Source organism: Staurois parvus, unplaced genomic scaffold (genome assembly GCF_062004578.1).
Source record: "Staurois parvus isolate SC_StPar_1 unplaced genomic scaffold, SC_StPar_1.0 ptg000365l, whole genome shotgun sequence".
In the NCBI taxonomy this organism is placed as follows: Eukaryota; Metazoa; Chordata; class Amphibia; order Anura; family Ranidae; genus Staurois; species Staurois parvus.
The window spans coordinates 813782-885870 of NW_028318161.1; the positions used below are offsets into that span (position 1 = coordinate 813782).

Here is a 72089-nt window from a genome sequence, read left to right on the forward strand (position 1 = left end):
TGGTTTCTTCATTGCCACAATTATTCAACCCCTTAAAGACTACCACTCTGAAGAACAGAGGTTCATACAGGTGCTTTCCATCAGGTATTGAAAACACCTGTGGATGTCACCGAGCAGCAATCAAGCATAATAAGCACCAATTAGGCAGCTTTAAAATGACTGTGATACTCAGCTCCTTCTAGACATTTACTGGTGTGGTTACAAACATGGTGAAGGCAAGAGAATGGTCCAGGAAGACAAGAGAAGAGGTGATTTCTCTTCACAGGAAGGGCAATGGCTATAAGAAGATTGCAAAGATGTTAAACATACCAAGAGACACCTTAGGAAGCATCATTCGCAAATTCAAGGCAAAGGGCACTGTTGAAACGCTACCTGGTCGTGGCAGAAAGAAGATGCTGACTTCGACTGCTGTGCGCTACCTGAAGCGTAGAGTGGAGAGAAGTCCCCGTGTGACTGCTGAGGAACTGAGAAAAGATTTGTCAGATGTGGGTACAGAAGTTTCAGCCCAGACAATAAGACGCACACTGCGTAATGAAGGCCTCCGTGCCAGAACTCCCAGGCGTACCCCCTTGCTGTCTCCAAAGAATAAGAAGAGTCGACTGCAGTATGCCAAAAGCCATGTGGACAAACCACAAAAGTTGTGGGATAGTGTTCTGTGGACTGATGAAACAAAATTAGAACTGTTTGGGCCCATGGATCAACGCTATGTTTGGAGGAGGAAGAACAAGGCCTATGATGAAAAGAACACCTTGCCTACTGTGAAGCATGGTGGAGGGTCAATCATGCTTTGGGGCTGTTTTGCTTCTGCAGGTACAGGGAAGCTTCAGCGTGTGCAAGGTACCATGAATTCTCTTCAGTACCAGGAGATATTGGATGGAAACGTGATGCAGTCCGTCACACACCTGAGGCTTGGGAGACGTTGGACCTTTCAACAGGACAATGATCCCAAGCATACCTCCAAGTCCACTAGAGCATGGTTGCAGAGGAAAGGCTGGAACATTTTGGAGTGGCCATCGCAGTCACCAGACTTAAATCCGATTGAGAACCTCTGGTGGGACTTAAAGAAAGCAGTTGCAGTGCGCAAGCCTAAGAATGTGACTGAACTGGAGGCCTTTGCCCATGAAGAATGGGCGAAGATACCCGTAGATCGCTGCAAGACACTTGTGTCAAGCTATGCTTCACGTTTAAAAGCTGTTATAACTGTAAAAGGATGCTGTACTAAGTACTAAGATTGAATGTCACTTGGGGGTTGAATAAAACTGATAATGCTGTGAGCACAGAAAAGACATTTGTGGTTATTTCATTATAACTGTTATGTTATATTTGTCTGACCTACAAGTGCCTCTTTAATGTAAATGTAAGCAAGATGACTGAATGATCAAAAGCAATGTCAAACTGGCCAAAACACTCAATTTCAGTGGGGGTTGAATAATTTTGGCCACAACTGTATGTTCCAGTCTCTTGGTGGAGCTGCCAACTCAGTGTATAATCCCATCATTATGGACTTTATATGTGAACATTGTTCATAATTGTAAGTTTTTTAGGTTCTTTTATCAATTCATTACATAATTCTTTAGTGGGAAGTGTTCCTTGTTACCAGGGATTGCGCCATATATTTTTTGTTTTTTTTGTGCATAGGTATTGCTGCACAAGTGAGTTAGTAAAAAGTATTAGCATATTTACTTCACTAGAACAGTTAATTCCAAGCTGTATGTTAAATGAAGAAGACTCGGATGTGAGAACTTGTCACAGGATAATGCAGAGAATGGCACACACATGACAGGAAATCAGTGCATGACTCCCATTTTGCTATAATTAACCAGCCACATAGCAAACAAGGAATAATGGCAATAATTCAACATACTGAGGCAGATTTACTAAAGGTGTAGAGCATGCTCAAGTTCAAAGTGAATTTTTACATATCATAATGAACGAAAAAAAAATCCAATTTGCAAAGAATACCTTATCATGTGCCAGGAAAAAAACAACAGGATTTTTGCTTGCACATGATTAGATGATTGAAATCAGCAAAACTTCAATCATTCGCTAAGTTAATTTTTTCTCAGCAAAGTAAAATTTCACTTAGCTTAGTAAATTAGGTAAAGTTGTGCTGATTTTAATCATATGGTCATATGCAAGCAAATTTTTGGAATCATTTGGAGATATAGTGCCTCATCATTGGTATCAGTGGAAGGAATAGTGCCCTATCATTGTATCAATGGGATGGATAGTGCCCCATCATTGGAATCATTTGGAGATACAGTGCCTCATCACTGGTATCAGTGAGAATAGTGCCTCATCATTGGTATCATTTGGAGATATAGTGCCCCATCATTGGTATCCGTGGAAGGAATAGTGCCCCATCATTAGTATCAGGTGGAGGAATAGTGCTCCATCATTGAAATTATTTGGAGATACAGTCCCCGATCATTGGTATCAGTAAGAGAAATAGTGCTCCATCGTTGGAATCATTTGCAGATACAGTGCTCAATCATTGGTATCATTTGGAGATATAGTGCCCCATCATTGGTATCAGTGAAAGGAATAGTGCCTCGTCATTGGTATCAATGGGAGGAATAGTGTCCCATCATTGAAATCATTTGGAGATGCAGTCCCCCATCATTGGTATCAGTAAGAGGAATAGTGCCCCGTTATTGGAATAATTTGGAGATACAGTGCCACATCATTGGTATCATTGGGAAGAAAAATGCCCCATCACTTGTAACAGTGGGAGGAATAGTTCCCCTCACTGGTATCATTTGGAGATACAGTGCCCCATCATTGGTATTATTGGGAGGAAAAGTGCCCCATTATTGGAATCAGTGGGAGGAATCGTGCCCCATCATTAGGAGGAAAAAGTGCCCCATCATTGGTATCAGTGAATGGAATCGTGCCCCATCACTGGTACCATTGGGAGGAAAAGTGCCCCATCACTGGTATCAGTGAGAGGAATAGCGTCACATCATTAGTATCATTTGGAGATACAGTACCACATCATTGGTATCAGTGGGAGGAATAGTACCCATCATTGGTATCATTGGGAGGTATAGGGCCCCATCATTGGTATCACTGGGAGGAATAGTGTCCCAAGAGCCAGTTAAAGGAAAGCAAAGGGCCACATCTAGTCTGCAGGCTACAGTTATTGGACCATTGTATGTAGACAAACAAATACATAAATTGTCACTAGACTGTCCATAAATACACAGTTTAGATCACAGTTCATTGATTTAAATTATTTATACAGTTATTACACTCCAATACATCCTCCACCAGATATGTCAAGTCACACATCTGATTATGCCAGGATAACAGAAAACCTTTTTACAGTTCCATTATATATTACAAGGTAATTGCTACACAGTTTTATTTAAAAGTGTTTAATGATGTTTGAGTACAAATAAGGTGACAATTAGTATTGTTAATCCAGCTGAAATAAATATGTTGAAGAGGTTGCAGTTGGTGGTCATTGATTTATGCTTCTTGCTAAAGCATGTTTACATATATGGACTGCTTCTTTCTTTGTAACATCACTGGGTCAGTAGCCTTTTATACCTGTTGCACACATTAACTGAAAGAGAAAAATTCAATCAACAATCCAAGGACCAACATAGGTAAAAATTGAAATGTGCTAACTTGAATCAGACAAAGTTGAGGAAATTACTAATGGATCAAGATGAAGAATGCATTAATTGTCATTTATCGTTTTCTTTAGTCCGAAGGGGCATGAAGACTGCCGTTGCTACTTCTCCTGTTGCAAATTCTAGTTGTCTGGCTGTCATGTTAAACTTTTGCTTCAGTACTGTAATTCTCACCTGCAACAAACATGAAAATAAGCCCACTATAAAAAGCAAACTATGAGAGGAGAAAAATTGACCCCTTTTAGCACAAAACATTCAGGTAAAGAACACACCTGAGTCACTTCCTTGCTCGCATGAACAATTGATTTGAAAAAAAAAACCTTTGGTTAAACCCATAAGTGCTACTTTCCCTTTATACTGGCTTTTAAAATAATAAAATGCAATAAATATGAGATTGGATGAAAGCTTTGGTGTACTATAACACTTCTGCTTGTTAAAGAGTCAATTTCATACAGAGCTATACATCAGACCAAAAATAGGGACAGAGGGGTATGGTTCCAAAAGAGGTACAGTACCTTCAAATAAGGGAGAGTTGCAAGTTATGAATATGGTTATCTGGTTTTACAGTTATGCATACTTGTTCCAGATTAAGTGGCTCTAAAACCAGCCATATGCTTCTCAAATTTCAGCTGATTCCTGCTAAAGTAGCTAAAATTTGATTTGTGGGTGGCCCTTTTGGCACCATCCAGCACAATAAAAGTCAATTTTCCAATCAATTTTTGTGAAAAGGTTGGGTTGAAAGATGTAGGCCAAACAGTGACTGCATCCAATCAGGCACAATAGCCGGCAGAGGAAATGCCTTCATCCACATTGTTTAGCATGACTGGAGGAATCTGTTAGACAAATCTTTGCATGGTTAGCTTTGCTTTATTGAATATATTTGTTCAGTGTGCTAGCCAGACAATTAGCATCTTCAAAACTGGCCTGACACTGATAGGCCACAACTGTCTCTCAGCAAAGGATTTTTGTTAAGTGTAAAGATGGGTATACAAGACAAATTTCTGTCATTTGTTGGCAAAGAATTCTTTCATTGAAAAATTGTTCATGCGTATCCTAGTCTAGACTTAAGTTATGCATATAGAAGGCCAATTTTAACTCTGTTTTGGGATTACAAATGAATTTTCTATAAAACGGTTTTAGTAATGTTTATGGATGAACATGAAATGTTTCAGGAGCTTTCCGTAACTGAATTTATATATTCTTTCTCCCTGCTAAAAATATATATATTTTTTAGCTGTGAAAAAGAATTACCAACATACAGATTACTTCTTTTCCAAGAGTCTTACAGGAATTTTTACCAGCTGTCATTTTAAAGTCTTTACGGAACTTTAATTAAGTGACATAAAGGTTTAATATGTGATTTTTACTGTGTTAGGATATGTTTTGGTAAAATTGTTGGCTTCTCTGACAGTTAGCTAGCCACTTAGTCCCAACATAAATGTCTTAAAGCTAGTTACGTAATCCTAGTTTGTCATGCATTCTTTTCTATCACATGTAGTATTAAAGGATATCTTAACCTAAAAACAAAAATGTAATATACACTATATTGCCAAAAGTATTGGGACCTTTACACACACACATAAGCTTTAGTGGCATCCCAGTCTTAGTCTGTAGGGTTCAATATTGAGTTGGCCCACCCTTTGCAGCTATAACAGCTTCAACTCTTCTGGGAAGGCTGTCCACAAGGTTTAGGAGTGTGTCTATGGGAATGTTTGACCATTCTTCCAGAAGCGCATTTGTAAGGTCAGGCAATGATGTCAGAGGAGAAGGCCTGGCTCGCAGTCTCCACTCTAATTCATCCCAAAGGTGTTCTATCGGGTTGACGTCAGGACTTTGTGCAGGCCAGTCAAGTTCCTCCACCCCAAACTTGCTCATCCGTGTCTTTATGTGCTTTGTGCACACCAGTGCACAAAGCACACCAGTGCTTTGTGCACTGGTGTGCAGTTATGTTGTAACAGGAAGGGGCTATCCCCAAACTGTTCCCACAAAGTTGGGAGCATGAAATTGTCCAAAATGTCTTGGTATGCTGACTCCTTGACACCTAGCCCAACCCCTGAAAAACAACCACACACCATAATCTCCCCTCCACTTTACACTTGGCACAATGCAGTCAGGCAAGTTTCGTTCTCCTGGCAACTGCCAAACCCAGACACATCCATCAGATTGCCAGACAGAAAAACGTGATCCGTCATTCCAGAGAACACACCTCCACTGCTCTAGAGTGCTTTACACCACTGCAGCTGAAGCTTTACATTGCACTTGGTGATATAAAGCTTGGATGCAGCTGCTTGGCCATGGAAACCCATTCCATGAAGCTCTCTATGCACTGTTGTGTTAATCTGAAGAACACAAAATTTGGAGGTCTTTAGCTATTGACTCTGCAGACAGTTGGCGACTTCTGCGCACTGTGCGCTTCAGCATGTGCTGACCTTGCTCTGTCATTTTATGTGGCCTACCACTTCATGGCTGAGTTGCTGTTGTTCCTAGTTGCTACCACTTGGTTATAATACCACTAACAGTTGGCCGTGGAATATTTAGTAGCAAGGAAAATTTCATGGATGGACTTATTGCACAGGTGGCAACCTATCACGATACCATGCTTAAATTCACTGAGCTCCTGAGAGCAACCCTTTCATTCACCAATGTTTCTAGAAAGAGTCTGCATGCCTAGGTGCTTGATTTTTTACACCTGTGGCCTTGGAGGTGATTGAAATACCTGAATCCAATGATTTGAAGGGGTGTCCAAATACTTTTAGCAATATAGTGCATTTCAGCTTACCAGTCCTTAGATGTGGAGGTTGCATTACTTTTCATTTATCTGGCTAACACCCCAGTCACATTGGGTGCAAATCGTATGCCAAGTTGCACCCTATTGTCCGCAATTACAGCGGTCAAATTGGTGGGGTTCCGACTTGGTCGGAGCTGCACCGATTTCTAAAGTAGTACATGTACTACTTTTGTTGCGATTTGGTAAGACATCTGTGTCAGATGTCTTACAAATTGCACCTGAAATCAGCATCTCACCCGGCTTTGAAATCGTGCAACTTCACTGTAAGTTGCATGATTTCAAAGTCGGGCTTGATGTGACCAGGGGGTTAGAACATTTTTAGCACACACAGAAAAATACTGTACTTGTTCATCTTGCCAGAATTCCACTGACCTTGTACTGTCCTGCATCTGAACATTTGTATAAAACTATGGTATCTACTGTCCCAGTAATATTTTGTGAGCTACAAAGCAGAACCCTATATGTAATAGAGAGGGGGAGGGATTTGTAGTCCAAGCAAGAGAAACAGCCTAAGGTGACAACACCACTCGTTAATAGATACAATGTAGTCAGTAAGCATTGTCATTCTAAGACAGGAAGGGTATTACTGGCAGGATCCAAAGGGGATAGTAAAGACAAAAGCCTAAAAAAGAAAACCAGTGGAGCCAGAACATTTTAGTAAGCTACAAAATAAAACTGTTTTTGGGTTTAGATAAGCACTAACTTACAAAACAAATAACTGGACAAATCAATCAATGCATAGTTACACTTGCACAGTTTAAGGCTTTAGGCACACTTGTGCATTTCATAGGTGCCTAGCTTGATAAGCTACTGCACAAGATTTTGTAGGTGGTTGTAAACATTTACATATAAGCAATGCAGTAACTAGCTTCAGATGATACACAGAGAAAAATCAGATCCTCGACCTTGTACCTGTTTATCTGCAACCTCTGTTTTGAAACAGTTTTCAAAAACACACATTTTACACAGCATCTTCCAGCAGCAGAAAGCAACAGGCGGGGATCTGATGTCACACACACTACAGAGCTAGAGCACAGAGTTCAGTGAAATGATTGGAGGAAAGGGACACACACAGGCTCAGAGATACATAGAGCTGAGGGCATGAGTAATCTGCTGTGGGCTGGCTCCCGGGAGGCTTTAGTGTCAGCTTAATCTCTTAGGAGTGGTCCATGCCGATAGTGAGGAGACCACACAGTGCTTTAGATTCAGGTTAGCACACACTATAGTGCTTCGTTCATTTTTCACGTCTGAAAATCACTTTAAAGTTTATGTTTGAAAAAGACCAGCTCCAACCAAGATTACATTTCTGCTTCTGGTATCATCCTTGGGTTTAATTGCCTACAGGCTTCTAATGGCTCCCTTGAAATGTCAGTGGGGAGATGTTTCTGAAAATGTGTCTCCGACACTCCCACAAAAGGCTATGACAAAGATCACTCTCTCCTAGCTGCACTCCCCAACTACACTATGAAGAGTCTACCGTGGAAGCATTACATAACAAATTTGCCTTGTAATGGTCTCAGAAGTCAGTTCTGCCTGTCAAATTTTCAAGTGGACCTGATCAGAAACTCTATGTAAGTCTATGGGCAGATGAATTTAAACAGATATGTGTCCATTTCCATCCGACTACCTCCAAGTCCATCCAGGTCTGGAAAAAAAAAATGGTAAAAGGTCTGTGTCCTTTACCATTTTTCCAGACGCAAATGTGAAGGATCAGAGGCAGGCTGATGATAAATGAGTGCAAATACATTTTCAAACGGTCAGCCATATAGCCAACAAGGGTCCAGAAAGCTCCAGTTTTTAAAATCAGAAAAAGCAGATCTGTTTATGGATGCACTGCAGATCTGACCAGACAGCACCTGTGGGAAAGAGGCATGAGGCTTTAGTCCTGAACTGGAACAAAGGATCAAAACAGTCAGATAGGCTCTTGCTTCACTTGATGCATGTTTGTTCCAGGTGATACACCCAGAAAAGAAGGCAGAAAAAGCAGGACAACTATAATTTTCATGAATTAAGCAATGGCAGGCCTGATATTTCTCTCATGATAGGTTTCCTTCAATTATCAGCCTTTAGGTGTTAGTTTAACTTTAATTGAAAATTCATCTTTTTTGTCACAATGCCTCTTACTAGTGCAGCAGTACCTACTTTGTGTAGGATATATAGATAGTAAGAGTCTATAAGATTACTGAATGTATTCTGAGTGTAGGTGTTTTACAATACATTTCAGAAGCAAACTGATTTAAAAATGCTTGTCTAATAAATAGTTTATTATCCAGCTTTCATTTTAAAGGCTTTGCTTACTGCAGATTTTGCTTGTGTGAACAAAACATGCTAAGTCAAACAAAAAGAGGGCTATTAACCATGAATGTTTTAACAAGTCAGCGAGAAAATAATCAGCCAGTCATTTTTAGACATTGTAGTGTCAGAATATTACACAATGTTTCAATAAATACAGTGCTGGGTAATTATGTTAATGCTTTTGTTCTTAACAATAAGGTTTGCTGAAAGCTACGTTATGTGCATAACCTTCAATTTATCTTATGATTGATTTGAAATAAAAAGAACAAAATGCCTCAAGTGAAATATGTTGGTTTGGTCCTTGTGAATTAGGCAATATAATGGTATTAACGTGAACTATCGCCTACAGATTACACTTAAAGCGGTATTAAACCCAAAACCAAAAATTTTATATGTTGCAGTTTACCATCAATAAAGAGGAACTACACTGCATCTGAGCACCACAAACCAAAAAAGCTATTTAATTCATTTGTAATATTCAAAGAACCCCCCCATCCATATCTCCATGCTTTCTTTTGCTAAGAAATCACTTAGAAAAATATCCCCTAGCATTTCTGGCTGTGGCCATCTCGATTAAGGGAAGACAATTTATGTTGCATTAATTTCCTGGAATCCATCTGCCCTTAGATCAGGCAGGAGGGTGTGCTTAGCTGAGAAAACCCCTCCTCCTCTCCTGAAGACTCCTGGGATGTATGACATCATTTGCCTAGGCATGAAAACTAGGAAGTAACTAAAGAAATACTGTTTAAAACAATAAATACAAAATATTTATCTATTTACCAATGCTAGCAGCATAAGGATTCAGAATAGTCAATGTTGACTGAGAGAGTGAAGTTTCACTTTAAATGTGGTTGCTGCATTCGTTTTCTCTTTTTAGGCTCCCCCCGCCCGAAAGCTCACTTGGGTAATCTCACCACTTTATTATGGTAGATAAGGATTTAAACTGAGTGGTCAACAGTCACCATTAAACATACATGTATATGATAAACATATATGTGGAGGATATTTAATTGACTCCAGAATTTGTAATCAATGTTCGCTGTCCCTCAAAATATGTTTCCATAGATTGGGCTAAGAATGAAGAAAGTCATCAATGTATTTGTCCACTCTTGAGACACAGGAGTATATCCAATTACCTATTAGTTTTCTTGGTCAATTAAACCTTTGTTTACTTTAGGCAAGTAATGAATAGTAGGTATTTTTCAAGTAGATGTAACTAAATACTTGTCTTCTTTATTATATAAGACTTGCATATATACACCCCCCATCCCGATAGAAGTTCTTTCTTATATATTACTATATTGTTTTTCTTTAAGATATCATAATGGTTGTTGACAATAATCTTTCATATCTTTCTGGTAAGTCTTTTTATCCAAGATAACAATATGCCCACCTTTACTGCCAAGTCTGATAAGAACAGAAGAGATGTCAAGGCTGGGACCGGCTGCTTTCCAGTTTGTCTGTAAAATATCAAAATGGTTTTACAATATTTTGCTTTTTTATATCCTCTATTCTCGATTTGTATTGAGAATCATCTGGAGGGTTTATGCGATAAGGATCTAGTAAAATTTTAACCCTTAGTACTAGGTGGTTGACCTAATATATTTTAATTTAGGTGCTGTAAAGAAGGTGGGTGCCATACCTGATGATTTGGAGTGTCATTTGGATTTATTCACATTCATATACAGAAGTTTTTTTAGGACTCTATTGGTTTCAACATTTAATGAGAGCGTTTTTCAGTGGTGGGCCTACTTACGCTGTGCAAACTCTATGTTTGTTGTGGACCATCTTAACACTTCTTGGCTCACAAACAGGGCTTTGTTTTGAGGATTACTACATTCAGTGGACTCTATTTATACAACACTATGAGTGAAAGTGAATGTATATACAGTTGTGTTCAAAATAATAGCAGTCAGACATCACTAACCTGATCAATCACTGTTTTTTGTAGAAATTATATTTCTACATGGCAAATTTACTAGCAGGTATAGTAGAGTAATAGAAATCCAACAGACCCAACAGTCATGACATGCATGCTGCTGATTCTGTGTAATTGAATCACTAATTGAAAGGGGCATGTTCAAAATAATAGCAGTGTGGAGTTCTATTAGTGAGGTCATTCATTCTTTGAAAAACAGGTGGCAATTATTGCCCTTATTTAAGGAAGGAAGGCAGCAAATGTTGTACATGCTGGTTACAGTGCATTTCTCTCTGAAATTCTGAGGAAAATGGGTAATTCTAGACATTGTTCAGAAGAACAGCGTACCTTGATTAAAAAGTTGATTGGAGAGGGGAAAACATAAAGAAGTGCAGAAAATGATCGGCTGCTCAGCTAAAATGATCGCAAATGCTTTAAAATGGCAACCAAAACCTGAAAGACGTGGAAGAAAGCGAAAAACTACCATTCGAATGGATAGAAGAATAGCCAAAATGGCAAGGACTCAGCCAACAATTAGCTCCAGGAAGATCAAAGAAGGTGTAAAGTTACCTGTGAGTACTGTTACAATTAGAAGACGCCTATGTAAAGCCAAGCTATCTGCAAGAAGCCCCCGCAAAGTCCCACTGTTGAAAAAAAGACATTTGCTGAAGAGGTTACAATTTTCCAAAGAGCACATTGACTGGCCTAAAGAGAAATGGTGCAACATTTTGTGGACTGATGAAAGTAAGATTGTTCTGTTTGGGTCTAGTGGCCGGAGACAGTTTGTCAGACGACCCACAAACACGAAATTCCACAGTACACTGTGAAGACAGTGAAGCATGGTTGCGCAAGCATCATGATATGGGGAGGTTTCTCATACTACGGTGTTGGGCCTATTTTTCGCATACCAGGGATCATGGATCAGTTTGAATACATCAGAATACTTGAAGAGGTCATGCTGCCTTATGCTAAAGAGGAAATGCCCTTGAAATGGGTGTTCCAACAAGACAATGACCCCAAACACACCAGTAAACGTGCAACATCTTGGTTCCAAACCAACAAGATTGACGTTATGGAGTGGCCAGCCCAATCCCCGGTTCTTAATCCAATAGAAAACTTGTGAGGTGACATCAAAAATGCAGTTTCTGAGGCAAAACCAAGAAATAGAGAAGAACTGTGGAATGTAGTCCAATCATCCTGGGCTGGAATACCTGTTCACAGGTGCCAGAAGTTGGTTGACTCCATGCAACACAGATGTACAGCAGTTCTCAGAAACAGTGCTTATACAACTAAATATTAATTAAGTGATTCAAAGGAAAGCAAAGTCTTCAAACATTTTTCAGTTTATATAGTGAATGTTTGAGTTTGTAAAAAAAAATACAAACACTGCTATTTTTTTGAACAGTCTAATATTCACTTTTCTTCAATTTTTTTAGAGGAACAACATAAATTTGATATATTTTTCTTCATGTTTTGATTTGGAATAGAATGTGTAGTGTTCCCAATGCATTTGTGTTTATGGAAATAAAAGCTATTAGAAGGATTTTGAGCTTTATTCACTTTTTTCAACACACTGCTATTATTTTATATTATTTATTATATATACACAGTTATGTTCAAAATAATAGCAGTAAACCCCATGCAACCCCAAAAAATCAACAGGGTTGCATGCCAATTGATGGCAGCTATGGTTCACAACTGGACCCTACATCAAAAAGGAGAATTTTAGCAGAATTGATTCAGTGGCGTTTCACCAATCTCTTACAACAAAAACTTCAGTAACTTCTTTCTATATCTTGATTCACTAATACAGAAAAAAAGCAAAACTGTACTGAAAGAACCTAAGAAGAGCAGAAGGACACAGATTACATGTTACGTCCTAACACTAGTGTACAGTCTATGCCAGATGGCACTGCAGTCATCTGAGGGTTTGGGCAGGGTTTGGTGAATTTCTCCAATGCAGGTAATCAGGTCCTGTGAGGGAAAAAAAAAGGAGCATCATTAGTTTGACATAACATTACACAGAACATAGCAATAGATGGATTGCACAGCAGCAATATGCAAGGCATAAATCACAGATATATATATACATATATATATACATATATATATATACACACACACACACACACACACACACACCCTGATTTACAAACTATAAATGCATCATTATGTACGGTAATATTTCTCACGCCCTTTTTAACCTTTAAGCAGTTGTCTTCACTGACAAATTATACTAATGTGCGACACACACTAATAATTCAATAAGTATCACTCTCTATATTAGATTTACTCTTGTTCAGCTGATGACCTTACTCCCCCAGTTGAAAAGATAAGCAATTGAGAAAGCAGTCATTGAAGCTCAAGTGTTTCATGCATATGGCCATTATTAGATCTATACATACATTTACACAAATATAATCTTACTTTTTTGTAAGAGTATTCCTCCAATTTCATTTTGATCAGATCAGCTTGCAGTTTAGTCCTTCTCATCCTGACAAACTGACTTTGGGCTAGCTCTGCCTGTTTATGAATACAATCTGGACAGAAGGCTGGGTCATGCATCTTAGCCCGAATGACCTATTAACAAAAAAAAAAAAAAAAAAAAAAAAAAAGTGACTGACCTAATAAGCCATCTCTACAAAGCAAAGAATTATTCTCCCAGTTTGACTCTAATAGGATCAAATCAGTAAAGGGCAGTGTTAGAAAAATGGCTTGAAAACTTCAATTTAGAAATTCAACATCATTAATCTTGTGTCAACCCTCATCCCAGCTCTAAAATGCACACCTCTTGGATTCCAAATAAGGATTCCTACTGTGTCAAGAGTTATCCAAGATCAGGAGCTCCTAGGGAACAATGGAGAGTGAAATGATGTACCGTAAGTGCTAGTTCTTTGGCAATTTAGATCCAAGTGAAATGTTTGCACTTTGCAGAGTGGAAAATTCCACTTATTCATTTTGAGAAAATACCCTCAGTGAACTCATTCTGTAAATCTATAGGTTCACACACACAGCATTTTGATGAGGGTTCTTCTCCAGCCACTAGTTGGCATCCATAAAATCAGGAGAAGGATGTTTTAAAGGGCGATTTAACTACTTGCCAACCGCAGATAGCCGAATGACGACTACACTGCGGCCGGTCAGTTCTGGCAGGGCGTCATATGACGTCCTCCCAGAACGCGCTCTCCTACGCGCCCCCGGGGGCACGCACCTGGCGATCTCTGTGATCGCTGTGTCCTACAGACACAGCTGATCACATGATGTTGTAAAAGGCCAATCACAGCGGCCTTTTACCACGTGATCAGCAGTGTCCAATGACACGCTGATCACCGGGAAATGCAATTGCTGGTTCTCGGCTGCACTTTCCTCACACTGTCAGAGCGTGAGGAAAGTACTGCCGAGAACCGGCAGTTGTCAGAGCAGGGAGTGCCCTGATGATCGGTGCCCAGCAGTGCCACTAACCAGTTCCGCCCACCTGTGCCTAGCAGTGCACCCACCTGTGCCCAGCAGTGCCACCTACCTGTGCCCAGAAGTGCCACCTACCTGTGCCCACCCACCTGTGCCAACCAGTGCCACCCACCTGTGCCCACCAGTGCCACCCACCTGTGCCCACCAGTGCCACCCACCTGTGCCCATCAATGCAGTGCTGCCAGTCAGTGCCTAGCGGTTGTGCCAATCAGTGCCCAGCAGTTGCACCAATGCCTAGCAGTGGCACCAGTCAGTGCCCAGCAGTGATGCCAGTCAGTGCCACCTATCAGTGCTGTCTATCAGTACCCATCATCAGTGCCGCCTATCAGTGCCACCTATCAGTGCCGCCTATCCATGACAGTACTGCCTATCAGTGCCCTTCAGTGCCGCCCATCAGTGCTGCCTCATCAACGCACATCAGTGAAGCAGAAAAATTACCTGTTTGAAAAATTTTATAATAGAAACAAAGAAAAAAATTTTTTTTTGCACTTTTTTTGTTTATAGCGCAAAAAGTAAAGTGCCCAGCGGTAGTTAAATACCACCAAAAGAAAGCTGTATTTGTGAGAACAAAATGATAAAAACTTCATATGGGTACAATCTTGCATGACCGTGCAATTGTCAAAGTGCAACAGCGCTGAAAGCTGAAAATTGGCCTGGTAAAGAAGGGGGTATAAGTGCCCAGTAGGCAAGTGGTTAAAGTAGACCTGAAGATTTTCCAGTTCATGTGATGATAATCTAAGTGGCAGCAGCCTGTTATATGTTATAAATAATTATTCAGAAAACAGTAAAGAAAAAAAGACATAATTTGAATATGGCAGCAAAGATTATATTAGAATGAGCAGGGGTGGCTTTCACATGGATCACATAAAACCTTCTAATAGAGAACTTGTCAGCCTTAGCAAAGTGCATGCAACAGACAAAAAAAAAAATCTGTGCAAGAGCCTGATGTCACTTTGCTACTCAAAGCTTCTGCGAAATGATAGTCCCCTTACTGGCCACTGAACTAACACTCGTTAGATAAGGGGGAAATCAGTGTGCTGGGTCTTAGCCCCACTTTGTGTGGTTAAGTCCACAATTTATTACTAAGGACAATTAGTAATAAAGTGAAACTCGGATCAGAGAATGGACAGTATAGGCTTTTCTAGATAACACAAGCAATAGGAGGCATCACCAATAGTGACTGTTCTTAGGCAGGACTTTTCTTTCAGAAAGTTAAAACAAAACAACTGAAAAGGTTTTCTTAAACTCAAAAGAAATTTTACACAAACGAAGACCCATTTTTCATAAATATGGTATGCAATACTGTAAATGCTTGCACATAGTACAGATACTATATAAGATATTTATATATTTTAGTGATTGTTCAAACACTAAAGTAGAACTACAAGCAAAGCTTTTTTTTTCATTTTGGATAGAGTAAACCTGTCAGTTTATTTTTTTCCCATCCCATTGGAGAGATTACCCTTCACTTCCTGTCCAATAGCCAAAACAAGAAGTGAGAGTAAATCCCTGCAAATTAAGGGAATCCCTTGGGTCTCCCATGTGAATATCTTATTGATTGTTTACGTTTTGTACTTGAAAGCAATTTTTTTGCATTTGAGGGGACCATCTATGCCCAAATACGCGGCACTGCCATGGGCAGTTCTGCTGCCCCCTCCTTTGCAAATCTGTTTGTTGGGTATATGGAGGAGCACAACATTTATGTCATGCCTTTGTTCATTGATCATGTCAAATGCTGGCTAAGATATATAGATGATATCTTCCTTATCTGGAAAGGGGAAACATCTATTTTTTATGAGTTTGTTGACCAGCTTAATGGCATCTTTCCTGGTATCATTTTCAACCCCGAGATATCCCCCAACAGCATTACATATCTTGATGTGAGGATCACTAACAATCAGGGTACACTCCAGACATCTGTGTTCTCAAAACCAACGGACAAGAACACCCTACTACATTACCAGAGTGCACATCCCAAGCATCTCCGTGATAGCCTGCCTATCTCACAGTTCAAGAGGGTGTTACGCATTTGTTCCTGTATGAGTGACAGGAGAGAACAACTTGAGGCCATGTATAGAAAATTTGTGGAAAGAGGTTATCCTACTCGAGTACTTGATCAGGCATTAGCCAGAGCTATGGCAGATTCTGAAGGCAGCCCTAGGGCAGTCAACAGGCCGCTCTTTATACACGGCTTCAATCAGGCATCTGAGCGTATTAAACAAGCGGTCATGCATAACATGAACATCCTTAGAGCTGATGACACTCTATCACCCAACTTAAAGAATCCACCATTGATGGCGCATAAGCGAGGTAGATCCTTACGTGACTTATTAGTTCAAGCGGACCCTAGGACCAAATACGCTAAGGCAGTATTTAAGTTCTCAGAAAGACAGGGTTGCTATAAGTGTTACAATTGTAATGTATGCAACTCATTGATCTGTGGGGAATATTTCACACATCCCCACAGTGGGAAACGTTACCAGATACAGGGTTACCTGAACTGTAACACGGATCACTGCGTTTATATTCTGAAATGCTCATGCTCACTAGTTTATGTGGGCAAAACAAAAGGTCCCTTTAAGCGAAGATTTCAGAAACATAGGAGTGACATTAGGACAGCTCTAGTCAAGAGTACCAAAGGTGAACCCATTGATTTGAGTAAACCCGTAGCGGTCCATTTTATTTCGGCAGGACACCAGGTACATGAATTGAGGGGCATGATCATTGAACACGTCAGTCGATTGGCGAGAGGAGGAGATCGTGACAACTTCCTCCTCCGTCGTGAAGCTTATTGGATCCATACCCTTGACACAACACAACCGAGGGGACTTAATACTAACACATCATATTTGTGCTTTTTGGATCGCAGATGAACTTTGGTTATAATGATTCCTCATGATTGAAGTGTATATAGTTTTGTAGATAACTTTTGGTTTAGATTTTTCACATTTGCACTATTCACAGTGGTCTCTCTCTTTCTTCTTGCAAGTAGGCGAGCTGTGTCACCCCTTTACATTCCTTTTTTTTTTTTTGCCTCTTTTCCATTTTATCACTCCCTTCTCTTTCACTTTTCCCCAGCTCCATTCATGGACTGATTATCATCATTCTCAGGGCTGGTTCGCACTATGAATACGTAGTCGAGATGCGTTCCAGATGCGTCTTTGCCTGTGCGTTTTGACACGGTTTTTGGCATATCTTGTGCGTTTGTTATGCATTCCAAAGTATTTTTTATACATTCTAGTCCATTTGTTTCCCCTCTCTTTTTTCATTTGAGATGGGGATATGTGTAATTGGCATATTTTTGGTGCACTCCGGTGCGCTTTGATGCGTTTTGCAGTATTCTAGTGCAACTCTGTACGAGTGAGATGCGGCTTGTTCTGCTTTTTATCTGCAGCTGGAACGCACTGGAACTACGAACACTGATGTGAACTATGACATTGGCAACCATGTATAGTATACTACTTTATCTTTGGATGCAGATGAAAAGTAACTGAAATGCATGTGGTGTGAACTAGCCCTCAATCTGTTTTCTTTGTGTTCTTTTTTCTTCACAGCTCATCTCTGCAACCCCGCCCACCCACTGGTTTGTGTGGCGTCGGCGCCATATGTTTCTATGACGCCGGCGATTTGCCTCCGCCTTGTCCTTCCCGGCGCCAACATCATGGGTTTCCATGATGATGGCGACCGGTGCAGGAATGTCTTTGAGCGCATGTGTGAGTAGTAAACTCTCATGGTGCATGCAGGTGACATGCGTCGCTATGAAACTGTCGGCCGCTGCACTAATAGGACCACTGTAGGTGTGTCCCCATTGCAGCTTACTTGGCAATCGGAGACAACCCTCCCATATTTCTAGGTAACAGTCTTTATCTTCTGTCATGGACATATATGCTGCTGGTTGTTGATTCCAGAACCCAGCGCTGCTTTCAGTTGACACCTTTATTACAATCCGGGGAGTACCATGATACACATGTGACCACAATGTTTATATCCCCAGGAATGCAGTTTATGTACATCTGATTATTGTTTATTTATTTTTGCAGTTTGTATTGTTTCTGTTTACATTGATTTGAATACATTTTTGGAGGGAACATGACATCATGGGGTGGGGCCAAGCTCATTTCACTTCACTCTGATTGGTGGATGGTTTTTTTAAATAGTTCTCCAGTTTCTATCACGATTTGTCACATGCCTGATGAAGGGGTCCTGCGAGACTCCGAAACGTTGCCTTGCTGTAACTATGTGATGGTTTATTAAAACCTTTGGACCCATATTGGTGATCCTCGGTGTGCTGGTGACATTTTTTCCTTTCCCTTGGGTCATCAGGACTAGTGTCCCCATTGGAAGATTACCTCTAAATTACTTTTGTGGAAACAACCCAAAATTTGAGATTTTCTTTTACTGTCACTTTTAATGATAATGGTAAACACGCAGACTGGAATAAAAACTGACAGGTGTTCTAATCCATCTCCACTCTATTAAAATCTAAAAAAAAAGTTTTGCCTTCAGTTGCACTTTAAAACAGTGCATTTTTGTATAGTGACACTGAATGTACACTTTCTGAATGTTTCAGTCACCTGTACATCACTTTTACATCTTCTGTTAAACATAAGACAGCCTTGCCTCACCCATGCAATCACAATATACCTGTTTCATAGTTTCATTGACACTCTGCATTTGTAGTCTGTTCATTATCACACTTGGGATGGAACATGAATGATGCCTGTCTGTTGAACTCCAGTGTTGTTGTCCTGGATGCGGCTTTTTCTCTTGGGTTAATGTTGGCTGGTGACGCAGATGCTGTATCTTCATGGAGCAATAAGACAGCAATGGGGAACTCTCTGTCTCTGTATAATTTGGCTGAGGAACTGAAAAAAATAACATGTACTTAATGCAACTTAATACAGCTTAAAACAATGTAATTTTTTGATAAAAATAAAAGATGACCATTGTGCTACTACTCATTTCTGAACGATGCAATGCCAGAAGCCCTAAAGCAGTATAAACCCCCAAAACAAAAATTCTATATATTTTAGCTTACCAATACTTAAATGTGATGGCTGCATAAGAAGCCACTCTTGGACAGACTGAGTGGTCTTATCCATTACAGCTCAGGAAGCTGCCATCTTAGCCTCTGTTCTGCAATTGCCATGGTGCTGAACATGTGATCAGTTATGACGCCAGCCATTTGATGGTTTGACAGTTGAGAACACAAGCAACTGTGGCAGTTATCAATCACAACATGTCTTGAATGTAATTATTTGGGAAACATTTAAATGGATGGGTTTAGTCCCACTTTAAACAAACAAAATTAATACAGCCACCACATCTAAGGATAAGAATACCACTTTAAAGCTCTAACTTCTGTAAAGCATTCAACTTCATAAATTGTCTAGATTAATGCATAGAAAAACAACAACAAGACTGAGGCAGAATTTTTTATGATAAGAGAAGATATACCCTGCAACCCTTGAGACTTGCATACTCATGAGCCAACCTAGGAAGCATACACGGCTATCTACAGGGATGGTCTGAATGCCTTCTTCAACTAATGCCATATGGAAAAAACCTGGCATATGAAGAAGTTTTTCACAAAAGGGAAATCCAAAACTGGCAATGTCTTTAATGATCCCAATATAGCTGTGGACTGCAACAAAAAGAAAAATCACTGAAAACCTATAGTCAAAACTGTGCTTAATAAAGGAAATGTATAGTGCTGGCTTTTAAACATATCTTCACTCATTATGGTCAAGGCTAAATAACTTTAAATATTATTTTTAATATTTTAAAAATATGTTTAGTAAAGTTAATATGAAATATAGTTTCAGATGGAGATAGCTTAAAATGTAAGCAGCTTCTGCCAAGCTCTCTCTTTTGGAAACCCAAATTTCAATGAAATCATTGTCATGGCTGTATTAACCGTTTAATGAAAATAAATTTTACATTTTAGTTACAAAAAAAAAAAAAGATCTAACAGTTTAAAAATGTATCAACTAAAAAATAAAACATGGACCTAATAACTACCATACTATATATTAAATTTAAAGTAACTAAAAGGTGCACTTAGTCTTTAAAAAGAACAGGAAATTAGCTTCTCCATATTACTTATCTAGAGTATAATTTAAGGTTAGATGTACTTTTAGACAAGCACACTTACTAACCTGGCTATGTCCTTGATGCAAATGAGACAACTACCCCAATACTGCTTCCAGTACTTGTCACATGCCCAAAGGCCTTGACCTTTGGCAACAGTTTCTGCTGATGGGGTGTATCAGTCAGTGTGAAGTCTGATCTTCTCCCTTGCTGGACAGCTTCGGTTATTTGTTATAAAACTGCTATGAAGCAAATTCCCCAAGAAAGGTACAGCATCTCCCCACTGTAACTCCTTTTTTATACATCCAGCAAAAGTGTTAAAAAGGTAACTCCACCTTCATGGCAAAAAATAGCAAATAAAAAAAGCATATACAATTGATACACAAGTCATATTGTAATTGAATGTTATTAAAAATTATCTTTCTTTTTCAATCTGCAGCACTGCAATTTTCTGTAAAATGCAATGCAATATGACAACCTGGAGGTGTTCTGTACACAGATGGTGTACAGACTGCCCCCCAGAAATGTAATTTCCTGCTTGTATGATTGGCTTACTGATTTCCCAGAAGTCTGCACTAAGATACAAGTCAGAGTTTGAGCATCCCCTGCAACAAAAAGTCATCTTTGGTCAAATACTCCCACAGGGAAATCAAGTTTAAAGGGATGCAGACCCTACACCTTTCCTCAATAGAACCCTGCAAGTGCAGCAGCTGCCAGATATAGTTTGTTAAAATCCTTGCAATGCAGATAGATCACGCAGAGGGGAATGTACTTTTCTCAACAAAAGTGGAGTTACTCTTTAATGTCAGAGTACAGTTCCACTTTAGAGCAAATGTATGATAAAAGTTTCTTCAGCAAAAGAACAATATGAAAGATAAATTAGATTCAGCTGCCTGAACAAAGCCAGGCTTGATTACAGCCAGCCCCACTAATTGTAAATGAATTGCTTTGACCATTATGAGTGTAAAGTTGACATCACAAAGATCCAATAACCATATAACACTCTGATTCAACGAAATTCCTTAAACAGACTCTAGGTGAATTCACTAATGTTTATTGCATGCAATATTTGTGTTTTATATGATACATATTTTTTTAATTAAACATAAAATGATAAAAAAATATATAAAAATACACAATATATTCACCATACAAAAAAAGGCCCAATATGCATATTGTACTGTAAAACGTCTGAAACCGTGACAAACATCCCTTCAACAGGAACACATACAAAAGTCTTGTACCAGAGCAATAAAAGCATCTTTCAAAACTTGTAATGGGTAAAGTAATAATGCTATCCCATTATATTAAAGCTGAATGCCCTAATGCACCTATTTTCTTCCCCCTTTTAGACCTCCACTTTAATTATGTAGCTAAATGTATTAACGAAGATCATCTTCAATTTTATGAAAAAACAATTAGGATGTAATCAAGACTGTGCATCTAAGTGAATAAAACAAAGCCCCAAGGAATGACCGTGAAAGCCTAAAATAAACATGTGCTTATTACACTTGAAAATTGAAGATTACCCACGTAATTGATTACGTTCCAATTAAAATCTGAAACAAAATGATAATACCCACAGATGTAGATGCAAAACCACAGTAAATGATATATTTGTGTTTAGAAAAGGTATGGAGACATATTTTACTCTATATTATGCTGAATGTTTCTACAGCCTTTTGCAGAGAACATGACCTATAGGAAGAAGTGGCCTGGACAGGTGTTTCTAGCTAGAAGTCCATTTTAGTAAAATTAAATATTCAAAAGTATGCAATGGTCACATTTAAGTGCTAAATGGCGGATAGCACTGGTATTAAAAATTGAAACAGATGCCTTCATCAATTAGCAAAGGCTGGAAAATTGGCTTTCCACTGATGTGAATGGAGGCCACAGCACACATGTTTGGGAACGGCTTTGAAGAATTCAGAAGACCTTGGGCAGAGGCTTTGTAGTACTTGGAAGGCTGTTGAAAAAAGATCTTGAAACCGTGAACTTGTAGGCATGAATAAACTATACTGGAGGTACTGGGTGAGAATAAAGGGGGATAAAACTGGTTCAGTACTGAAAGGTACTTCTTGTACCATGCATCATTGTTATATACTGTAGGATAATATGCTTTATATATATACAGATGTGTTCAAAATAATAGCAGTGTGTTGAAAAAAGTGAATAAAGCTCAAAATCCTTCTAATAGCTTTTATTTCCATACACACAAATGCATTGGGAACACTACACATTCTATTCCAAATCAAAACATGAAGAAAAATATATCAAATTTGTGATGTTCCTCTAAAAAAGTTGAAGAAAACTGAATATTAGACTGTACAAAAAAATAGCAGTGTTTGTATTCTTCTTTACAAACTCAAACATTCACTATATAAACTGAAAAATGTTTGAAGATTTTGCTTTCCTTTGAATCACTTAATTAATATTTAGTTGTATAAGCACTGTTTCTGAGAACTGCTGTACATCTGTGTTGCATGGAGTCAACCAACTTCTGGCACCTGTGAACAGGTATTCCAGCCCAGGATGATTGGACTACATTCCACAGTTCTTCTCTATTTCTTGGTTTTGCCTCAGAAACTGCATTTTTGATGTCACCCCACAAGTTTTCTCTTGGATTAAAATCCAGGGATTGGGCTGGCCACTCCATAACGTTAATCTTGTTGGTCTGGAACCAAGATGTTGCATGTTTACTGGTGCATTTGGGGTCGTTGTCTTGTTGGAACACCCATTTCAAGGGCATTTCCTCTTCAGCATAAGGCAGCATGACCTCTTCAAGTATTCTGATGTATTCAAACTGACCCATGATCCCTGGTATGTGATAAATAGGCCCAACACCGCAGTATGAGAAACATCCCCATATCATGATGCTTGTGCAACCATGCTTCACTGTCTTCACAGGGTACTGTGGCTTGAATTCCGTGTTTGGGGTCGTCTGACAAACTGTCTCCGGCCACTAGACCCAAAAAGAACAATCTTACTTTCATCAGTCCACAAAATGTTGCGCCATTTCTCTTTAGGCCAGTCAATGTGCTCTTTGGCAAATTGTAACCTCTTCAGCACGTCTTTTTTTCAACAGTGGGACTTTGCGGGGGCTTCTTGCAGATAGCTTGGCTTCACATAGGCATCTTCTAATTGTAACAGTACTCACAGGTAACTTTACACCTTCCTCGATCTTCCTGGAGCTGATTGTTGGCTGAGTCCTTGCCATTTTGGCTATTCTTCTATCCATTCGAATAGAATTTTTTTACTTTCTTCCATGTCTTTCAGGTTTTGGTTGCCATTTTAAAGCATTTGCGATCATTTTAGCTGAGCAGCCTATCATTTTCTGCACTTCTTTATATGTTTTCCCCTCTCCAATCAACTTTTTAATCAAGGTACGCTGTTCTTCTGAACAATGTCTGGAACACCCCATTTTCCTCAGAATTTCAGAGAGAAATGCACTGTAACCAGCATGTACAACATTTGCTGCCTTCCTTCCTTCCTTAAATAAGGGCAATAATTGCCACCTGTTTTTCAAAGAATAAAATGACCTCACTAATAGAACTCCACACTGCTATTATTTTGAACATGCCCCTTTCAATTAGTGATTCAATTACACAGAATCAGCAGCATGCATGTCATGACTGTTGGATTTCTATTACTCTACTACACCTGCTAGTAAATTATTTGCCATGTAGAAATATCATTTCTACCAAAAACAGTGATTGATCAGGTTAGTGATGTCTGACTGCTATTATTTTGAACACAACTGTAAATATATACACACCCTACATAAATAAAATATTATATTAAATATAATGCATTACACTTATATAAATTAAACATTATTCAGAGAAGGAAGGGCACTCTGCTTTCTACATAACAGCTTTTCATAAGATGCAATGCTATAACACAAACATACTCAGCAGTATTTTAAAACGAATACTGAACCATTCATGTCACCATATTTAAATATATTTAATCTTTTCATTTTCTTTTAAATATCAAGCAGAGCCCAAATGATGACCTTCATAAAAAAGAATTCACTGTAATGTGTAATAAATCTACATATAATTGATTAGGTAGAGTAGGTAAGAGCTATGTCCTTGTGCTTGCTGCCAACAGTCTTAATAAAAAAAGTCGCTGGCTGAAAAGACCAGATTTAATCACATCTTCATTCTGCAGCAATTGTTTTCTCCTGTGGCATGAACACAAATGCAAACAGATGTTCAAATGTAGGGCTCTCACAGTGAAGGTTTCACTCACCTGCACTGAGCTGAGGTCTTGAAGAATTTGCTGACTGACGTTTTCTTTTTACAAGCATTGTGATCCATTTCTCAATTATGCCATTCCCTACAGAAGTCCACAACGATATACAGTTAGAGGTTTGGATATATGACCTTTTTTATTAGGCAATAAAACTGGCAGACACATGTGTTCTCTAGCATACGATGTCCACTTAGACCAGTGGTTCTCAACCTTTCTAATGCCGCGACCCCTTAATACAGTTCCTCATGTTGTGGTGACCCCCAACCATAAAATTATTTTCATTGCTACTTCATAACTGTAATTTTGCAGTGGGAGGAGTAGTGCCATGTCATTGGTGTCAGTGGAAGGAGTAGTGCCCCATCACTGATGTCAGTGGGATGAATAGTGCCCCATTGTTGGTATCAGTGGGAGGAATAGTGCCCCATCATTGGTGTCAGTGGGATGAATAGTGCCCCATTGTTGGTATCAGTGGGAGGAATAGTGCCCCGTCACTGATGTCAGTGGGATGAATAGTGCCCCATTGTTGGTATCAGTGGGGGGAATAGTGCCCCATCGTTGGTGTCAGTGGGAGGAGTAGTGCCCCATCGTTGGTGTCAGTGGGAGGAGTAGTGCCCCATCATTGGTGTCAGTGGGAGGAGTAGTGCCCCATCATTGGTGTCAGTGGGAGGAATAGTGCCCCATCATTGGTGTCAGTGGGGGGAGTAGTGCCCCATCATTGGTGTCAGTGGGGGGAGTAGTGCCCCATCATTGGTGTCAGTGGGGGGAGTAGTGCCCCATCATTGGTGTCAGTGGGAGGAATAGTGCCCCATCACTTGTGTCAGTGGGGGGAGTAGTGCCCCATCACTGGTGTCAGTGGGGGGAGTAGTGCCCCATCACTGGTGTCAGTGGGGGGAGTAGTGCCCCATCACTGGTGTCAGTGGGGGGAGTAGTGCCCCATCATTGGTGTCAGTGGGAGGAATAGTGCCCCATCATTGGTGTCAGTGGGAGGAATAGTGCCCCATCATTGGTGTCAGTGTGGTGGAGGGGAGAATAGTGCCCCATCATTGGGGTCGGGGGGGGGGGGAAATAGTGTCCCATCGTTGGTGTCAGTGGGGGGAGGAATAGTGCCCCATCATTGGTGTCAGTGGGAGGAATAGTGCCCCATCATTGATGTCAGTGTGGTGGAGGGGAGAATAGTGCCCCATCATTGGGGTCGGGGGGGGGGGGAAATAGTGCCCCATCGTTGGTGTCAGTGGGGGGAGGAATAGTGCCCCATCATTGGTGTCAGTGGGAGGAATAGTGCCCCATCATTGATGTCAGTGTGGTGGAGGGGAGAATAGTGCCCCATCATTGGGGTCGGGGGGGGGGGGGGGAAATAGTGCCCCATCGTTGGTGTCAGTGGGGGGAGGAATAGTGCCCCATCATTGGTGTCAGTGGGAGGAATAGTGCCCCATCATTGATGTCAGTGTGGTGGAGGGGAGAATAGTGCCCCATCATTGGGGTCGGGGGGGGGGGAAATAGTGCCCCATCATTGGGGTCGGGGGGGGGGGGGGAAAATAGTGCCCCATCGTTGGTGTCAGTGGGGGGAGGAATAGTGCCCCATCATTGGTGTCAGTGGGGGGAGGAATAGTGCCCCATCATTGGTGTCAGTGGGAGGAATAGTGCCCCATCATTGATGTCAGTGTGGTGGAGGGGAGAATAGTGCCCCATCATTGGGGTCGGGGGGGGGGGAAATAGTGCCCCATCATTGGGGTCGGGGGGGGGGGGGGGAAATAGTGCCCCATCGTTGGTGTCAGTGGGGGGAGGAATAGTGCCCCATCATTGGTGTCAGTGGGAGGAATAGTGCCCCATCATTGATGTCAGTGTGGTGGAGGGGAGAATAGTGCCCCATCATTGGGGTCGGGGGGGGGGGAAATAGTGCCCCATCGTTGGTGTCAGTGGGGGGAGGAATACTGCCCCATCGTTGGTGTCAGTGGGGGGAGGAATACTGCCCCATCGTTGGTGTCAGTGGGGGGAGGAATACTGCCCCATCGTTGGTGTCAGTGGGGGGAGGAATACTGCCCCATCGTTGGTGTCAGTGGGGGGAGGAATACTGCCCCATCGTTGGTGTCAGTGGGGGGAGGAATACTGCCCCATCGTTGGTGTCAGTGGGGGGAGGAATACTGCCCCATCGTTGGTGTCAGTGGGGGGAGGAATACTGCCCCATCGTTGGTGTCAGTGGGGGGAGGAATACTGCCCCATCGTTGGTGTCAGTGGGGGGAGGAATACTGCCCCATCGTTGGTGTCAGTGGGGGGAGGAATACTGCCCCATCGTTGGTGTCAGTGGGGGGAGGAATACTGCCCCATCGTTGGTGTCAGTGGGGGGAGGAATACTGCCCCATCGTTGGTGTCAGTGGGGGGAGGAATACTGCCCCATCGTTGGTGTCAGTGGGGGGAGGAATACTGCCCCATCGTTGGTGTCAGTGGGGGGAGGAATACTGCCCCATCGTTGGTGTCAGTGGGGGGAGGAATAGTGCCCCATCGTTGGTGTCAGTGGGGGGGAGGAATAGTGCCACATCGTTGGTGTCAGTGGGGGGGAGGAATAGTGCCACATCGTTGGTGTCAGTGGGGGGAGGAATAGTGCCACATCGTTGGTGTCAGTGGGGGGAGGAATAGTGCCCCATCGTTGGTGTCAGTGGGGGGAGGAATAGTGCCCCATCGTTGGTGTCAGTGGGGAGAGGAATAGTGCCCCATCGTTGGTGTCAGTGGGGGGAGGAGTAGTGCCCCATCGTTGGTGTCAGTGGGGGGAGGAGTAGTGCCCCATCGTTGGTGTCAGTGGGGGGAGGAATAGTGCCCCATCGTTGGTATTAGTGACACAAATGATGGGGCACTATTCCTCCCACTGACACCAATGATACTTACCTTGCTGACCCCTGCTCCAGCCTGGGCTCGCTCTCTCACTTACCTGTCAGCTGTCTTCCTTCTCTGGCCGCTCTCCTCTTCACTCGCTCCCTCGGTCTTCTTTGATGTCCGCGCGCTGCCGCTTGGCTCCTCCTCTCCAAGCTCCACCTCCTCGCCGGTGATTGGCCACCTGTGTGCCTCTCCTGAGCTACAGTTCCGGTGGCCAATCAGCGGCGAGGAGGCGGAGCTGCTGAGCGATCTTGGAGGTGTGGCCGGGTGACAGCAGCGTTTCATCCCGCCCACACATCGCCGGAGACTGCAGCGGTGTCTCGGTTCCTAAGACCATCGGAAATATGTGTTTTCCGATGGTCTTAGGCGACCCCTGGGAAATGGTCGTTCGACCCCCAAAGGGGTCGCGACCCCCAGGTTGAGAACCGCTGACTTAGACATTCAGCCTATTATGTAACACAGTGCTTTGAAAAAGTATTCATACCAATTGAAATTTCCCACATTTTGTCATGTTACAACCAAAAACGTAAATGTATTTTATTGTGATTTTGTGTGATAGATCAACACAAAGTGGAACATAATTGTGAAGTGGAAGGAAAATGATAAATGGTTTTCAACATTTTTTACAAATATATATCTGAAAAGTGTGGCGTGCCAGTCAGTACTGTTCAATCACTAGTTCAAAAATGGAAAATTCATGGATCTCTTGATACCAAGACTTAGAAATATTATATAACTGCTAGAAGATTCAGGATCCCAATTACAATAATCCACAAGCACAGCTCTGCTGTTTACAGCCTGAGAAAAACATCTTTAGGGCTGGCCATGTCTCAACCCCACATAGGTATGAATAGGTCACATATTGAGACTGAAAAGATGTACGGTAGGTAAACAACAGAGGAGGCTGCAGCTCTGCTAATGAATCACACTTTTCTGTCTGGCAATCCAATGGATAGGTATGGGTTTGGTGGCTACCAGGAGAACAGTACTTGCCTGACTGCATTGTGTTAAGTGTAAAGTTTGGTGGAGGGGGATTATGGTGTTGGCTTGTTTTTCAGGGGTTGGGCTTGGCCACTTAGTTCAAGTGAAGGGAACTCTTAAGGCATCAGCATACCTAGATATTCTGGAAAATTTCATGCTCTCAACTTTGTGAGAACAGTTTGGGGATGGCCCCTTCCTGTTCCAACATGACTGTGCTACAGTGCACAAAGCAAGGTGCATAAAGACATGGATGAGCGAGTTTGGGGTGGAGGAAGTTGACTGGACTGCACAGAGTCCTGACCTCAACCCGACAGAACACCTTTGGGATGAATTAGAGCGCAGACTGTGAGCCAGGCCGACATCCGACATCAGTGCCTGGCCTTACAAATGCGATTTTAGAAAAATGGTCAAACCTTCCCATAGACACTACTAAACCTTGTGAACAGCCTTCCCAGAAGAGATGAAGCTGTTATAGCTGCAAAGGTTGGGCCAACTCAATATTGAACCCTACGGACTAAGAATGGGATGCCATTAAAGTTCATGTGCGTGTAAAGGCAGACGTTCCAGAACTTTTGGCAATATAGTGTATATAGCTGTCATATTAAATCAACTGCAACAGAACTTTCTGAATAACCAATTCAAAAGTATGCAGATCAGGTGATTTACCTTCAGTATGACTTTTTGGGATCTGCATGCTTTTCTGGGTCAGTGACTCGGAAAGCATTGCTTTTACTGGATTAGCATTACAGCCAGGCAACTAGTATTTTGAGAAGGAGGTTTGAAAAAACAGTTTCTAGATTGCTTTCAGTACATGTTCCCTTTAAGTGACTAGTAATACTTGTGAACTGTCATTAATTGATTCACACAATACCAAGGAAGCAATGGTAGATTTGTTAAATATATTTTACTTATTATCAAAATTAGATTTGGAGCAGCTTTTACTGAAGCTTTAAGGTACCTGTATCATTCCTGTGTGAGACCTCCTCAGATGCTTCTGATGTGATGCTGGTGGTTTCAGAAAACAAAACTTCATTAGATTTCATGTGTGAATATGATTCAAATGTATCACTTTCGTAGTCCAGAACAGGTTCATTGGTAAAAGATTCAAATGAATCACTTTCATAATTCCAGCAAGATTCCTCTGAAGTGGATTCAAATGAATCACTTGAGTAGTTTGCTGTGCTTCTCCCAGACCTGCTCTGTGCCAGTGCTTCTTCATAATCAGGACTTCCCTGACTGCCAGGGGGATGATTCATTACTGCTCTGCAAAATAAAAACACAATATTACTACAAGCAAAAAACAGTTTTACTCCCACCATACACAGGGGCCATGAAAGGGGAACCCTCTGATTAAAGTGCAAAGGTCAAAATAGGGCAAGCACAACAGACCTGCATCAGGGGGCCAATGACTTAAAAACCATCAGTTCAGGACAAGAAAACAACAACAACAATTTTGCTGCTCCTGGACAGTAAGAAAACACAATCAAAACTGAGAGTTGAAGGGTGGGAAGGGTTTTTCACTATTTTGCTTGCGTTTTCTATACAGAGAGGAACCATGAATCATCTCTCATGTTGCTGTCCTAGAAGATGATTGGGGAAAAGAAAAGTTTATGTAAAAATATTAGGAGTATTATACATGAGTGCTGTCAAAGAGCATCAGAGAAGTGGCATTAATTGCAGTAAGTATTTTCTATACAAACTCACAAGAGAACCACATTGATTCTGAGGTAATTTATATTTTAGATCTGGAGGCCTACTCTCGTTTATGTACCCCTTTGAACTAAAAAAAGAAAAAGAAATTATCTACTGTTCTTCACTACTGATTAACCTGGTATTGCAGAAGAATCCTTCCAGCATGCATAATATGAAATTTCTTCTCTTGATCTGTTCTCAGAATCTCAAATAAAAGCTGGCAAATTGCAAGTCTCAAGACACATAGAAAGTAAAGAAAATGCCAAACTTCCACAGTAGCCCTCCACAGGCAAAAAGTTTCAGGACCCCAGCCCAGCAAACAGATATCAGAGGTATACTGTAAATAAGATAGTTTTAAGACACAAGAATCTATTGATACAATTGATTTTTAAGGTAAAAGAAGAGTAAAGCTGCTGAGCAACCAATTCAAGCCCCAACAATATAACATGACTTTCAGAGTGTAAATAATCCTGTAAATTTCCATTTATTGGGGTCCACCAGCTTAATGGTGTAGCAAATGATGCAACAAAGAGAACTACCACATGTTACCAGGGCTTCGTTTCAATCTAGGTTAGAATGGCTGGTGTGTAGGATATCCATGAAAAAACTATTTTCTTCAATACCAGTTAAGAAAACATTCTCAAATCTGGCTTACTTAAAGGCTGTCCTTAGAAAAAAAAAAACACTTTTTTCCTGGTGGCCAAACCAGTTTTCAAATGTAGAGCAGACCAAGGAATGACAACATTGTCAGGTTGAATGCTCTCCTGCCACTACCAATAGATTGCACAGGTAGTTCACAAACACATCATCTGAATTGTTTAGTACTTGTGACATTGTAGTTCTATAGTTTGTAACCTTCTGCAATTGTCTTGAGTATCCAGGTGCTGGAGGAGAAATACCACCACCTTCCTAGGAATAAAAGAAGCTTTGGCTCCTTCAGACCTGAAAATGTGGCTAAACAGTGAATTAAGCAAAGTAATAGTGTAAATCTCTTCCTCAATCCAGATTAGCGGCTCCTAAATAACAGGAGGTTCCTTTTGGGCATCATGAACAATACATGAGCATGAAAAATACTTCTTCCAATCTCAATCCCTGATAAACAAAGCAAATATAGAAGAAGCTGAACGGAAAACTGTAAGGAAATTGGGATCATGGCAGCAGACTTCAGAATATTATTTACTGGGTTGCAGCCAATCTCTTGCTCCCCAAACTCAGAGCATCCAGGTTTCTCTAACGATTCCATAGTGCAGTCAGAGAGAGTACAAGCCTCCAAATGACAAAGCACTGTACATACGATGTTGCAATCTGTAACTCTATATCTGACACTATGTGCATCACCTCATTTCTGTTCTGAAAGCACTCAGTTAATTTTTTTTTTTTGAAAGCAAGAACCATCTGAAGCAATCTACAATGCAATAAACATCTGTTGCCTAAACTGGGCTATCAAGTCCCTTGCTGCTGATTGCTTGCCAAATAAGGGGTCCCTTTTGAAGTGTATTTTAAACAGCCTCCTACACCAACTGTGCTCAGAAAAATCTGCTCCTGGTAGGTGGATTGATGTTTCAGAACAATGCAGGGCTGGTCTCCCATCATCAAACAGCATGCCTTAATAGCAACAAACATCTTGCAATAAAGGATGCAAACACATGACCAGACTATTCTTCTAGAAACAATCTGTAAGGCACGATCCAAGAGGATGTCTTATGACGTCCACCCGCATCATCGAGAGTACTGCTCAGTCGTCATTTTGTTGTTGGCCAGGCAGGAACTGGTTAAAGAAAGCCCAGTCACAACAGAAATATGTAGGTGACCATTTTTGACCTCCTAATTTTAAAAAAGAAATCCAGTATAGGCATAAAAAATATGGTATAAAAAAAAAAAAAAAAAATCACCCATTAGTACACCCTCCTACAAAAAACACTAAACAGTTAATAACCCTCCAGATCCCGGCACACCCCCCCCCCCATGTGAATGAGTATGTGGTACATGGTACTGCTACCCATTCACAAAAAAATGTGCAGTGCGAAAAAAAGACAGGAGACAGTCTTTGACAAGAAAAAGAAAGGCTCCGCTCTCAATGCTGGCTCATGCCATTTGACTGCTCTGCTGACTTGACAGGTCTTAAATATGTAAGGGGTGGGGCAACCCGGTGACATCACATGTGTGACCACACCCCTTGTGATATCATCAACCCAGCATGCATCAGTCAATGACGTCAAAAGGGGCGGGGTCACACGCGGGATGTCACCGCCATTTTTTTTTTTTGGAGTGGGGATTCCCCTCAAAACACATACCAGACCCAAAGGGCTTTTTTTCATTTTTTTTTTTTAATTGCCAGCAATTCTTTCTTTTACATTCAGCTATCAGTGGGGAACCCCGCTGACAGCTGAAACTATAACACATGGTTTTTACTACTAAAATAATGCATGACTTAATAACTCTTGTACAACTCATGTAGTATTTTAGTAGCACTTTTTAGTGAATTCAAACTTTTTTTTTTTTAAATGATATGCGGTATACTACCGCATACTCGAATGTGGTAAAATACTGCTTAGTGAATTGTGCCCAGTAACTCAGATGTGGGCGGCACAGTGGCTTAGTGATTAGCATGTCTTCTGTGCAGTAAATGGGTCATGGGTTCAATTCCCAACCATGGCACCGCCTGCCTGGAGTTTGCATGTTCTCCCTGTGCTTGCGTGGGTTTCCTCCGGGTACTCTGGTTTCCTCCCACACTCCAAAGATATGCTGGTAGGTAATTGGCTCCTGTCTAAATTGTCCTAGTTTCATCCCTGGCCATGCGGGATCTCCTGCATGGTAGGGGTTGGGGAAAGACCTGGCAACCTACCCTGTAAATAATTGCTAAGAGAATTCATGGAAAAAGTTGCTTACGAGTAATGGTTCATGCAATTGCCAAGGGTCGGATATGACTGAATGGATAGATAGATAGAACTCAGATGTAGGCCACTAGCATTACTACTTTACTACTGACTGTAGTAATTTAAAGCTAAACTCCATCTTTTGTTCCACTTTACATAGTTTTTTGGGGCCAAGCTTGTCAGAGAGGTGGATTGATGATTTCACAACCTCTGACTAATTGATACAATACATCAGTTTCTCTGAATGGCTGGGCACAGCTCCAACAGACTCTATTGTGTTCCAGGTCTGATACAAGAAGGTCTTGGCTCAGACCGGAACACAATGCTGTACAGTGGGGATCGAAAGTTTGGGCACCTCAGCTAAAAATTTGTATTAATGTGCATAAAGAATCCAAGGAAAGATGGAAAAATCTCCAAAAGGCATCAAATTACAGATTAGACATTCTTATAATATGTCAACAAAAGTTAGATTTTATTTCCATCATTTATACTTTCAAAACAACAGAAAACAAAAAAATGACGTCTGCAAAAGTTTGGGCACCCTGCAGAGTTAATATCTTGTACTGCCCCCTTTGGCAAGTATCACAGCTTGTAAACGCTTTTTGTAGCCAGCCAAGAGTCTTTCAGTTCTTGTTTGAGGTATCTTTGCCCATTCTTCCTTACAAAAGTCTTCCAGTTCTTTGAGATTTCTGGGCTGTCTGTCACGCACTGCTCTTTTAAGGTCTATCCATAGATTTTCAATTATGTTGAGGTCAGGAGATTGTGAAGGCCATGGCAAAACCTTCAGTTTACGCCTCTTGATGTAATCCCCCGTGGATTTCGAGGTGTGTTTAGGATCATTATCCATTTGTAGAAGCCATCCTCTCTTTAACTTCAGCTTTTTCATAGATGGCATCAAGTTACCATCCAAAATATGCTGAAATTTTATTGAATCCATTTTTCCTTCTACTCGTGAGATGTTCCCTGTGCCACTGGCTGCAACACAACCACAAAGCATGATTGATCCAACCCCATGCTTAACAGTTGGACAGAGGTTCTTTTCATTAAATTCTGTGCCCCTTCTTCTCCAAACGTACCTTTGCTGATTCCGGCCAAAAAGTTCAATTTTAACCTCATTGGTCCACAGAACTTGTTTCCAAAATTCATCAGGCTTGTCTATATGTTCATTTGCAAAGTTCAAACGATGATTTTTGTGGTGGAGACGTAGAAGAGGTTTTCTTCTGATGACTCTTCCATGAAGACCATATTTGTACAAGTATCTCTTTATAGTGGAATAGTGTACCACAACTCCAGTGTCTGCCAGATCTTTCTGGAGGGATCGTGCAGTCAAACGTGGGTTTTGAATTGTTTTTCTCACAATTCTGCGAGCTGTTCTGTCTGATATTTTTCTTGGTCTTCCAGATCTTGCTTTAACTTCCACTGTTCCTGATGACTGCCATTTCTTAATTACATTCCGAACAGAGGATATTGACATCTGAAAACGCTTTGCTATCTTCTTATAGCCTTCTCCAGCTTTGTGAGCGTCAACTATTTTCAGTTTCAGTTTTCTAGACAACTGCTTAGAACAGTGGTTCTCAACCTTTCTAATGCCGCGACCCCTTAATACAGTTCCTCATGTTGTGGTGACCCCCAACCATAAAATTATTTTTGTTGCTACTTCATAACTGTAATTTTGCTGTGGGAGGACTAGTGCCACATCATTGGTGTCAGTGGGGGGAATAGTGCCCCATCGTTGGTGTCAGTGGGGGGAATAGTGCCCCATCGTTGGTGTCAGTGGGGGGAATAGTGCCCCATCGTTGGTGTCAGTGGGGGGAATAGTGCCCCATCGTTGGTGTCAGTGGGGGGAATAGTGCCCCATCGTTGGTGTCAGTGGGGGGAATAGTGCCCCATCGTTGGTGTCAGTGGGGGGAATAGTGCCCCATCGTTGGTGTCAGTGGGGGGAATAGTGCCCCATCGTTGGTGTCAGTGGGGGGAATAGTGCCCCATCGTTGGTGTCAGTGGGGGGAATAGTGCCCCATCGTTGGTGTCAGTGGGGGGAATAGTGCCCCATCGTTGGTGTCAGTGGGGGGAATAGTGCCCCATCGTTGGTGTCAGTGGGGGGAATAGTGCCCCATCGTTGGTGTCAGTGGGAGGAATAGTGCCCCATCGTTGGTGTCAGTGGGGGGAATAGTGCCCCATCGTTGGTGTCAGTGGGGGGAATAGTGCCCCATCATTGGTGTCAGTGGGGGGAATAGTGCCCCATCATTGGTGTCAGTGGGGGGAATAGTGCCCCATCATTGGTGTCAGTGGGGGGAATAGTGCCCCATCATTGGTGTCAGTGGGGGGAATAGAGCCCCATCATTGGTGTCAGTGGGGGGAATAGAGCCCCATCATTGGTGTCAGTGGGGGGAATAGTGCCCCATCATTGGTGTCAGTGGGGGGAATAGTGCCCCATCATTGGTGTCAGTGGGGGGAATAGTGCCCCATCATTGGTGTCAGTGGGGGGAATAGTGCCCCATCATTGGTGTCAGTGGGGGGAATAGTGCCCCATCATTGGTGTCAGTGGGGGGAATAGTGCCCCATCATTGGTGTCAGTGGGGGGAATAGTGCCCCATCATTGGTGTCAGTGGGGGGAATAGTGCCCCATCATTGGTGTCAGTGGGGGGAATAGTGCCCCATCATTGGTGTCAGTGGGGGGAATAGTGCCCCATCATTGGTGTCAGTGGGGGGAATAGTGCCCCATCATTGGTGTCAGTGGGGGGAATAGTGCCCCATCATTGGTGTCAGTGGGAGGAATAGTGCCCCATCATTGGTGTCAGTGGGAGGAATAGTGCCCCATCATTGATGTCAGTGTGGTGGAGGGGGAAATAGTGCCCCATCTTTGGGGTCAGGGGGGGGAATAGTGCCCCATCGTTGGTGTCGGTGGGGGGAGGAATAGTGCCCCATCATTGGTGTCAGTGGGGGGAATAGTGCCCCATCATTGGTGTCAGTGGGGGGAATAGTGCCCCATCATTGGTGTCAGTGGGGGGAATAGTGCCCCATCATTGGTGTCAGTGGGGGGAATAGTGCCCCATCATTGGTGTCAGTGGGGGGAATAGTGCCCCATCATTGGTGTCAGTGGGGGGAATAGTGCCCCATCATTGGTGTCAGTGGGGGGAATAGTGCCCCATCATTGGTGTCAGTGGGAGGAATAGTGCCCCATCATTGATGTCAGTGTGGTGGAGGGGGAAATAGTGCCCCATCTTTGGGGTCAGGGGGGGGAATAGTGCCCCATCGTTGGTGTCGGTGGGGGGTGGAATAGTGCCCCATTCTTGGTGTCAGTGGGGGGGAGGAATAGTGCCCCATCGTTGGTGTCAGTGGGGGGGAGGAATAGTGCCCCATCATTGGTGTCAGTGCGGGGGGGGGGAGGAAATAGTGCCCCATCATTGGTGTCAGTGGGAGAAATAGTGCCCCATTGTTGGTATTAGTCACACAAATGATGGGGCACTATTCCTCCCACTGACACCAATGATACTTACCTTGCTGACCCCTGCTCCAGCCTAGGCTCGCTCTCTCACTTACCTGTCAGCTGTCTTCCTTCTCTGGCCGCTCTCCTCTTCACTTACTCCGGCAGTTCCCTCGATCTTCTTAGATCTACGCGCGCTGCCGCTCGGCTCCTCCTCTCCAAGCTCCACCTCCTCGCCGGTGATTGGCCGCCTGTGTGCCTCTCCTGAGCTACAGTTCCGGTGGCCAATCAGCGGCGAGGAGGCGGAGTTGTTGAGGGATCCCGGAGGTGTGGCCAGGTGACAGGGCAGCGTGTCATCCCGCCCACACATCGACTGAGTCAGAGGAGCGGTGTCTCGGTTCCTAAGACCATCGGAAATATGTGTTTTCCGATGGTCTTAGGCGACCCCTGGGAAATGGTCGTTCGACCCCCAAAGGGGTCGCGACCCCCAGGTTGAGAACCGCTGGCTTAGAAGAACCCATGGTGCTGATTGTTGGGGCAAGGTCAGATGAGTCTGGGCATTTAAAACCTTTGAGATTGACATCACCTGGTCTTCCCAGACGATGATTGAGAACAATCCATGACACTGGCAGGTCTCAGCTTGGCAAAGGGGGCAGTACATGCTATAAATTCTGCAGGGTGCCCAAACTTTTGCAGACGCCATTTTTTTTGTTTTCTGTTATTTTGAAAGTGTAAATGATGGAAATAAAATCTAACTTTTGTTGACATATTATAAGAATGTCTAATCTGTAATTTGATGCCTTTTGGAGATTTTTCCATCTTTCCTTGGCTTCTTTATGCACATTAATACAAATTTTTAGCTGGGGTGCCCAAACTTTCGATCCCCACTGTATGTAGCCTCCATTACATACAGTTTATAAAGCACATGCAGCAGACTCAGATGTTAGTGAGGGACATAGTTCACTTGGGCCAGCTTTTCGGCCAGTGGAACAAAAGATGGACTTTAAGTTTAGCTCTTAGATCGTAATCTCAGCAAGAACCTTCAAATGCAACTGTTTACTGATGCAAATGGAAGGAAAAGACAGGTACATGAATTGGCACACTGCAGTCATCAATGCACATGCATAGACTAGGAAAAAAATGAAAGATAAATCAGGTGCATCTATGAAGGTAATCTGGTATTCTGTTTAGTATTTTAATTGGCACTCTAGCTTGTACTTTTTAAACATGACTTCATAACCATCCTGATTACTTCCTGACTTTTGTCTCTCCAGCTGAGTTGGTACCAGCAGCCTATTAAAGACTTAGATTCACGTCTCCTTGTCACATGACCACACGTCATATTAAGCATTTTGTTTCATTCATTTGAAAAGGCTGCCCTTCAAGCAACAAACAAGCTCCTGCACCTTTTTTGGGTGTAAAGCATTGCACATTTTTTGCTACCTGCAAAAAACGTGTTTGCTGGCCACATTTGGGGTTCCATTAACTTTTAATGGCACTGAAGTAGGACATTCATTTTTTTGCGTGTTCTGTGAGCACATAGATGTAAATGGAGCCTATCAACTCCATAAGAAGTGAAAACCTGCAGACTTCCTAGAGCCAATTTGGAACTGGAAAGTAACAAAAAACCAAGAAGGCTCACCATACATAAAAATGACTTGAAAACATTCACAAACATTCAGTCATCTTTTTACTGCCTAATATTCTGCAGATGATTACTCTATGTATTCTACTGTACAAGTGAAATAAGGAGATAAAGCACTTAGGGAATCATTTCAGAGGTTTTAATTTTTATCTTGTCAATGAAGATACATAGCACAGCAGACTAATTCTATCATTCTTCTATTTGATTTTTTTTTAATTTATACTAAGAACAGAGGCAACTTGAACATATCAGCAGAAACACCGCATGTAGGAAATGCAATCCTCCCTAGGGCTGTTGTCTGCTTTCCAAAACCATGTATTAAGAGCCTACCTGTACAAAATTCACAGTAGTTTCATTTACAATTGTTTTTAATATGGTCTCCTGAATTATTATCTATACCTAGATGGTTAGAGCGCTCACATTATCGCATTCCCCCAAACCATAAAGCTGCTTTCACACTGAGAAGATTTTGAAGCGCTTTTCCGTTAGAAAAAGCGCAAGAAAATCTGAAGAAAAATGCTTCCCTATGTAGGTTCTCACAATGGTCTGTTGCGCTTCCATTGCAGAGTTAAATATCATGCTTGCCACATTTTTGGGGCATATTTGGTCAGTTAAATAAAATGCAGCAAAAAAGCACCACCCCTTTGAAATACATTGAAAACGTGGCAAAAACACATCACAAAATGCACCTGTGTTGAATTTTTGATACGGTTTTTGAGTCACATGTCCTGTGAAAAAAACACTGTAATTGCTGTAAAATCACGGCAAAAACGCATATGCATTTTTACTATGGATCAGTGTGAAAGTGCCCTAACTGAAGCTTGGACCTGTGGGCAGACCATCCCAGGAGCAGACATATGTCAAGTATAAGAATTTTTCTTAGTATGTTGATTATAAAAGCAGCAGGGTAGGGGTTGAAACAATAAATATAAAATAAATATGTCTGCTTTAAAGGGAACAACAAGTGGCAAAATGTTTTTACCTTAATGCAGTGAATGCATTAGGTAATAGAGTTCTACTTTTAGAACCACTTTAAACAATCAAGGTAAATCAGAATTTTTTTTTAACAATTAGATTTTTATTGAAAAAAGTTAGAAATGTTTCCATCACAATAAATCATAATATAAGGGATTACATATACCAGTAGTTTATAACAAGTGGGCCTACTTTATTGGTAAAAATGTCACCCAAAACTCTTTCTTGTAGCTTATTAATAAACAGAAAATGCTATATAAAAGTTGAACCCCCAGCAATAACTTTATAAGTGAAGCCCAGACCCCTTAACTTATAAAGTTATTGCTGGGGGTTCAACTTTTATATAGCATTTTCTGTTTATTAATAATTATACATCATCAGGGGTGAGGGTGTTGATGGTGCTGTGGGGAGTTGAATTTTATTATTCATTCATTTATTTATCTAGGAAGTGGTTTTATTTTATATAACTTTCTTGTAGCTACGGATCAGACCCATGCAGGGGACAGAATGTACTCCGACTCTATACAAATTTGCTTCCATGAATTTATTTTTGTATGCTGTTGAATGGCCTGCTTTTAACTATAAAGTTTTTCAATTGGTTTGAGGCCAGGACTTTGATTTGACCATTTCAAACTACTGAGGGAGAGTTCAGCCAAGCATTTGTGATACTTTTCTGATACTGTAGTTCCTTTAAAAAGTACTTTGCCTAATTCGTGAAAGCCTGGCAACAGTTTCAGTAAGGGTTCGTTCACACTTGGCTGTTTTACCAACGCTTGCCAAACGCGTTTGGCAAGCGTTGGTCCGGCGTTTGCGGAGCGGTTTTTAATGCGCCGCATGCGCAGTTTAGAGGCGGGTGCTAGGCGTTTGCCAAGTGTTAAAAACACCCAACAAACGCCTATAATGAAGTTTGAATGGTGTTACTGCTCCGCAAACGCCCCGCAACCGCGTCGCAACCGCACCGCAAACGCCGGCCGGGGCGGCACCATAGACTAGAACAGGAGGCTTCAACGCCTCCTGACTCGACCAGAGGCGTCCATTTTGCCGCAACGCAAACGCTCCTGTAAGAACAGCACCATGTGCTGCAATGTGCAGAATTGGCAGAGGCGTTTGGGAAGCGGTAAAAATGCTTCCCAAACGCCTCTCTGCCGCCTGCACACAACGTTAGTGTGAACGTAGCCTAAGAGTACTAACTCGTATGACAAAATCAGGTAGTTTTTATTGGTAGTTCTTATTTGTGCCACTTCACAATGTGGTGCTATGAAAGTGACAAATTCAAAAATAATTACAACCTTTTTGTAGATGAGCAAACTGGAAGTAATTAAAATAATCTCTAAGTTGGTGTACAGAGACAAACCAGAGTTACCAGCTTTTACAGAACTATAATAATACATGTTACCGCCTTGTCCAATACGTTTACTGGTTTCTGGGATGCAGGCCGCCAGCACCTTAACAACTAATGACAAAAGACTGCACACAGACAATGGGAACAGCCTGATGGGGATTGTGAGAGATTGGTTCCCTCACTGTCAGAATACAATAGAGAAGTGGGGAGGAATCCTTTATCCACCTCAAATGTTTGGATGAGGGACTAGTTTTTTTCATTCAGTCCATTGGCAAAAAAGAAAAAAAAAAAAAAAAAAAGGAAGAACAATGTATGGAGAGCTTTAGTTACCTTGTAACTCAATTTCTAGGAATCTTCCAGGATGGCCAATCAGCCTACCAAACAGGTAACACATCATCCACCATTATTAAAAAAAAAATGATTTATATATCTTTTGACATCTATATTATAGAACACCTCCTCTTTTTTGTTGGTTAAATTTGCACAAATTGAAGGCATAATAATCTCTTGGGACTTGTGGAATGCTGTCACAACCTTGGATAAGAGTGCTGAATATGGTTTCAAAATTATTTTATCTATGAGTATTACACAATATAGTTCCACTATACATAGGGCTTGAACCTTACTCGCACACTGAAACTAAGGATACCAAGAGTACCATTTTGAGTGTGAGGATTTTTAAATAAGCAGTTTCCAGTTTTAGGAACCCCTAAAGCACAGTTGAAAGATTCCAGAATGGGAAGGTTTTTGGGGCTGCAGGTCTGGATTCTGCTATAGAGGTAGAAATATTTTTATCAGTGGCTCCAGATAGTAAGAGTGCTGATATCTGAACTTTAGGCATGCTGCTTACAGTGGAGGATATACAGTCAGGTCCATAAATATTGGGACATCGACACAATTCTAACATTTTTGGCTCTATACACCACCACAATGGATTTGAAATGAAACAAACAAGATGTGCTTTAACTGCAGACTGTCAGCTTTAATTTGAGGGTATTTACATCCAAATCAGGTGAACGGTGTAGGAATTACAACAGTTTGCACATGTGCCTCCCACTTATTAAGGAACCAAAAGTAATGGGACAGAATAATAATCATAAATCAAACTTTCACTTTTTAATACTTGGTTGCAAATCCTTTGCAGTCAATTACAGCCTGAAGTCTGGAACGCATAGACATCACCAGACGCTGGGTTTCTTCCCTGGTGATGCTCTGCCAGGCCTCTACTGCAACTGTCTTCAGTTCCTGCTTGTTCTTGGGGCATTTTCCCTTCAGTTTTGTCTTCAGCAAGTGAAATGCATGCTCAATCGGATTCAGGTCAGGTGATTGACTTGGCCATTGCATAACATTCCACTTCTTTCCCTTAAAAAACTCTTTGGTTGCTTTTGCAGTCTGCTTTGGGTCATTGTCCATCTGCACTGTGAAGCGGCGTCCAATGCGTTCTGAAGCATTTGGCTGAATATGAGCAGATAATATTGCCCGAAACACTTCAGAATTCATCCTGCTGCTTTTGTCAGCAGTCACATCATCAAGAAATACAAGAGAACCAGTTCCATTGGCAGCCATACATGCCCACGCCATGACACTACCACCACCATGCTTCACTGATGAGGTGGTATGCTTAGGATCATGAGCAGTTCCTTTCCTTCTCCATACTCTTCTCTTCCCATCACTCTGGTACAAGTGATCTTGGTCTCATCTGTCCATAGGATGTTGTTCCAGAACTGTGAAGGCTTTTTTAGATGACGTTTGGCAAACTCTAATCTGGCCTTCCTGTTTTTGAGGCTCACCAATGGTTTACATCTTGTAGTGAACCCTCTGTATTCACTCTGGTGAAGTCTTCTCTTGATTGTTGACTTTGACACACATACACCTACCTCCTGGAGGGTGTTCTTGATCTGGCCAACTGTTGTGAAGTGTGTTTTCTTCACCAGGGAAAGAATTCTTCGGTCATCCACCACAGTTGTTTTCTGTGGTCTTCCGGGTCTTTTGGTGTTGCTGAGCTCACCGGTGCGTTCCTTCTTTTTAAGAATGTTCCAAACAGTTGTTTTGGCCACGCCTAATGTTTTTGCTATCTCTCTGATGGGTTTGTTTTGTTTTTTCAGCCTAATGATGGCTTGCTTCACTGATAGTGACATCTCTTTGGATCTCATCTTGAGAGTTGACAGCAACAGATTCCAAATGCAAATAGCACACTTGAAATGAACTCTGGACCTTTTATCTGCTCATTGTAATTGGGATAATGAGGAAATAACACACACCTGGCCATGGAACGGCTGAGAAACCAATTGTCCCATTACTTTTGGTCCCTTAATAAGTGGGAGGCACATATGCAAACTGTTGTAATTCCTACACCGTTCACCTGATTTGGATGTAAATACCCTCAAATTAAAGCTGACAGTCTGCAGTTAAATCACATCTTGTTCGTTTCATTTCAAATCCATTGTGGTGGTGTATAGAGCCAAAAATGTTAGAATTGTGTTGATGTCCCAATATTTATGGACCTGACTGTAAGTATTTGATCCTCTGCTGATTTTGAATGTTTGCCAACTCACAAAGAAATGATCAGTCTAAAAATCGAATGGAAATGCTTGTCTAACAAATGATGCACTGATTTGCATGTTCATGAGGGAAATAAGTATTTGATCCCCTTCACAAAACATGACTTAGTACTTGGTGGCAAATCCCTTGTTGGCAATGACAGAGGTCAGACGTTTCCTGTAGTTGGCCACCAGGTTTGCACACATCTCAGGAGGGATTTTGGCCCACTCCTCTTGGCAGATCCTCTCCAACTCATTAAGGTTTGGTGGCTGACGTTTGGCAACTCGAACTTTCAGCTCCCTCCACAGATTTTCAATCGGATTAAGGTCTGAAGACTGGCTAGGCAACTCCAGGACCTTAATGTGCTTCTTCTTGAGCCACTCCTTTGTTGCCTTGCCCATGTTTTGGGTCATTGTCATGCTGGAACACCCATCCACGACCCATTTTCAATGCCCTGGCTGAGGGAAGAAGGTTCTCACCCAAGATTTGATGATACATTGTCCCGTCCATCGTCCCTTTGATGCGGTGCAGTTGTCATGTCCCCTTAGCAGAAAAACACCCCCAAAGCAGAATGTTTCCACCACCATGTTTGACAGTTGGGATGGTGTTCTTGGGGTCATAGGCAGCATTCCTCCTCCTCCAAACACGGTGAGTTGAGTTGATGGCAAAGAGCTCGATTTTGGTCTCATCTGATCACAACACTTTCAACCAGTCCTCCTCTGCATCATTCAGATGTTCAGTGGCAAACTTCAGATGGGCCTGGACATGTGCTTTCTTGAGCAGAGGGACCTTGCGGGCACTGCAGGATTTCAATCCTTGTCGGCATAGTGTGTTACCAATTGTTTTCTTGGTGACTGTAGTCCCAGCTGCCTGGATAACATTGACAAAATCCCTGGGATGATTCCTCACGGTTCTCATGATCATAGACACTCCATGAGGTGAGATCTTGCATGGTGCACCAGACCTAGGGAGACAGTTGTTTTGTGTTTCTTCCATTTGTGAATGATTGCACCAACTGTTGTCACCTTCTCACCAAACTGCTTAGCGATAGTTTTGTAGCCTAGTCCAACCTTGTGTAGGTCTACAATCTTGTCTCTGACATCCTTGGACAGCTTTTTGGTCTTTGCCATGGTGGAGAGTTTGGAATCTGATTGTTTGATTGCTCCTGTGGACAGGTGTCTTTTATACAGCTAACAAAATGAGATTAGCAGCACTCCCTTTAAGAGACTGCTTCTAATCTCAGCTTGTTACCTGTATGAAAGACACCTGAAAGCCAGACATCCTGCTGAATGATAGGGGATCAAATACTTATTTCCCTCATGAACATGTAAATCAGTGCATAATTTGTTAGACATGCATTTCTTTTAAATTTTTTGTTGCTATTATGCCTCTCCGTGTTACAATACACCTACCATTTGATTTTTACACTGATCATTTCTTTGGAAGTGGGCAAACATTCAAAATCAGCAGAGGATCAAATACTTATTTCTTTCACTGTAAATGGTCCTTTTCTGCGCCATCTTGAAAAAAAATCTATAATCATTGGAATGAGAGGTCTGCTCAAAGACACCATTTAGCCATCAAATAAAGTTTTTCCAAACCTTTACATGAATAGCAAATGTCACTTTCTTCCTTCTAGTCAGCAGTGTAGAAATGACCCTGTCCGCATATCCTTTCCTTCTTAAAATTTCCCCTTCAATAGCCATGCTGAAAGTTTCGATGCTTCCAGATGCAGGTGCATTTCTACTCCTTGCTGAAGAAGAATCTTCTTGTTGAGTAGTTTTAAGAGAGGTCCTATGCTCATTTTATGGAAGGCAGTAAACCAAGACCTTTGTGGCCAATGCAGAGTTTTTAAAAATTAATATATTTTTCAAACGCAATTTTTTTGGGAAAAAAATACATTTTAATGATTAAAAAAACCCCACAATATATGTACCCCAATTTTTTGGAAAATATGAAGTTATGCCAAGTAAATAGATACCCAACATGTCATGCTTTAAAATTGCACACATTCATGGAATGGCGGTCTATTTCGGTTTTCGGCCAAGAGCATTCTGAACTTTCAGTTTCGGTGCACCACTGCATTAGGGGTAACTTACACTTTAAATGAAATATTAGTTACTGGGTTTGGTTCCGCCTTAACAAGTAATCATGACTAAGAATGGAGATGAAGTCACTGAGCAGTGCTTGCTGTACTGAACAGCCACACCGCCCACTCGACAGAGGCCGAGGAGCCACACCGCCCACTCGACAGAGGCCGAGGAGCCACACCGCCCACTCGACAGAGGCCGAGGAGCCACACCGCCCACTCGACAGAGGCCGAGGAGCCACACCGCCCACTCGACAGAGGCCGAGGAGCCACACCGCCCACTCCACAGAGGCCGAGGAGCCACACCGCCCACTCCACAGAGGCCGAGGAGCCACACCGCCCACTCCACAGAGGCCGAGGAGCCACACCGCCCACGCCACAGAGGCCGAGGAGCCACACCGCCCACGCCACAGAGGCCGAGGAGCCACACCGCCCACGCCACAGAGGCCGAGGAGCCACACCGCCCACGCCACAGAGGCCGAGGAGCCACACCGCCCACGCCACAGAGGCCGAGGAGCCACATAACAGAGGCCGAGGAGCCACACAACAGAGGCCGAGCAGCCACACAACAGAGGCCGAGGATTCACACTGACCACAGAACATGCATAGCTCAGCCAGGCTGGAATGTGGGCACACTGTGTGCTTTCCTTCATCTGTGTGTTACAGATCAACTACCCAGACACAAATGTGACTTGTAATCTCAGGACTACAGTACTTACAATCAGATGTGGTCCCCAGCTACCTCGTCACCCTCCACACATCAGTCCTGCTGTATTGAGTCTCCTCCCCCGGCAACAATCCACCGTCTCCCTAGTTACAGTGTGCACCGCTGAAAAGGGTCCCTGCTGCAAGGAGATCGGGGAATTTAGTTCCTAGTGAGAAGCGTTCTGCAGGATTTGTTGGGGCTGACTCTGATGATCTTTATTGATCTTCCTTGTAATGCTGACCTGTCTTATTAATTAAAGCACATTTGCTATAGATGTTTTATTTAATTATGAACATTTGCAACAATCCAGCCGTCTGGAGAGATTAAAGAGATTGTCACCAACTTGAAATGGTTCTAAAAGCAAAGAGTTTCTTTTTTTATACCACATGGCAAATAGCTTAACCATTTCAATACCGTGCAATTTTACACCTTCCTGCCCAGGCCAGTTTTCAGGTTTCAGCGCTCTCACACTTTGAATGACAATTGCGCGGTCATACAACACTGTACCCAAACTAAAATTTGATCATTTTCTTCACACAACTAGAGCTTTCTTTTGGTGGTATTTAATCACCGCTGGGGTTTTTATTTTTTGCTAAATTAACAAAAAAAGACCAAAAATTTTGAAAAAAAAACACATTTTTCTTTGTTTCTGTTATAAAAGTTTACAAATAAATAATTGTTCTTCATAAATTTAGGCCGAGATGTATTCTGCTACATATCTTTGGTGAAAATAACCCAAATTAGGATGTATTTTTTAGTTTGTAGGAAAGTTATAGAGTTCACAAACTATGGTATAGATCTGATTATTGATCAATCCTGAAGTACTGACAGCCAATCTAATATCTTGAGGTCCAAGAATGTCAGAACAGTACAGATATCCCCCAAATGACCCCTTCTTGCAGAGTAGACAGTCCGACGTACTTCATAAGAGGCATGGCGAGTTTTTTGAAGTTGTATTTTTTTGTCATAATTTTTCGGAAAATGAAAAAATTAAAAAAATTATTTTCACTATTTATTTTTTTTACATACTGTCACCAGTGCAGTACAGCGTCATCATATAACTGGCATGGCGGTGAACAGCGACACTGACTGGTGACAGTATGAGAAAAAAAATATATATATATATATATATTTTTTTTTTAATTTTTTATTATATTTAATTTTTTATTACATTTTTTTTTTTTTTTTTTTTAAAGATTTTTTTTCATATTTTACTATGACCAAAATAGTACAATGTTACCATAGTAACACTGTACTACTTTGGGGAAGTGATCAGTATTTTTTTTTTTTTTTTACACAATTTGCTTATAGCAAAGAATTACTTTGCTATAAGCAAGCATTTACCTGAATGAAATCGATTCATTCAGCTTTTTCTTTTTTTTTTGTGCTTAGCTGTGATTTGGTCACAGCTAATCACATGACATGTGCATGTGATTAGCTGTGACCATTCACAGCTAGGCACTAGTATACAATGGATGGCATCATGAATGAAGCCATCTATTGTATACAACTGTCATGTGACCTGCTGTGATTGGTCACAGCAGGTCACATGGTACCGGCAACGGGAGCCGATACTCGGATCTGTCATCGACCGTGTCCGAGGTGCACGGGCGGTGACAGATCGCACTGCTGCGTCGCTCTGCAACCGCGCAAACCGCGCATGTGCGGGAGCACGCCAAATGGCGTGCACCCGGAAAGCTGCAGCGCTTTTCAAGCCGCCAAACGGCCATTGGCCGGGCGGCTAATGGTTAAAGTGTTACTAAACCCACAACAGTAAAAGCAGCCTGTATATGCAGTAAAGCGTGCTTGTTATACTCACTGTGGAGCCTAAGGGGTTAATCTTATGCACTGTGTAAAAAGGCTGACCCCATCTCTGATCCTCTCCATCTTTTACTGTCCCTAACCCATCTGCTGATAGTACAGAGACCTAGGAGTCACTCTGCACATGCTCAGTTTAGTGTGTATTGCTATAAGGTTTTTTTTTTTCTTTGGGAGGTGCATGTGATCAGCACAGGGCCGATCAGCACTGTCCAGAAAGAGGGCCAGGGGTTATGCAGCCTCATAGGACAGTCAGAGCAGAATGAAAACTTCTTCTACAAGCTGCAGAGCACTGGTTACAGTGACCCTGATAGAAGTCGCAATACTGCTATTTACTGCTGATGAGAAAAGATATTTAGCAGTTTATATTTACTAAAATAATTGCATTTCCATGTGTATGCACTGTGGGAGACCAGATATAGTGAATGCAGGGTCCTGGGTTTAGTAACACTTTAAAGTTAATTTCCTTTACCTTTGAATCTACTTAAGATGTATGTATCAAATCAATTGTTTTACACTTCTGTTTGTTTAATACAGTTTGATCAAATTCTTGCTCCCATCTGGTCAAAACATTTGGATATTCTGAATCCATAAGAGGTAAGAACACTCCATAAATCAGGGGTGCTCAACCTTTTGAAGAGCAAGGGCCAACTAAGTGATTTGGTAACCAGTTGCAAGCCACATTGAAATGAAATGGTTCAGCATTTCGCATTTTTTTATTTTGAATAGCATAATGAACATTTTCCTACTGCAGCCCCTGAATAGGGGAAGGAGGAAAAGCCAGCTTTCAGCAGTTGTAGGAGGAAAATAAAAAGGATCAATTTCTGTATATGTTGCCCCCCCCTGTCCAAGTGTAAAGGGAGGCCATTAGGGCCCCCTGGAGCATGGGACAGGGTCGCCACTGCGACCCCTGATGCTACACCAGTGGTTGGGGGAAGTGTGGTAAAAGCGCATTTCAACTATGGGGTTTTACATCCCCCTAAACCACAAATGTAAAAGAGTCCTTATTGTCCTGAGCCCCCTATAAGGCTACTTTCACACTGATGTGCTGCAGTTTACCTGCACTGCAGGTGCAGCGCAGTGCACCTGCAGCTTTCCTGCTAGCTGCTCTCATAGACTTCTATTATCTATTAACTGTGTATTCATTTTGAGGTGCAGGGCTACATCATTAGGCTCTGAGGGCCACAGGTTGAGCACCCCAGCTATAGATAATAGAAATACAATGCTTCGGAGTAGCTCCAGAGTCCAAGAGTCATTCCAGTGAATTAGGATCTATTATTGAATTTAGAGGATATGGTAAGAATGTTACAAAGTGCTGGAGTTGTTTTTATTTCCATGCATCCCCATGGAATCAACAATATATTAGCCTCTTGTCTTGTAATGAGCATAAACCATTCCCCTTTAATACATCTCCCAGTCTCAAACTATCAGCCCTAGTTCAGTTTAAAAAACTGGGAGAAAATAGTCTGTTCCAGAGAAAGACATCAAAGGGCAATTATGCTGCCATTTCAGCCCTTTATAAATACTGCCCCACATTTTGGCCCTGTATAAATACTGTCCCACACCTATAATGTTTGTACCATTAATGGTGTGTAGCCAGGTTCAGGCTGGGTCATTCTGCAATTCAGGGACATCTGCTACACAGACTGAGATTCCCTTTCTTCCCCTCTAGTGTTCAGTGCAGAGTAAACACATCATTTCCTGCTGACAGTGTGGGAAGTGGGTCTGAGAAGCAGATGATCTTGGGACCGGTAGTCCCATCGCCTACAGACACTGTATTCTTCAGCATTTTCTGGACTGCATTTACCAGAGAAAAGTAAAACGGAAGGGCATCCTGGGGAGGCCGATATATTCACCTGCAGCAGTGGTGCTGGGGCTCTTGGCTTGGGGACTTGGAGGCTGACAGAGTGGAGCGTGTCTTTTTCCTTTTCAAGACCAGGCTACAGCCCCACTGTCCAGCACAGTAAACTTGCTCAGCAGTCCAGGATCACCCAGCACTATGGGGCAACTCTCAATATTCCAGGGACCACAACAACCTCCTGAAATTGTGTTGGCCGTTGCTGGGCACTTTGCAGCCATCGCTATCTACTGTCATGATCGGTTGTCAGGGGGCAATTTGGAGCCACTCTACCAGGAGCCTAACCCTCCACAGTAGATTTTGGCTTTGTCTCTAGCACAGTATAGACACTGCATGCAGACACCATTAGCTCCCTATTTGCCTACTTAAAGGCTTCTGTTGGGGAATACCTTTTGCTATCCCATTCACTCTGCTACTTGCCATTGCACAGTGATACCTTTGGACCCCACCATAAGCTGGCTGAAGACCAAGGATACATTTACCCCCAGGATTTCTCCATTCAAAGGGTTCAGTCTACAGAATCTGTCACTGACTGTCTTTTTTTTTATTGTTGATGTGGAACTTGTTTACTTTTAAGGGGGAACTCCTACCCAGGCTTCATAAATTGTGCTTTACTGCTTTGCAGGACTCTGACTCAGCAGATTGACTAAAGGTCTGCTCTTCCCCCTCTTGATCCTGGAATCCTAGGTTTATTTAAGATTTGTTAGTCCTGATATGTAAGCCTATTTACACGGTCATTTCTGCTGTATATCTTTGTGACTTTGTTTGATCATATATTTTGAGGAACAATCACAACTAACCTTTGTTTGTCTCCTGCTGACTTAATAAACTCTAGTAAAGCCTTATCTTGTAAAGCTATTCTTTTAAGAGTTTCTTGCACTTGTGTTTGCAGTATTCCTATTCAACTAGGTGTGTCGGGGGGTCCAAAATTGTCTTTGGAGTTGAGGCACAGAACATAGAACCCAAAGTCATTAGCAGCTCCTTTGGGGGTGGCACTACAGGTGCTATGTCCCTGGATAAGCCTCTCTTTTGATTTAGAATGCAGATAATCTGACCCAAAGATACTCTGTTAAATTCTCAGTCAATGATACCTAACCTTTGTAAAAAACATTTAAAGTCCAGTCTACCAATGTGCCAATATAACTGGGTGTAAGAGATCATACAGCCCAGTGTCCCATACTGTATGTTTTCCCTGAAATTTGAGTGCTAATATTGTCTATAGTTCAGTCTTATGGCAGGCCCAAATACAGCAAGGAAATCCCAAAAGCATCTTTACCACTCTGGCATATGTTCCTAGTGTTTGCTGGGTAGCATGGAATAAGTCTTTATAGGTAGTAAGTGCTGAGAGTGTTCGCCAACACTGACATGGCAAGATAACTTGGTGTAAAACAGAATGTTGCCCAAATCATTGGCCATCACTTCTATTAATCAACAAGGCCTGTATCAGCTGAGGGGTTTTATGATAAAGCAAATATCTCTGTATACTACATCCTATAGAAATCACAATCTAAAAAAGTAGTAAGACAAAATTTGTATTACATTATCATACAACTCTTCAATTATCTGGTGTTTATTACTACTCTGCTTGCACTGAATGTATGTTTTGTCATGTTTACAGATGTTAATTTTTTTTTTCTACAGTCACATAAATGTAATTATTGTCTATGCAGGTGCAGTTATTGTTGTGTGTTAATCTATGCAATATACTGTAGATCAAAGTGTCATTTACAATGATTCCTTAAATTTTATAAACAAAAACAAAGAATAACAATTTTAGATTGTAAACGCTAAAGAGCAGGGCCCTATGATCCCCCTTATATTGAATTGGATTGAAACAATACTGTCCTACGGCCAGGGACGGACTGAACATTCAAGCACTCGGGCACTGCCTGAGGGCCAGGGGTCAGTAGGGGGCCCCATAAAATGCCCCTAGTATCTTTTATAGGCTTTTTTCGGTGTGCTTTGAGTGTGGGCAAGGACACAGGGGCCCCATGATCCCCTATTGCCCAGGGGCCCCATGAGTTGTCAGTCCGCCCGTGCCTACGGCACTATATAAATCCTGTATAATAATAATAATAATATAATGATCATATTTTTTACTTCAATCAGACTATGCAATGTTTCAATATTATGACACTTTGAATACGACCTTAAACAAGTGAAACTAATTGAATTGGTTACAATGAATTACTATTTAATTACCAGACTTGCCTTGTCTTAATAACAAGCAATGATTAAAATTTGTGATCACACCAAGCATTCCATTCCTGATTGCTTTAGTTAGAGATCTGGAGGACAATGTATTCCTTCCCCAGGACTCCTGGCCAGAGGCGTAGCTTGAAGTTTGTGGGCCCCAAAGCAAAGTTGACCTAGGGCCCCCCACTACCTTCCACTGTGCGCCAAGATGCTCCCACCGCATGCCAAAATATGATAGCTGTATGGTGGCTGTCTCTCTCTTCTTTCTCTCCTGCTGCCGTCTGCATGTGCACACAAGGTGGGGGCAGGCAGGCTACACTCTGAGCTGTCGGGTGAAAGCGGTAGGATTGTACAGTTGCAAGAAAAAGTATGTGAACCCCTTGGGATTACGTGGAGTTTTTCATGAATTGGGCATAAAATGTGCTCTGAACGTCATATAAGTCACAACAATAGAAGAACACAGTCTGCTGAACATAATACTACACAAACATTAGATGTTGCCATGGTTTAATTGCACATAACATGTAAACATTCACAGTGCAGGGAGGAAAAAGTATGTGAGACCCTAGCTTAATGACTTCTCCCAGAGTTAATTGGAGCCAGGAGTGAGCCAACCTTGACTCCAATCAGTGTGATGATATTGGATGTGTTGCTGACAGCTGTCCTGCCCTTAAAAAACACACACCTGTTTTGGGTTTACTGGTTTCAAGAAGCACTGTCTGATGTGAACCATGCCTCGCAGAAAAGAGCTCTCAGAATAAATATTAAGATGTTTATCCATATTCATTTATATTTGGTTTTTAATTTAATATATGGATTATATAATAGTCTGTATATTTATTATATTCACATTTTTGTTATTATTAATTGTTTTTTATTTTTATATAAACAAATGTTTAGTTATTTTTTTATATTGATGATTGTTTTGTCATGAATTTTATATTTATCAATTTATATACATTTTCTGTGCAGGCTGAGCAACATGGTCACAAATTATGTATGCATATAAATAAGTATTGGTAAATATAAGATAGTGATAGTTTGTATCTACAAATATGTTTTTAACAAAGTGTATTATTTGTTGGATTCCCTTAGGGGTGTGTAGGGCACACGCTATCATTTAAGCCACAGATTGCTGTGACATACACTGTAATTAATTAGTAACTATTTAACTTAATATATACATAGTTAGCAATGTTCTCTATTATATTTCAACCCCAAAAATATGGCAGCGTCTATTAAGACTACAACAAAATGGCGCCGTAATGCCTTATAAGGAACTGACACAAGGTGATCATCTTACTACATCCCCCAGACGAAGCTACGATATCCATGTGGCGCAACGCGTTGGGGAGGGGCAGTGACATCACCGTGCATCTATTCATCGATACGGCGAGTACTGATAGTGTGTGCCAGCACACCCACAAGACTGATCTGCACCGCACACAGCGGTTATTTGCATGAAATCGCATTTTCATTGGTTTTAATGTGAGTGCATTATGGACGCACAATAGAGGCTTTTATATCTTGGATAAGGCACCATATATCTTTCTCTTTTCTTTATGGTTCATATGAGGAAATTTAGAGAACTGGAGTGAGGAACGCTATAAGGAGGGAGAGATCCCTGTACCCATACAGGCTCACAGAACAACTTCCTCTCTACAGAATCTCAGTCATATAACTACAGGCTGCTTGGAAGGAGAGTATATTGATATCTTACACCTACTGAACTCTATTCACAGTTTTGATTCTTTTGCACATCGGATATATATAATTATTTATATTTGTCACTTCAACACACAATTTAATATCACAATTGGACTTTTTTAGATTTATGGTGATATGATTTTGTATTTTATTTTATGATCACAATTAGACTTTTTTTATGGTGTTACAACTTTATGATAGTATTATCATTTACAAAACACTTATCGATTTGGCATCTTAATATTTAATACGTACTTTCACAGTGGAAGTTCATGCAGATAATATAATGGGAAAATGTTTAGGATCTTGTTCTAATGTGGGATGAAGATCTTTTATTAGAGCGCGGCAACCCATAATCTATAATCTTCCATTTGGCGCACGTCATGTGGGGGTGAGCGGGGGAGCCTACGACCTAATACAAAAATAATCGTTCTAATTGTTTACTCCAGTGGCTCACAGGTTAACCCATTCATTAACAGGGAACATGAGAGCACAGAGTGGCACAAGGGCCCGGTGAGTTTTCTGCTGACAGATGCTGATCTGCGTCAAAATACACAGGGATGACTGGCTGGATGCACACTGGCAGGTAGACTGGAGCAGGAATCAGGCAAAGATCAGCTGGATCAGGTGCAGGAAGAAGAACCATAAGCAGAGTCGGACAGCCCTTTGGGGAGCGGGTACCTGAATTTGACAGCTACCCGCTCCCACTTCCATTGTGATCACCTAGGCGATCTGAAGCGAAAGTTGTCCTCCCCCCCCTCCCCATAGTCTTCTGGGACATGTGACAGGTCCCAGAAGACTACAGGGCCATTCAAAAAGCGCAGCGCTTCTTGCTCATGTGCAGTGGGCACCCGGCTGTGAAGCCGCAAGCTTCACACCGGCACATCAGCACACCGAATATGCCGGCGCCAGAGAGAGATGACGTACAGTGAAACCAGCCATGGTGAGGACACAGCTGGACTGAGGAACAGGTAAGTGGCTGTATTTTAAAAGTCAGCAGCTACAGTTTTTGTAGCTGCTGCCTTTTTTTTTTTTTCTTCTGGAACTCTGCTTTAAGTATCCCTTGTTGTCTGATAATTGCCTACTCATTCTGTATCCACCAATGTCGTAATGATTGTGACATTGAAGTTAAGCCATGTCTAGCTTCTTTGGCATCTTTTATAACTTTCTGATTGTCTATTTAAAGCTTTAATGGATAAATAAAGAATGCATAAAAACATACAAATATTTTCCAGTAATTTTTTAATAATATGTGTTCCCTTTCTTCCTCCAGGATTTGGTATCAACTTGCAGCCTTCCCTTCACTGAAGTAACATCGGCATTGCCATAGCAACCAACAGATAGTCATAGAATGCTTCATTATTTCCTGCAGATAAAACTGAGTTTGATGCACATATCAAGTTTATTATATAAACAGTAAATTTGTGAGAAGGATGTAGAGGCCAGTAACCCATAGCTACCAGATTACAATGATTAAAATCAGACAACATGGGATTTCTGGTTGTTGTGGGTTACTGCTTATTGCACATCATCATTGCTCTATACTTCTAAACTTCTGTTCTTGGTTTAGTAAGAGAATGAGTTTACTAGTCACACTATTTCACTCTGTGCTTTCTATATCTTAATCTATGCTTTTGGTTAATAATGACATTCAGATTATCATCTGTTTTCTCATACAATATAAATCTTTGATTCAGTAACAGGAAAGGATAGTATGTACCTATTGATATATTATGTACATATTTATTACATTAATCCTATTGATGAGAACATTTAATGAACTTATCTATGACCTTTAGACTAGGTTCACACCTATGCAGTTTGTGTTTGGCCCGTTTCTGCATTACGTCTTACGTTTTTGCACCTGTGGTTTTTACGCATTTTTGCTGCTTTTTTATGCATTTTTAATTTTTTATTTTGTCACTAGGCAGATTTAAAACGCATCAAAAATGCTGCAAAAACACACTACATGCTTTTCTGCAGCGTTTCCATTGAATTCTATAGAACCAAAAAAGCAACTTTTTCCATTCAAAAAAGTCCCTGACCCTTTTCGAAACACGCACCAGGTGAAAATGTGAAGGTGTGAGCATGTCCCATAGGAAATCGTGTTAAATAGACTGTAGTTCATTTCTGCAAAGCACAAAACACTGCAGAAAATGCTTAGGTGTGAACCTAGGGTTAAAATGTGTTTGTCAAGAAAGCAAATATAAAATGAATACTTTTGTCTGTTCTCACTAACTACAGTACCTAGTGGAGAGGTGTTCATGATCAGAATGGAATTGGTGCTGAATTATATCTTCTAGCCAAAATGTGTGCAATATGAATTAAGAGTAATTGATGCTTCAGGCTCCTTTAGGCTGTCTGTGCTGGAAGAGCTCACACTGTATGCACTGGAGAAGAAGAGCAGAGGCAGAAAGATCCAATAACAAAAAATGAGATTAGAAAATGACACTTTGTTACATCTGTTAGTTTTCAAAAAATGAACCTGCTAGCCACTTACATTAGTTAAGAGGCCTGAAGTATAGTACCATAGTACCAAACATGTTTTGCTAAATTAAAATTGTGAATTTAAATATGCTTGACAGGGATTAAGAGGATCAGGCCTGAAGAATCTTCATGTCTTTAGAAGGAGAGTGTCTGATCACATTTGTATCATTCCATGCTTTACTACAAATACACACTACATTAAAAAAGGTTTAAAGCAGTATCAACCAACCCCCCCCCCCCAGACAAAAAAAATACACAGCAGCTTACCATTTTCTGGATGTGGTGATTGCATTAGCTTTCTTTCTTAGGTTTTTTTTTGCTTCTTTCGTTTCACCTGGTGATCCAGCTAGAAAGTCTGTTATTTTTCCATACACCCAGCTGTCCAGACAAAGTAGCATTTGGAGGGTTGAGACAGACAAACCATATACCAGTGACAGGGAAGCTTGCAATGGTCAGCTTTTATTTATTTATATAAACCTTTATCCCAAAAGTAAAAAATTGTTTTCTGTAAATGCTTATAAAGTGATAGCTTCAGCTTCAATTTGTTAGTCATATCCTTCTAAATCTTTTTGTCCAAACTGCAGCCCTTTGCTAGCCTTTATTCGGCCTTTGGGGCACATTCCTAACACTGACACCAAAAGTGGGGCATAGTTCCCCCAACTGACACCCGCACTGGGACACTATTCTTCCCACTAATATCAATGATGGGGCCCTATTCCATCCACTAACATCAATGACGGGCCAATATTCCTCCCAGTGATAGCAATGATGGGGCACTTGTGAGGAACCATTTTAATTGATGGCTATGATATGCTGTTGATTCATTACTTTTGTGAGTGCATTTTTTACTTGAATAAAGTGTTCATATTTTATGGGGTTGCACTTTGATCTATTCCATTTATCTTTGATCATATACAGCTTAATTCCACTGGATATCAGAGACCATATTCCCTTAAAGGGCCAGAACTAATGAAGTAGCCACTAAGGATTGGCAGTGGATAAGCAGAATCTGGTTTCATCCCCAAGTGTGTATGACCTATCCGTTAGGTCAGGGAAGAAGGTGAGTGCATGGTGCACCTACCTGGTAATGAGAAACACCACAATATAGTTGGTACGGTGGAGTAATGCATATCTGTTCACCATAATTCGGAGTCACATATATTTGTCTAATGTGAATGGATACTGTAACACATTTAATTTTTGTTTATACAAAACAGTGTTGTGCTATGGTAAGTTTTTGTTTTATTTTGTATTGGATCTGGAATTTAAAGAAGCATAATACATGGAAGGAACACGTCACGGATCAGAAATTTGGAGACACATTTTCCTTATAAAGCGTGTTTTTGGCCTGTTATAATTTATAGTTCAAGGGTCAAGGTGAGCAGGGAGTGGGGTCACAAGTCAAGCATGGTGTTGATCATGGCTGGATGGTAACACAACATATACTGGATTTGGATTTATTATCTGTTACATTTCTTTTAGACTGTCACTTTAAGCTTATGGTTCTATTTATGATGAGATAGCGCAACACATTTTTTTCATTTAATGATGGGGCACTATTTCTCCTCCTATTGACCACAGGTACTATGCAACTCAACAACACACCTGAAACCTTGTTTATTCGCTGATGTTGGCCCAGAGACTTTTTATACCCCCCGCTGGCCACTATCTGGCCCCCCTAAAGTCTGAAGGACAGTAAACTGACCCTTTGTTTGAAAAGTTTGGAGACCCCTGGCTGGTCTAACATTACCCTCTCCTCGGAGTGATAAGGCAGCTGTCCAAAGGTGTCTGCTTTACTATTTCATCCAGAATGAAAATATCCTAAGACAAGAAGTGTGTTACTTGCAAGATCACCAGGTGAAATAAAGGGGAAAAAAGCCTAAAAAAGAACACGAATGCAGCCACCACAACTAAGGGTTAGTAAGCTGCAATATATTACATTATTTTTTCAGGTTTAATACCTTTTAATAAAAGGGATTAAGGTTAGGAAACACATGCCTAGGAGTGGTCATATTTTTATTTTTAATCTCGTTGAGTCTCCTTACTAGTCCTCTACTTGCCTAGAGCTGGCCATGCCCTGTTAGACATTCTAACAGTTGGTGGCCCTGCCAGCTTGAAAACAAATGATTACTCAGTTGATTTATGCTGAAGGAGCCGGACTGAAAACTGACAGCCAAAGAGCACCTGAAGCCTGCAGGTACTGTTAGGGTATTCTGACAACTGGCCCTAGTACCTGTCAAAATACAATATCCCGGCAGGAGTGATTCATCCATGCACACCTTTGTGTCCAACAAGCTGAATAAAAGAAATCTATTAGTCTATGGCTAGCTTTAGTATGTAATGTATTGTTAGAGAAGACAGCCTCAAATATTTAGGGGCTGCTAAAAAATAAAATTGAGGACAAAAATGATGAAGCACTACTGGTATAGCTGCCTATATCAACTAATCACTTTGCTTGTTTTATTGTTTTATAGAGTAAAGATTATCTTTAGGCTGCTTTGAATATTAGCTCCACTTTTGGCCATTTATACAGCATCCACTTCATTAACCGTGCATCAAGCCTTTATATCTTCAACAATCACTATCTATTTTATAGCTGTAACTGCTCAAATGATGATATTCGAGAATATGTGTGCATTTGACCTTGTTTTAGAAAAATTCCTGTATGCTTATCAAGAAACTGGGAGCCTGAGAAATACTGCATTATCAGCTCAGAGCAGGAGGTCAAACCATGTTCTTTCTTTGATTTAAAAAAAGTAGCTGGATGCAAACAGTCTTTTCCGGGGCAGGGTGGTAATGACACATGCTGTTATAAAATATTTTGGGTCAAGTGTTAGACTGATCAATTTTTAATAATAACCAGGAGTGCACTATAGCCAGATTTATCACTGACAGCACTAAAAAAATCTGATATGTCTCAGCTCCTCCAAACAATGACATCAAGCAATAGACTATTTTTTTGATTCATCCAGGTTTTTTGGACAGTTTGCAAATATTGTATATTGCTACTGTCTCAAATCTATGCACTTAGTATTTGGAGGCTTTATTTGTAATTATTTGTTATAGTTCACACTTCAGCATTTAGAAATGCATAGATTTTAACTAATATTTAACAATCTGTTTAAAGCAGAACTACACTGCATCTGAGTACCTCAAACCAAAAATGCTATTTCATTTATTTTTAAAATGCAAAGCAAACTCCCCCATCCATCCATGTCTCCATGCTTTATTTTGCTGAGAAATCACTTTGAAAAACATCACCTAGCATTTCGGGCCATCGCCATCTTGAGTAAGGGCAGATGATTCATGTAGCATTTGCTTCCTGAAATCCCTTAGCTCGGGCGTGCAGGCAGGAGGGTGTGCTTAGCTGAAACACACCCCCCCCCCCCCAATCTCCTGAAGACTCCTGCGATGTATGATATCATTTGTCTAGGCCTGGAAACCAAGAAATAACTTAAGAAATTAAAAAAAAGGTTTAAAACATGTACATATGATGTACTTTCCTATCTACTTACTAATGCTAGCAGCATAAGGATTATAAATAATCAATGTAGATTTAGAGAGTGAAGTTCCACTTTAAGATAGTGTTTCATTGTTTGATCTTTGTGTATATAAATACTAAACACCTCCATCAAGAATATTAATTGAATAGCACTATTGTTTTCTATATTTTTCTTTATTTTTAATTTCAGTATTAAAAAATAACATTTACTTTTTTTCAGGTATATGTAGTAAGGTATATATGAAATATTTTATATTAATAATTTATATTTTGGGAGCATGGCCAGCACAGCATGTAGCAGGACGTGGATCTGACCAGCTCTGCTGGCGGTCCTGAAGGCAGGACTTACAAGAATTGAGAGACCACACTACAGCGTTAGAGGGGCATCTGGGTACTCTGAAAGATGAATAGCAGACATTGCAATGCGATGTGCACTGTGTACAATCAGTTGCTTCTACTAATACCGCCAGACTGGAGGATCTGGAGAACCAGCTTCACCAGAATAATGTGAGAGCGGTCTGCATACCTGAACGAGCTGAAGAATCCTGTCTCTTTTATGGAATCCTGACTTATTGCAACGTTCAGGAAGGAAACCTTTTCACCATTGTTTGCCATGGAACAGGCACATCAAGTTCCTGCGTAACCACCTCCATCTGGGTCTCCTACACGACCTTTCCAGTTTTGTCTCCTTAACTATAAAGATAGAGATGTTATCCAGAACAGACCTAGAACCCTTGTGGATTTAAAGGTGGACAATACCCAAGTATTGCTGTTTCCAGATTTTTCCTCTGAAATGCAGTGCCAACGTGTAAAAATATTCGACATTAAGCAGGGGCTTCACAAGCTAAGCATTCAATACGCCATGTTATATCCTGATTAGTAATTGTCATTGGCACTAAGCAGTTTTTAGACTACCCTACTTCAGCTATGAACTGGCTGGTCTGGGAGGAGCTTAACCTTGCATGCCAATCACCAGCCTAAACCAATGGTCATCTGCATTGCATTCTATAGTGCCTAATAAGACATCCTCTTGCATGGTGGATGGTGTGTGGCTGCTGTCTTCTACTGTATATTGTGATAACATAAAAAAGAGAGGAAGGAGCCTCTAAGTGCAGTATTGACAATTTATTAATAAACAATAGATAAATTGCACTTACAAGATATTGTGAGTACACAGTTGTCTGCATGCCTTAAGGGCTGCATATTCCCCCTCATTAAAATGGTCCTGTGTGGAAATTTATGGTGGAATGTTTCACCACATTTTCCTGGTATCTGGGCCTGGTTGGTCCTGTTTTTCCAGACTGTTAAACTTAGTTCTGTTACTTTGCTTAAAGTTTTCTTTCTTATGTGCTATGGTGTATGGATACAGATTTAGACTCATGCAAGACTTCATATATCTGTCCTTGTTATTTTTTGCCCCCTCAACTGGTAGACCTAAGGGTCCTCATGCTGCCATGGCAGACTTGGATCTTAGTGGTCTTTATGTTTTCAGTAACCATAGAGTGCCTTACCAAGATATCTACTGATATATGTTTGAATTATGTCCATGATAAAAGGGACCATTAAACGTATATTATTACTATCTTGGAATGTGCAGGGCCTAAAAGATAAGTGTGGGGCTGTCTTTGCGTTGTTGAATAGACTGAAGCCAGGCTTGATTTGTTTGCAAGAGACTCACTTGCAAACCATGCTCCATTCCCGTACATATAGGACTCAGTTTCCTTCAACATATTCTCCATTTTCTAGGGGTGCGAGCATCCTTATTTCCAGTGCACTTTCATTTGTTTGTTTAAAGGAGCAGATTGCTGAAGGGGGCAAATTTGTGTTTCTGTTATGAAAAATTGATGGGTTCCTTTGTATAATTGCTGCTATTTATATCCCCCCACCCTTTTCCAATGAGACCCTGGCATTGGGTGATTTTAATAATTATTTAAATCCCTTATTAGATAAATTGTCCATTACTGATAGTGGAAGAGTTATTTCTTCTTGCCCTACACAGTTTGCTATCTTCTTAGCTGAAATACGTCTCAGGGATGTGTGGAGGGAGAAACATGTGGAAAGTAAATGCTTGTTATTATGCCTCTCATTAGGGATTTGGAATTGGGTAACTCAGTTATGCTACTTTATGTAAAAGATTTTGCCTATGAACCAAGACTAATCTCAGATCATGCGCCATTCTGGGTATGTTTGTCTGTCCCTGACCCTTTCAGATGCCCCATTTGGGAGGTAAATCCGTTTTGGCTGACACTGTTCCCAGATCCCGATCCGGTCTTGGGGGCACTTTGTCCTTCCTTTTACAAAACGCAGTCACGGCCCCGGAAGGGGTGGTTTGAGATTCCCTAAAAGCATTTTTGAGAGGACCTACAAAAGAAATTTTGTGTGTAAAACACCACTCTAAAGAATGGGAGGACCTGGTTAGGGCAGAAGTGCAGATATGGGAGGCCAGGCTGATTGAGCATCCTAATTACCCAGGAGGCTCAATCTCTCGATAATTCTGTAGTAATGACTTCTACTGAAAAGAAACAATACTTTATGCAACAGCGATATTATGAGGAGGGTGAGAACACAGGACACCTCCTAGCCTTGGTAGCTAAAGCCCAACAGGAAGTATCCTTTATAGACGCTATTAAAGATGACACTGATACTATCCAAACTGCACATGTAAATATTTTAAACTCCTTTTATGAGTTCTATATGGACTTGTACTCCTTCAAAACTACCTCTACTCCTGCAGAATAACAGAATTTTTGGGAGGGTTGCCTTTTTCTTACACTTACTAGCACTGATGTGACTATGCTTAATTCACCTATCACAGTAGAAGAACTTGCTGAAGCTCTTGCAGCAGCTCCTAATAACAAATGCCCTGGGCCAGATGATCTGCCCTCTGAGGTATATAGTAGATATGGGAAGGTGCTCTTTACAGCCCTACTGCAGGCACTCCATGAAGTAGCTGACTTAGGGACACTACCTGCCACTATGAATGAGGCATCCCGAAACCTAGGAAGGATAGGTTGCTCCCTGATTCTTATTGTCCCATTTCTCTATTGAATACAGATGTTAAACTATTGGCCTGTACAGTAGCTACTAGGTTATCTAAGGTGATTGGTAAACTGGTCCACAGAGATCAATCAGGATTTTTTCCTATCAGGTCCACAGCAAACAACATCTGGCGCTTGTTGCTTAACATGCAAATACCAGTGGACAATCCAGGGGGCAGGGTGATTTGTTCCTTGGATGCTGCTAAAGCTTTCAATAGTGTTGAATGGCCCTGCCTCTGGGAGGTGCTATCAAGATTTGGCCTGTTTATCAATTGGGTCTGAACCCTCTATGCTACCCCTAGGGCTCGACTCCACATAAATAATGATCTATCTGAATCATTTCACCTGGAGAGAAGCACACAGCAGGGGTGCCCTTTGTTGCCCCTGTTGTTCGCCCTTGTGTTGGAGCCCCTTGCCATTCTGGTCCATAAATCCTCTGAAATTGTGGGATTTTGTAGTTGGATGAGGAAAACAAGATATCATTATATGCAAATGATACTCTGTTATATTTGGTAGACACGGAGGGATCCCTGCAGGTCCCAATGACTCTTATAGACAGCTTCAGAGGGTTCTCTGGCTTTAGTATTACCTGGGCCACATCAGTTCTTATGCCACTTGATCCATTGGCACCCCTTACCTGCATATACGCAAAAAATACAGGTTGCTTCATCCTTTAAATACCTGGGGGTTGTGATCTCCCCTGACCCAATACAATATTTACACCTCAACCTTTGTTAGACAAGCAGAAGGTAAAATGTAGTGGATGGATCGAGCTCCCCCTCTCAGTGGTGGGGAGGGTAAAATGAATTAAAATGATGTAAGCCCCACAGCTTTTATATATCGTTCACAATTCCCCAGTATGGATTCCTAAGAAATGGTTCACGTGAATAGATACCCAATTCAGGACATTAATTTGGAAAAAGAAACACTCCAGAAAACAGCTTTTGACCCTGCAATATAGTAAAGATAGGGGGGTCTAGCAACCCCCCATGCTAGAATGTATTTTCTTGCAGCTCAATTCCAACAACTTGCTGGGTGGCCCTTCCAGCTCTCCCGCCTACTTGTTCCACCGCCGATCTGTTGCAGAGGCTGTGGAATACTTTGAAATCTGCTTTAAATATCACTGGCTGTTTGGATGCTACCCCCATATAGAATAACATAATTTTCCAGGAATTAGCTAAACTAGAGGGGTTTCATGAGTGGAGGACAAAGGGAGTTTTACTAATCAGGCAGTTATACTCGAGTCCCACATTTAAATCATTTGAACAGTTGCAATCTGAATTTCTCCTCTCCCATAGACAATTCTATCAGTATTTACAGCTCCAACGCGCAATCCCAATTATAACCAAGGTTACATGGGCCACCCAACAGAAAGTGTTCATTTCCTGTATCTCTCTGCACCTCTTTTCTACAGTTCAAAATTCTGCCAATATTAAAATCAGGACACAATGGACAGGTGATATAGGTTAAATAAGTGCAGAACAATGGGATATAGCCTTTGAGGCCATTCCATTAGTCGCTTTAAGCCTCTCATAAGCTCACCCAACTCTTCATTCTCCATCAGGTTTATAGGACCCCTGTTCAATTATTCCATTAGGGGAAAAAAGGATACTCCCATCTGTCCCAAGTGTGTTATACAGTCAGGTCCATAAATATTGGGACATGGACACAATTCTAACATTTTTGGCTCTATACACCACCACAATGGATTTGAAATGAAACAAACAAGATGTGCTTTAACTGCAAACTGTCAGCTTTAATTTGAGGGTATTTACATCCAAATCAGGTGAACGGTGTCCCATTACTTGTTAAGAGACCAAAAGTAATGGGACAGAATAATAATCATAAATCAAACTTTCACTTTTTAATACTTGGTTGCAAATGCTTTGCAGTCAATTACAGCCTGAAGTCTGGAACGCATAGACATCACCAGACGCTGGGTTTCATCCCTGGTGATGCTCTGCCAGGCCTCTACTGCAACTGTCTTCAGTTCCTGCTTGTTCTTGGGGCATTTTCCCTTCAGGTTTGTCTTCAGCAAGTGAAATGCATGCTCAATTGGATTCAGGTCAGGTGATGGACTTGGCCATTGCATAACATTCCACTTCTTTCCCTTAAAAAACTCTTTGGTTGCTTTTGCAGTCTGCTTTGGGTCATTGTCCATCTGCACTGTGAAGCGGCGTCCAATGAGTTGCGAAGCATTTGGCTGAATATGAGCAGATAATATTGCCCGAAACACTTCAGAATTCATCCTGCTGCTTTTGTCAGCAGTCACATCATCAATAAATACAAGAGAAGCAGTTCCATTGGCAGCCATACATGCCCACGCCATGACACTAACACCACCATGCTTCACCGATGAGGTGGTATGCTTAGGATCATGAGCAGTTCCTTTCCTTCTCCATACTCTTCTCTTCCCATCACTCTGGTACAAGTTGATCTCGGTCTCATCTGTCCATAGGATGTTGTTCCAGAACTGTGAAGGCTTTTTTAGATGTCGTTTGGCAAACTCTAATCTGGCCTTCCTGTTTTTGAGGCTCACCAATGGTTTCCATCTTGTGGGGAACCCTCTGTATTCACTCTGGTGAAGTCTTCTCTTGATTGTTGACTTTGACACACATACACCTACCTCCTGGAGAGTGTTCTTGATCTGGCCAACTGTTGTGAAGGGTGTTTTCTTCACCAGGGAAAGAATTCTTCGGTCATCCACCACAGTTGTTTTCCGTGGTCTTCCGGGTCTTTTGGTGTTGCTGAGCTCACCGGTGCGTTCCTTCTTTTTAAAGATGTTCCAAATAGTTGTTTTGGCCACGCCTAATGTTTTTGCTATCTCTCTGATGGGTTTGTTTTGTTTTTTCAGCCTAATGATGGCTTGCTTCACTGATAGTGACAGCTCTTTGGATCTCATCTTGAGAGTTGACAGCAACAGATTCCAAATGCAAATAGCACACTTGAAATGAACTCTGGACCTTTTATCTGCTCATTTTAATTGGGATAATGAGGAAATAACACACACCTGGCCATGGAACAGCTGAGAAGCCAATTGTCCCATTACTTATGGCCCCTTAACAAGTGGGAGGCACATATGCAAACTGTTGTAATTCCTACACCGTTCATTTGATTTGGATGTAAATACCCTCAAATTAAAGCTGACAGTCTGCAGTTAAAGCACATCTTGTTTGTTTCATTTCAAATCCATTGTGGTGGTGTATAGAGCCAAAAATGTTAGAATTGTGTTGATGTCCCATTATTTATGGACCTGACTGTATATAAAGGGGAGATTTCATTCACATGTTGTGGTGATGCCCAAAGCTCACCAGATATTGGACAGAGGTTATTCAAACTATAGCATTGGTCGCCCAACAAGATATACCTCAGGATCCATTTTATATGCCTTTTGGGTGCACTAGATGCTGAGCTCTACCTCCAAGGGGTTTACATTATGGTTTTTCGCCTCTTATACCTGGCAAGAAAACTGGTAGCTAAGAACTGGTTGTCCCCCAACTCCCCCACTAGAAAATAATGGGTTAAATATGTAAATATTGTATATTGTAAATATTGTAAATAATGGGTTAAATAAATAGCTCACATACTGCCATCACAATGCTTCTCATAAATGTGTTTCAGTGTGGCAGGGATGGTTAGATGTCCCTGGTTTGGCACCTCCACAGCTTGTCATGGACAGGTTGCTATATCTGTAATGATTTCCTAGTTGTCAACAGTATATTACCTCATGTATATCAAGGAATTGTACTATGCACCAATCATAGTTATTTGCACTTTAGTTCCAACAAGTCCACCTCAGGTTTGTTCTGTCAAGATATACACTTTATTGCCAAAAGTATTGAGACACCCCTCCAAATCATTGGATTCAGGTGTTCCAATCACCTCTGAAGACACAGGTGTATACAATCAAGTACCTAGGCATGCATACTGCTTCTACTGTACAAACATTTGTCAAACAATGGGTAGCTCTCAAAAGCTCAGTGAATTCAAGCATGGTACTGAGTAGAAAAACAGGGGTCTGATAATGAATGTTCTAATATACACACATATATATATATATATATGTGATATATATACAGTCAGGTCCATAAATAATGGGACATCAACACAATTCTAACATTTTTGGCTCTATACACCACCACAATGGATTTGAAATGAAACAAACAAGATGTGCTTTAACTGCAGACTGTCAGCTTTAATTCGAGGGTATTTACATCCAAATCAGGTGAACGGTGTAGGAATTACAACAGTTTGCATATGTGCCTCCTACTTGCTAAGGGGCCAAAAGTAATGGGACAATTGGCTTCTCAGCTGTTCCATGGCCAGGTGTGTGTTATTCCCTCATTATCCCAATTACAATGAGCAGATAAAAGGTCCAGAGTTCATTTCAAGTGTGCTATTTGCATTTGGAATCTGTTGCTGTCAACTCTCAAGATGAGATCCAAAGAGCTGTCACCATCAGTGAAGCAAGCCATCATTAGGCTGAAAAAACAAAACAAACCCATCAGAGAGATAGCAAAAACATTAGGCGTGGCCAAAACAACTGTTTGGAACATCCTTAAAAAGAAGGAACGCACCGGTGATCTCAGCAACACCAAAAGACCCGGAAGACCACGGAAAAAAACTGTGGTGGATGAGCGAAGAATTCTTTCCCTGGTGAAGAAAACACCCTTCACAACAGTTGGCCAGATCAAGAACACTCTCCAGGAGGTAGGTGTATGTCTGTCAAAGTCAACAATCAAGAGAAGACTTCACCAGAGTGAATACAGAGGGTTCACCACAAGATGGAAACCATTGGTGAGCCTCAAAAACAGGAAGGCCAGATTAGAGTTTGCCAAACGACATCTAAAAAAGCCTTCACAGTTCTGGAACAACATCCTATGGACAGATGAGACCAAGATCAACTTGTACCAGAGTGATGGGAAGAGAAGAGTATGGAGAAGGAAAGGAACTGCTCATGATCCTAAGCATACCACCTCATCAGTGAAGCATGGTGGTGTTAGTGTCATGGCGTGGGCATGTATGGCTGCCAATGGAACTGCTTCTCTTGTATTTATTGATGATGTGACTGCTGACAAAAGCAGCAGGATGAATTCTGAAGTGTTTCGGGCAATATTATCTGCTCATATTCAGCCAAATGCTTCACAACTCATTGGACGCCGCTTCACAGTGCAGATGGACAATGACCCAAAGCAGACTGCAAAAGCAACCAAAGAGTTTTTTAAGGGAAAGAAGTGGAATGTTATGCAATGGCCAAGTCAATCACCTGACCTGAATCCGATTGAGCATGCATTTCACTTGCTGAAGACAAACCTGAAGGGAAAATGCCCCAAGAACAAGCAGGAACTGAACCCAGTTGCAGTAGAGGCCTGGCAGAGCATCACCAGGGATGAAACTACACATCTGGTGATGTCTATGCATTCCACACTTCAGGCTGTAATTGACTGCAAAGGATTTGCAACCAAGTATTAAAAAGTGAAAGTTTGATTTATGATTATTATTCTGTCCCATTACTTTTGGTCTCTTAACAAGTGGAAGGCACATATGCAAACTGTTGTAATTCCTACACCGTTCACCTGATTTGGATGTAAATACCCTCAAATTAAAGCTGACGGTTTGCAGTTATGTTAGAATTGTGTCCATGTCCCAATATTTATGGACCTGACTGTATATATATATATATTAGTTTTTATTGCAGTTCCTTTTTTTTCCTTCTCAGGAAATGTGATTTGAAGTATGTCTGAGACGCAAACTCAGCCGGCTGGAAATACGTTAACTTCTTCTTTCAAGTATAAGAAAAGCATCTTATGGTCAAACCAGTTTGATCCAGCAACCTTCTATTTTGGACTGAACATGTGCTAATAAACTGCACTTAACTCTGAGTTTGCTGTTAAACATATGAAGATTAGATTGGATTAAAACCATATGACCACGCCTGAACAATCACGCCTAGAATTTATGTCTATAGATGTATTAGTCTAAGCTTATGAGACAGATATATATTTTGTATTACCTTAGTTCATCTCACATGAGGTGAACATTTGTATGCTATATTATCTCCACTGCAGTATAATAAATGCACCTTTCTTTATCAATTTGGACTCCGCATCTCATCTAAAAAGTCTCGCTTGGAGACACCCTAACCTGAAGTTACAATACTGTGATAGGTTGCCACCTGTGCAATAAGTCCATCTGTGAAATTTTCTTGCTACTAAATATTCCACGGCCAACTGTTAGTGGTACTATACCAAAGTGGAAGCAACTGGGAACAACAGCAACTCAGCCAAGAAGTGGTATACCATGTAAAATGATCTCCCAACTTCATGTGGCCTTCAGATTAGCACAACAGTGCGTAGAGAGCTTCATGAAATGGGTTTCCATGACCAAGCAGCTGCTGCCAAGCCTTACATCACCAAGTGCAATGCACTGGACTCTAGAGCAGTGGAGACGTGTTCTATGGAGTGACAAATTGTGCTTCTCTGTCTGGCAATCCAATGGACATGTCTGGGTTTGGCAGTTGCCAGGGGAATGGTACTTGCCTGACTGCATTGTGCCAAGTGTAAAGATTGGTGGAGGGGGAATTATGGTGCGGGGTTGTTTTTCAGGGGTTGGGCTTGGCCCCTTAGTTCTAGTGAACAGAACTTCTAAGGCTTAAGCATACCTAGACATTTTCGATAATTTCATGCTCCTACGTTTGTGAGAACAGTTTGGGGAAGGCCCCTTCCTGTTCCAACATGACTGCGCACCAGTGCACAAAGCAAGGTCCTTAAAGACATGGTGACCAAGTTTGGGGTGGAGGAACTTGACTGGCCTGCACAAAGTCCTGACCTCAACTCGATAAAACACCTTTGGGATGAATTAGAGCAGAGACTGTAAGCCAGGCCTTCTCATCTGACATCAGTGCCTGACCTCACAAATGCTCTCCAGGAAGAATGGTCAAATATTCCCATAGACACACTCCTAAACCTTGTAGACAGCCTTCCCAAAAGAGCTGAAGCTGTTATAGCTTGCAAAGGGTAGGCCAACTCAATATTGAACCCTACGGACTAAGACTGGGATGCCAATAAAGTTCATGTATGTGCAAAGGCAGACATCACAATACCTTTGGCAATATAGTGTATGTACTATTGTACAAAAAGTAAGCAAGGTGATGTCTTATGACTATAAAGGTGGACTTCTTTTTGAGATGTATGAGACATGTTATATAATCCTTCACTATACTTTACTGTTACTTGAGCTATTCTATGCTAATGAAGAGAGTTTGGATTAAAAAAATATATATATTTACTACTATCATCCAACAACTGAAGTGCTATGCTATTTATCTTGCCAGTTTAAAGTCTGCTCTTAAAATGTCCCTGTCAATTTCTCTCACTTTGGTAAGATCTCCTCCATCTTCTTGTATGCTCAGAACAGAAAGTAAAGCAAAATCTCTTCAATAGGACAAAGATGTCAAACAAAAAACTGATGTGGGGTTTTAACCATTCCCTACTCCATCCAAAATGGGGAAAATGGCTTTTGGCATACTTTATCAAGATTACCTGTGCACTGTTGTTGTACCTTGTGGACCCTTGGAATGTTTCTTCCTAGTAGAAGCATGCTTTTGATGTTATCTTCCCAGAGTGGTATGTTGACTTGCCTAGAAACTTTAAAGTCATACATGTAACATGAGTTGTCTGGTGTTCGGATTTCCTCCATCGTTAAGTATTTGATTGCACTTGGTGAGTTAATTCAGTCCCTTTTATGTCTAAGATAATGAATTATCCAACATGGGCCATTCTTTCTGTGGTTTCTACTGTGCCAGCACATGTGTGTAGGGTATAGGACAGTACTTCTTCCCCTACTCTGAAAATATAAAAAAGTGGCAAACAGATGCCTACTTTGTCTGTCTTAAACGGTGCACATCCAGATAGATGTCTCTGGTTTTTCCAGGGGAAACACCTTCATCAGACATATTATAGCACTGGTTTTCTCTGCAGGTCCTTCGTAACATAGCTCACTATTTTTAAATATAATTTCTGGAGGTGAATGCTCATTGCTCTCCCCTCCATGATTTGACACTTTTGTAAGATCTTTGGTGGAAGTAGAGTCTTGTTTAAAAGGGCCTCAGTGAAGGGCTGATACATGCCTGTGGCTACTGCATTCTGATCACTCAACTACAGCCTTGAAGTTTCTAGTGAAGTGGATGTACAACATCTGAAACAAATGTCATGGTTCCTTAGAAACTCCTTGTGTTCTTCAAAGGGCTTTCCTTTGAATGCACACTTCTGAGAGGATGTAGTTTGTCATGAATTAGACAGTAGGAGTTTGGGTCTTTTCAGGTTTCTTTGCTGTCATTGCTGGTATTGGGTGTAACGCTCATCTATCTAATGGAAACAATGTTTATACAGTCTCTATTTAGTGTTGAAGTTTTTGCTTCTTGTAGTTGGAGGGCTAGGAATGCTCAAGTTGATAATAAACAAGCTTGGATTGTTCTTAGCTCTGGATAAGTCTTTTATGAACTTTGAAAAGAAGGAGAACAATGGAAAACAGACTTGATGCTACTCCTTGTACCTAGAACCCACTGTTGCCCATTATACCTAAATATAGTCTGATAATTTGGGGGTTAACACTGTGTGCAGTGTCTAAGTAGCCAAGACCTGGTAGATTTGGGTTTTCCTTGGCAATTTTGAGCTCACCAAGAAGACTGCTTGTTTCTTGGAACTTCTGGTTGTCTTTGTTGGAAGTTTTGGGAAGTCCTGCAGTCTCTTGAACAAAGCAAGCTTAATAAATTCAGAGCTCCCGTAAGTTTTCTCTAATCTTTCCCATGCAAGAATAAAGTGGCTGTAAACCCTTACATACGCTATATTGCCAAACGTATTGGGACAGCCTTCCAAATCATTGGATTCAGGTGTTCCAATCACCTCCATGGCCACAGGTGTATAAAATCAAGCACCTAGGCATGCAGATTGCTTCTACAAACATTTGTGAAAGAATAGATTGCTCTCAGGAGCTCAGTGAATTCAAGTGTGGTACTGTGATAGGTTGCCACCTGTGCAATAAGTCCATCCATGACATTTCCTTGCTACGAAATATTCTACGGTCAACTGTTAGTGGTATTATAACAAAGTGGAAGCAACTGGGAACAACAGCAACTCAGCCACAAAGTGGTAGGCCACGTAAAATGACAGAGCAGGGTCAGCGCATGATGAAGCGCACAGTGCGCAGAAGTTGCCAACTGTCTGCAGAGTCAATAGCTAAAGACTTCCAAATTTTGTGTGGCCTTGAGATTAGCACAACAACAGCATGTAGAGAGGTTCATGAAATGGGTTTCCATGGTCGAGCAGCTGCATCCAAGCCTATCATCACCAAGTGCAATGCAAAGCATCAGATGCAGTGGCGTAAAGCACACCACTACTGGACTCTAGAGCAGTGGATTTGTGTTCTCTGGAGTGGCGAATCACGCTTCTCTGTCTGGCAATCCGATGGATGTGTCTGGGTTTGCCTATTGCCAGGAGACTGGAGACAGGAGACTGGCTAGGCCACTCCATGATCTTAATATGCTTCTTCTTGAGCTACTTTGTTGCCTTGGTGGTATGTTTGGCTCATTGTCATGCCAGAAGACCCATCCATGACCCATCTTCAGTGCTCTGACTGAGGGAAGAAGGTTCTCATCCACGATTTTACAATACATGGCCCCATCCATTGGTCCCTCAATGCAGCAAAGTCAGCTTGTACCTTTAGCAGAGAAATAGCCCCAAAGCATAATGTTTCCACCTCTGTGCTTGACTGAAGGGATGGTACTCTTAGGGTCATAGTCAGCATTTTTCTTCTTCCAAACATGGCGAGTCAAGTTAATGCTAAAGAGCTCAATTTTGGTCTCATCTGACCACAGCACTTTCTCCCAATCC

At 41.4% G+C, this 72089-nt stretch overlaps 1 protein-coding gene across 5 annotated transcripts; it reads right to left on the bottom strand.

Annotated features, from left to right (window-relative positions):
* Positions 1–3222: 3222 nt before the first annotated feature.
* Positions 3223–45724, bottom strand: CUNH8orf48 (chromosome unknown C8orf48 homolog). 5 transcript variants are annotated; one of them, XR_016313908.1, is made up of 8 exons: positions 45607–45724; positions 29262–29566; positions 24452–24538; positions 18752–18972; positions 13067–13219; positions 12543–12613; positions 10115–10181; positions 3223–3568 (listed from the first exon to the last, which is right to left on the bottom strand). XR_016313908.1 is itself a non-coding variant. In XM_089685185.1 (7 exons), exons 2-7 carry the CDS (start codon positions 29557–29559, stop codon positions 3809–3811), a joined length of 834 nt encoding a protein of 277 aa, XP_089541311.1. In that variant the 5' UTR covers positions 29560–29566; positions 45607–45724; the 3' UTR covers positions 3223–3808. The 5 variants fall into 5 exon arrangements, 3 of the variants coding, with proteins under 3 accessions (XP_089541311.1, XP_089541309.1, XP_089541310.1); XR_016313907.1 differs by having other exon boundaries at positions 3223–3812; XM_089685185.1 differs by lacking the exon at positions 10115–10181 and having other exon boundaries at positions 3223–3812.
* Between the last annotated feature and the right edge of the window lie 26365 nt (positions 45725–72089).

What these genes read in the sequence shown, in the direction of transcription:
- CUNH8orf48 (XM_089685183.1), bottom strand. Translation starts at nt 29,559, where the DNA reads ATGAATCATCCCCCTGGCAGTCAGGGAAGTCCTGATTATGAAGAAGCA. An exon ending in AAGACCTCAGCTCAGTGCAG is followed by an intron (nt 18,973 to 24,451) that starts GTGAGTGAAACC and finishes TATTTTTTTCAG; the next exon opens with TTCCTCAGCCAAATTATACA. An exon ending in TCAATGAAACTATGAAACAG is followed by an intron (nt 13,220 to 18,751) that starts GTATATTGTGAT and finishes TTTTGTTAATAG; the next exon opens with GTCATTCGGGCTAAGATGCA.